At 46.7% G+C, this 59,201-nt stretch overlaps 3 protein-coding genes and 1 non-coding gene across 6 annotated transcripts; 3 read left to right on the top strand and 1 right to left on the bottom strand.

The window, feature by feature from the left end:
* The first annotated feature begins 6,139 nt into the window (after nt 1-6,139).
* Ndufab1 (NADH:ubiquinone oxidoreductase subunit AB1) lies at nt 6,140-14,014 on the top strand. Its single transcript, XM_027948691.3, has 5 exons — nt 6,140-6,344; nt 10,127-10,249; nt 11,453-11,540; nt 12,834-12,933; nt 13,853-14,014. The coding sequence occupies exons 1-4, from the start codon at nt 6,177-6,179 to the stop codon at nt 12,923-12,925; spliced, it is 471 nt and encodes a 156-aa protein (XP_027804492.1). The 5' UTR covers nt 6,140-6,176; the 3' UTR covers nt 12,926-12,933; nt 13,853-14,014.
* A 10,586-nt stretch (nt 14,015-24,600) lies between these two features.
* On the bottom strand, nt 24,601-36,694 carry Ubfd1 (ubiquitin family domain containing 1). 3 transcript variants are annotated; one of them, XM_027948440.3, is made up of 8 exons: nt 36,438-36,693; nt 35,917-36,249; nt 34,649-34,857; nt 31,525-31,590; nt 31,276-31,381; nt 29,902-29,966; nt 27,381-27,463; nt 24,894-24,983 (listed from the first exon to the last, which is right to left on the bottom strand). In XM_027948440.3, exons 1-7 carry the CDS (start codon nt 36,460-36,462, stop codon nt 27,383-27,385), a joined length of 885 nt encoding a protein of 294 aa, XP_027804241.1. In that variant the 5' UTR covers nt 36,463-36,693; the 3' UTR covers nt 24,894-24,983; nt 27,381-27,382. The 3 variants fall into 3 exon arrangements, with proteins under 3 accessions (XP_027804240.1, XP_027804241.1, XP_027804243.1); XM_027948439.3 differs by lacking the exon at nt 29,902-29,966 and having other exon boundaries at nt 24,601-24,983; nt 36,438-36,683; XM_027948442.3 differs by lacking the exon at nt 24,894-24,983 and having other exon boundaries at nt 27,379-27,463; nt 29,922-29,966; nt 36,438-36,694.
* A 160-nt stretch (nt 36,695-36,854) lies between these two features.
* On the top strand, nt 36,855-56,451 carry Ears2 (glutamyl-tRNA synthetase 2, mitochondrial). Its single transcript, XM_027948693.3, has 9 exons — nt 36,855-36,998; nt 39,952-40,107; nt 44,230-44,419; nt 44,966-45,438; nt 46,682-46,790; nt 49,570-49,723; nt 49,841-49,971; nt 53,952-54,087; nt 54,545-56,451. The coding sequence occupies exons 1-9, from the start codon at nt 36,860-36,862 to the stop codon at nt 54,626-54,628; spliced, it is 1,572 nt and encodes a 523-aa protein (XP_027804494.1). The 5' UTR covers nt 36,855-36,859; the 3' UTR covers nt 54,629-56,451.
* LOC114103186 (small nucleolar RNA U13) lies at nt 51,035-51,136 on the top strand. Its single transcript, XR_003584616.1, has one exon. It is a non-coding gene; the product is annotated as a small nucleolar RNA U13 (small nucleolar RNA).
* Nucleotides 56,452-59,201: the final 2,750 nt, after the last annotated feature.

Raw genomic sequence — 59,201 nt, 5'->3', positions numbered from 1 at the left:
GTAGTGATTTTTCTTACTGCATTTACACCCTTTGATCCATTTATATAAAACACAACTTTCCTGTGCATATCCAAACTCTAGTTCATTCACTAGCAGATCAGATAATGGTTTTTCAAAAGCATTTAATTTACTCAAGAACCCCTGAGAAACATTTTATCTTGAATTAAGAGTTACTGAGGGGCTGGGGATGTGGCTCAAGTGGTAGCACGCTTGCCTAGCATGCGTGGGACACTGGGTTCGATTCTCAGCACCACATACAAATAGAATAAAGATATTGTGTCCACCTAAAGCTAAAAAAAAATAAATAAATATTAAAAAAAAAAAAAAAAAAGAGTTACTGAAACTGGCCTGGGGATGTGGCTCAGTGGTAGAGCACTTGCCTGGCATACAGGAGGCCCCGAGTTCAGTCCTCTACACTACAAAAAAAGAGTTAAGAAAAAATGAATGGAACTGGACAAGGTGGCATGCCTATAATTCCAGCAATTTGGGAAGCTGAGGCAAGAGGATTGCCAAGTTTTGAGGCCAGCCTCAGCTATTTAGTGAGACCCTGAGTCAAAAATAAAAGGCTGGGGCTGTAGTTCAGTAGTCCAGCACCCCTAGGTTCAGTCCCCAGTTTTGCAAAAAATAAAACAGGAAAGCTAAGCAGTAATTCCAGTCCAGTAACTACTGAACGAACAGTACGTACTTGACACTACAGGTGTAAAAACGAGTGTTGTAAGGCCTGTTCCCTGTAGCGCTGGGGACTGTGACAAAGCAACAAGTACTGTTACATTTCAGGTACTGCTATGGAAGCTCAAAGGCACAACCAAGAAACTAAGTAGGGTGACAACTTAGCCGAGTCTTGTGGGATAATCAGGCACAGCAGAAATAAAGGCTGTCCCTGGCAGAAGGACAGGATGGAGGGATCAGGATTGCCGGAGAATGACATTGTGAAGAATGGAGTTAGGAAGCGACAGAGGTAGCCAGCAGCCTTGTGAGGACTGTGAACAAACCAGCCCTTTGTTCTGCACTTCAAGATCTGACCAGTGAGGAGATGACGTCCTACTCTAGCTACAGAGTGGCTAATGGACTTTTTTGGAGGCCAAGAGCGGAGGCAGGGGAACACTAGGAGGGATTGACCTATGGTAGAGACAGTAGAAATGAAACAGAAAGAATGGAAGATTTAGGAGGGAAAAGAAATGGGCCGGACTAAGTGAGTGCCTGATTATGTGGGAAATGAAGGAGTCTTAAAATTCTGGCTTAGTGGGTGACGAAGAAATAGAGACACAGGTGGTGCACGCATGTCAGTCATCCCAGTGGCTCGGGAGGTTGAGGCAGGAGTTCAAAGCCAGTCTCCGCAATGGGGAGGCGCTAAGCAACTCGGCAAGACCCTGTCTCTAAATAAAATACAAAATAGGGCTGGGGGTGTGGCTCAGGGGTCGAATGCCCCTGAGTTCAATCCCTGGTACCAAAAAATGAAAAGACAAAAGGGACGGTGAGAATTAATTCAGATGCTTGTAGATCATCCACTAGGAATGCGACTAGACACCTGGATGCAGGACTGTGAATCTCAGAGGAGAGGCCTGGCTGGAGGCAGGCGGGAGTTAAAGCCTCTGGAGTGAGTCAAAGTCAAGAGTAGGTCAAGGACAGACTTTCAGAACCAGCGTTTAAATGAGCAGAGGAAGTACAGCCATGAAAACGAGGCAGGAAATAAATTGCCAAAGAGACTGTATCAGTTGGTGTTGGCCATCTCAGATGTAGTAGTGAGCCTCACAGAACATTCAGGTCAGAGGTAGGAGCCAGTTGAGTGAATTAAAGAGTGAACTGGAGAAGCTGGGTTGTGGCTCAGTGGTAGAGCACTTGCCTAGCACGTGAGAGGCACTGGGTTCTATTCTTAGCACCGCATATAAAAAAATGAACAAAATAAAGGCCCATCAATGTCTGAAAAAATATTTTTTTAAAAAAGAGTGAATTGGAGGCTGGAGGTGAGGCTCAATGGTTCCATCCTCAGCACCACATTAAAAAAAAAATAGAATAAAACTATTGTTTCCAACTACAACTAAAAAATAAATATTTTTTTTAAAAAAGAAGCTCAACTATGAAAGGAGGTGGGGGTATGTTAAGGATCAGTGAAGGAGGCTGTGTTTTTATTTGTTTGTTTGTTTATTGGTGCTGGGGATGGAACCCAGGGGCACTTAATCACTGAGCCACATCCCCAGCTCTTTTTTCTATTTTATTTAGAGACAGGGTCTTGCTGAGTTGCCTAGGGCCTTGCTAAATGGCTGAGGCTGGCTTTGAACTCATGATCCTCCTGCCTCAGCCTCCTGAGCCACTGGGATTATAGGAATATGCCACCATGCTGGTCTCTGGCTTTGTTTTTAGACTGGGAGAAACTTTAAGCGTGTTCAGGGGCTCAGGGGAAAGAGCCAGATAAAAGAAAGTTTAAAGATGAAGAGATGGGCTGGGGATGTGGCTCAAGCGGTAGCGCTCTCGCCTGGCATGCGTGCGGCCCAGGTCCGATCCTCAGCACCACATACAAACAATTATGTTGTGTCCGCCAAAAGCTGAAAAATAAATATTAAAATTCCCCCCCCTCTCTCTCTCTCTCTCTCTCTCTTTAAAAAAAAAAAAGATGAAGAGAGGACTGGTGATGCAAGGTCTCAGGGACAACAGAGGGGATGAGACAGAAGTGCAGATGGGCTAGAAAAAGGGAGGAATGACGGGTGATGGCATTTATGCTTGTCCATCCATTCATCCAGCCTTTCTTTTTTTTTGGGGGGGGGGTGAGGGAGTGTTAGGGATTGAACCCAGGAGCACCTACCACTAAGCAATATCCCCAGCCCTTTTTATTTATTTATTTTTTAAAATTTGAAATAGGATCTCACTAAATTGCCCATAGTGGCCTCAAACTTCCTGCATCGGCCTCCCGATTCTCTGGGGTTACGGGCATGTGCCACTATGCCCATCCATCTTGTGATGGAAGTGCTACCGAAAAGCATCGATGTTCTTTGTTAAAGCGTCTCCCAACACAAAGGGCCTCATCCCAATCTTAAGGTTGGACATTTTACTTTACAGATCATGTAGACATTTTCTCTTCATGTATTTGCTGGAGGGTAAAGGAGCTCTCCCCAGTTATATGATTTAAATAAGAGGTGATTTGTTATGTTTGACCATAGTATTAAATGTAACAAAATCTTCTGTAGGCTTAAAATGAGGAGATGATTAAAATATGATTTTACGAGTCACAGTGATCTACTGCCATACAAAGAGAATTTTTTTCTTAGGTTCATATGTTTCAAAAGAGAGAAAAACGAGAATAAATCTCACAGGAAATATACTTTAGTAGGTGAGATTTATTAATCATGTGTTCCAGAATAATTAGAGTCTAATTGCTCAGCTAGGGTGGAAGCAGGCCTGTGGGGGAGTCAAGTCTGACTGAAGTTCAAGGTGCACCTTTATACAAGCAAGCTGTTCTCAGGAAAAACTGGCCTGTGCAAAGCAGCACAAATATGTGACAAGAAGCTTCCCAGAGGCCAGAGGACTGGGCAGGGGTTGGCTTCAGGCCCCAGGTTCTGTCCCAGCCTGAGCTCTTGGCACTGGGAGAAGCGGCTGAAGGTTCTGCCTGCCACAGAGCCTGGGTTTTCACAGTGTCTGTCAGAACTCCTGGGTTCCTGTGTACTTTGAAGTCCAGGAGTTGACGTTCACTTCCACGTGGGCTCTGATACCACGGGATGTAACATCGTGAAGAAGGGTGAGTGCACTTCAAGTTCTCACAAATCGGAGCATGGGAAGACTGCACATTCTCAAGGGCAGGGGGAGTACACAGCAAATTCTTTTTTTTCTTTTTCTTTTGGTCCTGGGAATTGAACCCAGGAGCACTTCGCTACTGAGCCACACCCCTAGCCCTTCTTATTTTTTATTTTAAGACAGGGTCTCGCTAAGTTGCTTAGGAACTAAACTGCTGAGGCTGGCAGGTTGCTGGGATTATAGTGTGTACCACCACACGTGGCCCCACATTCTTATTACAGCACAACAGATTCCATTCACATACTAGACTCCATGAGTGTTTGAAATCACTTCTGAGATACATAACAGAAATACTGGATAGGTTCTGTGAAGAGATCAGGGCCTTGATCATAGAACTCCAGGCAGAGTTTTTTGGTGCCAGTTTTCAGCAGGAATGGAGTACTGCCACTTAAAATGGAGCCTGGGCAGTTAGTTACTCACGATTATTCCAAATCCGTAATACAAGTGCTCTTCCAATTGTTTAAGAAAGCCCGGTGTGGTGGCACATGCCTGTAATCCCAGCAACTTAATAGGCTGAGGCAGGATGGCAAATTCAAGGCCAGCCTCAGCAACTAGTGAGGCCCTAAGCAACTGATCAAGACGCTGTCTCACAATAAAAAATAAAAAGGGCCGGGGATGTGGCTCAGTGGTTAAGCGCCCCTGGGTTCAATCCCTTGTACCAAAAAATAAACAACAACAAAAAACCAATTGCTTAATATGCAGAGCAGTAAACTGGGCATGGTGGTGCCGGGAGACTAAGAAAGATGGTTCACAAAGTAAAAATATAATTAGAACTTATTATTTTAACTGTATTTGGTAACTATTATCCAATATCTCTCTGTCCTTCTTACCCTGGCCCCTTCCTTACCTCTAGTGACCACTATTCTATTCTCTTTCTATGAAATCTACTTTTTTAGCTCCCACCTATGAACGAGAGCATCTGTGACTTTGTGCTTGGCTTATTTCACTTACTTGATGTCCTCCAGGCTGCTGCAGAGGACAGGATTTCATCCTTTTTATGGTTGAATAATATCCCGTTGTGTATGGATGCCACATTTTCTTTACCTGTCTGTTGCTGGACACCAACACTGACTCCATATCTTGGCTATTGTTTTTACATATTTTTGTTTATTGTCTTTATTTTTATACCAGAATGTAAAACTCTGTGAGAATAGACTGTCTCTCTGGGTTGCTCACTGCTATGGCCTCAATAATAAGCTCATTATAGAGACTCAACGTTTTAGTGAATGACTAAATACAAATAATTTTATCATAATGGGCTCATACAATGCATTTTATTTCAAAGATAATATATTTCATTTTACTTGGAGTTTTAAAATATTTTTTAAGAAAGAAACTCATATAAAACTAAAGGCATTTTTGGATTGTTCACCATGCCAGTGTGCTTCAATTTAAATCAATTTCTTAGGCTCCCAGCTGAGAAACATGTGCAAATTAGCATAAACTTCCCAAATCCACTTAACTGTTTTGGGTTTTTCTTTTTCTTTTTTTCTTCCAGTTTTGGGGGTTGAACTCAAGTGCCTGCTATGCATGCTAGGCAAGTACTGTCCCATTGAGCTACATCCCCAGCCTTTTTTATCTCATTTTGAGACAGGTGTCACTAAGTTGCTAAGGCTGACCTGGAACTTACCATCCTTCTACTTTAGTCTCCTGAATAGCTAAGATTAATTTACCTTTCTTTCTTTCTTTCTTTCTTTCTTTCTTTCTTTCTTTTCTCTCTCTCTCTCTCTCTCTCTCTCTCTCTCTCTCTCTCTCTCTCTTAGCTGGGGATTGAACCTAGGGGCACTTAACTACTGAGCCACATCCCATCCCTTTTTATATTTTATTTAGAGTAGGTCCTCACTAAGTTGCTGAGGCTGGCTTTGAACTTGTGATCCTCCTGCCTTGGCCTCCTGAGTTGCTGAGATTACAGGCCTATGGCCCCAAGTCCGGCTAATTTACCCAATTTTGTTAACAATATTACTTAGATGTTGCCTGGCACTTTTTAAGACATGTATATTGTTGTAGCCTATACCTTACAATTATTAGTCTTATTTATGTATTGAAATTGATTCTCACTTTTTGAACTGTTGCAAACTATTAAATTTAAATGCCTATGGAAGAACGGTGGCATCACAACTTTTAAATAAATGTATTTCAGAATTTTCAGAGAAGAAATAAAACCAAATACCTTTCTTGCGTTAAGGACTAGCATTCAAGGGAAGACCGCATACGTGCCATTAGCACTAAGTACTTGGACCGCTGGGCTGCGCGGCTTCGAGGGCGCAGTGCCGCCAGGGGCCGCTAGGGGCCGCTACCGCCGGCGGCGCCAGATAGCGCCGCTCTGTGCGCAGCGGGGACAAAATCTGGGCCTGAGGCTGCGGCGCAGTGCATCCTGGGTCGGCGTAGCAATGGCGGCTCGTGTCCTTTCCTCCTGTGTCCGCCGCCTGCCTGCGGCCTTCGCGCCGCTGCCTCGTGTCTCCGTACCCGCCCTGGCCCGGCCGCTCAGCACCGCTTTGTGTCCCGCGGGGAACCGGACGTGGCCCGGGACTACACAGCTGGCCTTAGTGCTCACGCAGGTGACTCGCGGTGACTTTGCCGGGGTTTGGCAGGGGTCAGGGATCCGGTCGCTGGAGGTCAGGGGGTAGCGGGCATCCGGACCGTGCCAGCTGCAAGCAGGTGACCCGGGGGGCCTTGGTTGGCTCCCCAGCCCCGCCGCCGACCGGTGTTTGGTGGGCCCCTGCGGGAGGCCGGCGACTTGGTGATTGCTTTCGGAGCCGAGCACAGACTCCCCCGCACCCGGGTTCCCGCGCCGGCTGCCCCCGTGGAACTGGTCTCCTCGCCTCGCCGAGCCCCGGACTGAACGGCGGAGTCGTGGAGTGGCAGCGAGGGTTAGTTGAGATAATGCAGGCAGAGCACCTGTTTGGTCAGCCATCAAAACACTGGTCGCTGTTAGTTGTGGTCACCATGATAAATACCGCCATCACTTGCTAGGGGGAGAGTAAAGATAGGGTGCAGAGAGGCAGCCGCTTGCTTATAGCCTCCTCCAGAGTAGTTCTTTTTCCTGGATTTCTGTCTTAATTTTCCCCACTGGCACCGTTTACCTGTTTTTTGACCTTCGGGAAGTAAGGATAGCGAACAGGTAAAGTAGCTTTCCTATCTGATGAAGTCTGTGTGAGGTTGCAACGCGAGGCAGTGGTTTTCAGCCCTAGCTGAACGCTCAGATCACCTAGGTAACTAAAAAAAAAGAAAAAAAAAGAAAAAAAGAAATCCCTTGACCCTCCTCTCACTCCTCTTATGATTTAGTTCTCTGGAATGGGACCCTGACATGACAGTTCTGTTTTGTTTTTAAGCTCCTCGTATGACTCTGAAGTGCATCCAAGATTAAGAACTACTGCTTTAGGGCTGGGGATATAGCTCAGTTGGTGGTACAGTGCTTGCCTCACATGCACAAGGCCCAGCACCAAAAAACAAAACAAAATTACAGCTTTAAAGACTCCCAAGGTCAAGTTGAGAAACCCCTTTTCAAGCTGATGGGCTTCCTGTAATAGTGGTTTCAATCAGGACTGCATGTTACAATAAAAAATATGGATGCCCAGGCCAAGTCAGAATCCAGAATCAGTGATTCTTTCGTGCAGCTAGTGCTGAGATTTGCTGACAGTGTAATGGATTAATAATTCATTGGGCAGTGTCCTCTTGGCTATATCAAAAGGTAAATGTCATTTTAAAGTTGGGGGCTAAAAGGTCACTAGTATAGTTGCTGAGTGTTTGTGTCCTGAGACTGATTTCAGCATAAGGCAAAATGTGACATGATTATCCTCATCTTACAGCTTTGATTCTCAAATTTCACTGGGCATACAGGTCACCTGGATTAAAATACAGATTCTGATCCAGTGGGGCTGGGAAGGGGCCTGAGGGGTTTCATTTCCATGGAATTCTCATGAATTCTGCTGCTGGTAGCCCTTAGACCGTATTTTGAATAAGCAAGGCTCTTGTACTGCCTCTTCTTGGTTTACATACACAGCAGAGGAACCACTGTATTTATATTTACAAAGTGGTTTTGATTAAGTTCATTCAAAGATATGGACAAACAGTTAAGTTAGGTATTGAGAATGCTGAGGTCACTGGGAAAGAATAATTAGCAAGGTTTGTTGAAGGAATGAGCCTTTCCTCCCACTCTGCCAAGCTGGGTGACTTAATAAATGTGACGGTGAGAGTGGGAAGAGCGGAGGTTGACCCTCAGGTTCCTGGCTGCACTCCTAGATGGCTGCAGGTCTGCAGCCAGAGTTTTGAGACATGTATGAAGTTTATTTCAACAGCTGAGTTTGAGATGTCTGGGCTACTTGGAGAAAGCTGTTCAGGGGGCAGGTTGTAGAGCGGGATTTATAGTCATTTCCTTAGCTTCCTCTGAATTTCCCTCAGGTAGGGGAGGACCCCAGTGAAATAAGATGGATCCTGATGGAAACTGATCAGTTTGAGTTACTACTCCAGAGGACTTACTCTTCCTGCAAATAGTGCCTTCCCTGATGTCAAGGAGAGGCAATTTCTGTTGCATATAATTGTTAAGTGTAGGTCTTGGGGAAGGTGTTGGCTGTTGGGGAGGTGTTTGCTCATTCTGTAAGCTGAGATCTTGCAACAAGGAACAGTAAGACTCTCCAAGAAGTCATGTGGCTGGACTTGAGGCAAGATTATAGCCATTCTCTGCCTCAACTTCCTCAACTGTAATGGGGAGTGATAGTACCAAGTATCTCATAAGGTTACTGTCAGAGCTCAAAGAGATCTTGTATGTCAAATACTCAGGACGGCACCATAGCCTGATTTAACGATAGGAAATCAATAAAGAATCCAGGCCACAGTGGTGCATGCCTGTAATCCCAGCCACTCATGAATCCCAGGCAGGAGGATTGCAAGTTCAAGGCCAGCCTCAGCAACCTACTGAGACCCTGTCTGAAAAAAGAAAATGGGCTGGGGATGTAGCTAGTGGTAAAGTGCTCCTGGGTTCAATCCCCAGTCCCCAAAAGAAAAAAAAGATCAGTAAGGAGACTGAAAGGGAAAAAACAGCATCTAGTATTTTGGGGGCATCACTGCAGCGAAGGCATCACAGCGGCAGGTTGTCCTCAAGATCCTTCTAGATAACCCTAAGTTGTACCTACTGAGTTGCACACGCCGGGCAGAGGTCAGAGCCCTTTCCTTCACCTCACTGATGCCTCCCAGCAGTCCTGTGAGCATGGTACTGTTGTTTATCCCCGTCTTACAGGTAAAGAAACTGAGAAACACAAAGGCTAAGTAACTTGCCAGAGTCCAAACAGCTAAATTTATTATTATTATTACTATTGTTATTATTACTAGTGGTGCTGGGGGTTGAACCCAGGGCCTTGTACATGCAAGACAAGCACTCTACCAACCGAGCTACATCCCCAACCCCAAACAGCTAAATTTAATTTAATTCCATGGCACCAAACTGGCCTCTGTAAGCACTTCCCAGTGATGCTTGGGTTGATGCTGACACCCAGTGGGTCGCATGGGTAGCTGGGTACAGACAGCACCCACCAGCTGTTTGCTTTACTTCTGGGCCCTGGGCACTTGGTGGCCTCCCTCTTCTCTTTCCCCCTTTCTTCAGCATTAATTCCTCTTCATATCATTTTTTTCTTAATTTTTTTTATGTTTCTCAGTAGGTTCACAGGGACTATCTTGAGTATACCATGACAGGTCTGTCTTGGGTTATTTTGATTCACACCTGGCTACTAAAGCTGCAGTGCCTTGTAGAGGCCCTAGGATGTTGGCGAGGCCTTGGGGAAACAGGCTGCTCTGTCTGCAGGCCCTAGACGATTTTAGTGGTAGTTAGTCTCACTGAACAGTGATGAACGTCCAAAACCTGAGCGCTGAGCCTAGGAGCCCTGGCTTCGAGGGGAAATACGCCCATTTTTTTTTTTTCCTTTTATTTTTTTTCCTTTTATTTTATTTTTTTGTACCACGGATTGAACCCAGGGGCACTTAAGCACTGAGCCACATCCCTAGCCTTTTTTTTTTTTTAATGCCTTTTATTTATTTATTTTTATGTGGTGCTGAGGCTTAAACCCAGATCCTTGCACGTGCTAGGCAAGCGCTCTACTGCTGAGCCACAACCCCAGCCCCCCCCCCCAACCACCCCCTCCCCAGGCCCATTTTGATGCTGCTTACTGCTAGGGTTTCTGAGACTGTCCAGTATTGTGACTTGGTACCATGGCCACAATTAGAATCAGATGATGTGGGTTCTATATGGTTCCAAAAGCCTTGTGAAAGATACCTGTAGACTTACTTGTGCATTTATTTAGAGGCATTTTGGGTTCACGACTGTGTTTCCTTCCTGCCTTTGCTCTAGGTTCCAGGGAGAGTTACACAATTGTGCCGCCAGTATAGTGACGCACCCCCTTTGACGTTAGAGGGAATCAAGGACCGTGTTTTATATGTCCTGAAACTCTATGACAAGATTGATCCAGAAAAGGTAATTGATGGTGGGTTAAATTTCTCTCTTTAGCATATTTAAGCACATGGTGTGAAATTCAAAGGTCCTGAAAGGAGATTCAGTACACAGCCTCCCTGGTCCCCAGCCACCCAGCTCCCCTAACATTGGGAGACAGCCAGTGTCACCAGCTTCTGTGTCTTTACGGATATATTCAATGTTTATGTAAGTATATATTCCATGTGTTTGTGTGTATCTTTCACCCATTTTTAAAAACAAGAGGGTTTGGGGTTGAAATCAGAACTAGAAGGTACATTTAACATATGAGAAACCCTGTCATTCAATTCTCCCACTACCAAAAAAAGCCACAAGTGGTAGTATACATTCATTTTTAAATAACTAAATCTTTTGTGTGAGAGCACAGCTTGTTTTTTTTTTTTTTTTTTTTTTTTTTTTTTTTTTTGTGGCATTAGCCTTTCACATTCTAGGCACTCAGTATGCTATTTTTTATTTTGTGTATGCATATGGTACTGGGGATGGAACCCAGGGATTCTCTACCACTGAGCTACATCTCCAGCTCTTTTTATTTTTGAGACAGGGTTTTGCTAAGTTGAGGCTGGCCTTGAATTTGCAATCCTCCTGCCTCAGCTTCCTGAATCTCTGGGATTATGGGTGCACACCACTGGGCCTGAAGCCATGTGCTATTCCTAAGGGGAATGTTATATCTAAGGTGCAGGGTCTTAGTTGTCAGTAAGGCAGCAAGAAAACCAAACTCCTTCAGATGTATTCAGAAGAGTGGGCCCCCCCAAAAAAAAAAGCTGGAGTGTGATGGCGCACAACCTGTAATCCCAGTGACTTGGGAGGCTGAGGTGGGAGGATCATAGTTTGAGGTGAATCTTGGCAACTTAGTGAGACATTGTCTTAAAAAGGCCTGGGGATGTAGCTCAGTGGTAGAGCACTCTGCGTTCAGTCCCCAGTATCCCCCCACATACACACACAGTAAAATAATGTAACGTGAGTGCCTTCATTTGCTTTATGTTGTTAACCACTTTAAAACAGAGTTGAATAAGGTACCTTTAAGCATAGTGTGTACTTGCCGTTGTAGATCAAATACGTAATGCTAATTAAGACACCTATATTTTTTAAAAAGTCTATATGATGATTAAATGCCATTATATTGCTCTGTTACCTTGTGAAGCAAATGCTTTCACAGACTCAATTTTTTGTTTGGTTCCTTTCTTACAGCTTTCGGTAAATTCCCATTTTATGAAAGACCTGGGCTTAGACAGTTTGGACCAAGTGGAGATTATCATGGCCATGGAAGACGAATTTGGTAACATGCACTGGCTTAGTCTTGCATCTGCATATTCTGATTCTTCATTTAGGTGGATTAAACTGAAAGAAATGCTAGGAGTCTGAATCAGTATTAGAATCTAATCCTACTAAAAACAGTAGCCTCCCCTCCACATACATCCTTCCCTACCCCCAGGTGAAGTAAATATTAGGGACAGTGCAGGCCTGAGAGTCGAGTGTGAAGCTGGGGGCTGAGGGGCTCAGATTCCTAAGACAGGTCCAAGATGAAGGGCACTTGTAGAGACGCTGATGACCCAGCAGCTAGGTAGGCAGAAGTAACAGGTATGCTGAGGACACACGTACACCCCCGCACACCCTCTGGCTTGGTCTTCATAATGCCTTACATGCACTGTCCAAATTTTCTTTGTTGGGGACTGTTTGTGTACAAATGAGACCTTTATAAAGCTCTTTGCTAATTTCTGAGTTGCTTCAATTCAGGAAGCAAAGGGACTTCTGTGCCATTCTGCAGAGCAGGCCTTGGTTAAAATTCCTCATGGGTTGACTCAAGGTATGATCTAATTTGCTAGTGGCTGAGTACTGGGTCTGGATTGGGCTTTCGTACCTGCATCTCTCAAAGCCTTTTTCCTTGGCTATAAAATGAGGGTGACAATAGTAGACATCTCAAGATTGGGATTGCTGTGAGAATTAGAGATTGTGTATAAAATACTCTGCATAATATTTGGACTAAAGTGAGCACTTTGTAAATTGTAACTATCAAAACCAAAAAAATTCATAAAAAGGAGTGAAGAACATAATACTTCATGAGTTAACCTTGAGGACAGTGTAGGTGGAGGAAGCCAGATACAGAGGACTACACACTGCATGATGCCACTGTGTGAAATGTGACGGGCAAATCCATGAGACAGTAGATCAGTTGCTGGGGCAGGGTTAATGGGAAGTGACTGCTGACTGAAGGGCACTTGGTTTTATTTTAGGGGTGATAAAAATGTTCTGAGGAAATTAGATTGATGAGATTAATTCTTGGGGAATTAGATGATAGTGATAGCTTTACAGACTTGTGAATATACTAAAAATCATTGAGTTGTATATGTGAAGAGGAGGAGTTTTCTGTTAATCTAATTCTGTCCTTAAAACGACAACCACAACAAAACCCCTTTAGACTCAATGTGGGCATACAGTCTAAAACCTCACAGGCTCGCAACTTAAATGGGATTCAAAATTGCTGGAGAATTTTGGTAGTTTTAGGTGCTTTCAGCTCTAAAGGATTTGCTTTTTCTACATTCACACATTATTTTAATTTTTTTCATTTTAGGGTTTGAAATTCCTGATATAGATGCAGAAAAGTTAATGTGTCCACAAGAAATTGTTGATTACATTGCAGATAAGAAGGATGTATATGAATAAAGTATCAGGTAAAAATGACTTATGAAATGTTGTCCTCCCAAAGAATTTGTCTGGTTCTTCAATAAAGCAAGACTCAAGAAGAAATGAAAGATGGAAATGTTTGACAGAGATTTTCACTTAAAATGCAGGCTGCTGCTGGGTGTGGTGACACATGTCTGTAGTCCCAGTGACCTGGGAGGGTAAGGAAGGAGGGTCGCAAGTTCAAAGCCAGCCTTGGCAACTTAGCAAGACCCTGTCTTGAGATGAAAAGGGCTGGGGATGTAGGTTAGTGATAGAGCACCCCTGGGTTCAATCCCCAGTATTGCAAATAAATAAATAAACAAACAAATAAATTAGCAGGCTACTTTCATTTGCCTGCCATTCAAAAAACATCATGCTAGTGATGACCTTTTGTCCTCAAGAGGTTGAGAGCAGTCATTCCTGGATGGATTCACTTGATTGTCGGCCATCCTCATAAAAAGAATCCTGCACAAAACCCTGAGCAAGGTAACCCAGAAACAGACCTCTGTCTCCATCAACTGCCCACCCATGGCTTGCCTGCCCTACTGTCCAGGAATCTAAATGGCCTGGTGGCCTCCTGAGTAAGAGGATGGACTTTGGAGTCAGTAACCCAGATTTTTCCCAGCTGTACCATGTGCTCAGCCTGCTGGTCTTGGTCTTGGGCAGGGCAGGGCAGGGCTGCTGGGCCTGTGTGAAGGCAGAGCGGGCAGTGTGTGCTGCTTCCCCGCTGCCTGGTGCAGCAGTCTCCCCGAAAGTGCAAGCTGTTGTTACTTAGGCTCCAGAGTCATCAAAAAACATTGTAAATTAAAACACCATATTAGTATCTATAACATTTAGTTACACTGGAGTTAGCACCTTCAATATGTCATTCAAGAGTTGGTGACTATATACCAGAGACAAATACTGAACTTGCTTTGTCATTGCCAGACCCCTCTTCCTCACCAAGAGAGGACTCGGATGATCCTGGGGAGTGTGTGGAAGTGAGAACCCATTCTGGTGTCGTCACTGACCTTGACAGAGCAGTTCTCCTGGACTTGTATTTAAATTCTCTAAATGTACTGCCCTTTGAAAATAAATCTATAAAACCAACACTTTTCTTCATCTTCAGTTTTTCAGTGATGTCTATAAAGTGCCTTTATAGATTGAAACTTCCTAATATTTTAAAAGTTTTATCTGGGGCTGGGGATGTGGCTCAAGCGGTAGCACGCTTGCCTGGCATGAGTGCGGCCCGGGTTTGATTCTCAGCACCACATACAAAGATGTTGTGTCCGCCGAAAACAAAAATAATGAATATTAAAAAATTCTCTCTCTCTCTCTCTCTCTCTCTCTCAAAAAAAAAAAATTAAGTTTTGTCTGATTTATCATTGATATTTATGCCTATCAAAAATACATGGCTTTTCTAGCAGTGTACTTGGAATAAGTTTCCCTCCCCCGCCTCAGTGCCAGGAATGAATGGTGAAAGGACTTTTTTGCTTCACAGAATTGTTTATCGCTTCCATTAGCTAATGGATGATCATATGTTAGCTGCTGTTGGCATGTGGGAATCGTTTTTCATCTCTTACTTACCTAAGGATCTCTTTTCAAATAAATAGAATATAAGTTTTGGAGGGTGGGAGGTGCTCTTTCTTCCTGGAAAGTCAGTGTGGCATTGTGTCCCTTTGTCACACATCAGCCAAGTGCCCTGTGTTAGCTCCTTGGGGTTGATGTAGAGATAACCCATACACTGCAGGGTCTTGATGAGATTTGAGTTGTGTCGTAAGACATGTCTCCTGCTACTGAAACTGGTTTGTAGGAGGAAGGGAGCCAAGACCAACGGCCTGCAGTAAGTAATGTCACTGAGCAGAGGCACTGGATTGAGACACCTCTGCTGGCAGATGATCTGGCTAAGGGGTGAGGTAGCAGGACAGCAGTCAGCTCTGGAACTAGGTCCACCCTCACTCCTGCTTCCCATTTGGGGCGCCCAGTGTGGTCAGTTCCTGCTGTGTCACCCTAGCTACTCCAGGCCTATTCCCTTCTTCTTTTTTTTTTTTCTTTTTGTGTATATGGTGCTGGGGATTGAACCCAGGGCCTTGTGCATGTGAGGCAAGCACTCTTCCAGCTGAGCTCTATCCCCAGTCCTCTATTCCCTTCTTTTATATTTTATTTTTACGTTTTAGGTGGACACAATCTATGTGGTGCCGAGGATCGAACCCAGTGCCTCGAGCATGCTAGGCGAGCACTCTACCACTGAGCCACAACCCCAGCCCAATTCCCTTTTTTTTGATAATAGGAAGCAATCATACTCACAATGTACCTTCCTTTAAAAAAAAAAAAAAGGTACCTTGGAAAACTGCCAACTTGGATCAAAAGGTGCCTCCTTATACATTTTTATAGCTGCATTCATTCTGCAAATAGCCTGAGTGCTTACTGGGCACTGGGGACCCAACAGGGAACCAAAGAGGCTGCATGAAATTTCTTCTATGGTCCGTACTACAAATGTGGTACTGCAAAAAACGTGTCAGGGTTGTTTTTGCCAAAGATCACTTAAGTCAGGTGGTACTGCCACCAAGTAACTGCTGATACCTGCAGTGAAATGTTCCAGTCACATCACTCCAGCTGGAGCCAGAGTGAGGGGAAATGTTCACTGGATCACACATGCACAGATAATTCACGGGTAATGCCATTTGGGATCTGGGTGTTCAAACCACAGCAGGGCCTTTCTGCTCTAAGAACTCACTGGAGGCTTCTGCACCACAGTAGGGAGGCAGCACACTGGCCAAATTAGAAGACAGGATAAATGGGCTTGTAGCTGCATGCTTTTTAATGGCCTCCTAAAATGTGAGGACATCGTGCATCCTGTAAGCCATTCCCTTTGTGGGAGGGTGGCTTGTGAGCCTTTCAAGACCTAGTCCTAACCCTGCCTCCAGCCATTTTCCCTGTTCTGCCAGCTGCTTCATTCTGTGTCCCCAAATAGCAAGTGTGCTCAGACAGTGAAGTGCCTACCATGTGCTTGGCACTCTGCCAGGCCTGTGTACACAAAGGTAAATAGTACGTCTCATGGAGCTCACAGTCTAGTAAGGAAGACAAAGACCATGAGACGGCATCACCAATAATGCCACCAGCCAGTCTCCTAAGCTGCTTCTGATGTGATGCACTGGGGACAAATCACTCACTCAAGGTATTCTTGCTAAAACTGTGTAACCTGAATCTGATCATAAGCAAACAAATCCCGAAAGTAGGACAGTATAGAGCTAGGACTCTTAAAGATGTTATGGGCCAGGCACAGTAGTGCATGCCTGTAGTCCCTGCTACTCAGGAGGCTAAGACAGAAGGATAACAAGTTTGAGGCCAGCCTAGGCAACTTGGGGAAGCTCTATCTCAAATCTCAAAAAATTAGGAGCTAGTTACAGTGGTGCTCACCTATAATCTCAGCTACTCAGAAGGCTGAGGCAGGAGGATTGCAAGTTGAAGGCCATCCTCAGCAAATCAGACCCTATCTCAAGACGGGAATGTATCTCAGAGCATGCATGAGGCCTTGGGTTCAATCTCTAGTATCAGACATGTACTTCATTTAATAATGTTTAATAAATTAAATAATTATTTAATAATCGTCATGGAAAAGGGCAGGGTAACTTCTAATTAAAGGAGACCAGAGAGAGAACAAATTTGAGAAATGTGTTGCTGAAATGGATTGGGAGGAAAAACCCCACAAAAGACATTTTTGGGACAATTGGGCTGTACTTAAGTGATAAGACAATGTTGAATTTTTTATGTGTAATAGGATTATATGCAGTGGTTATAACTACTTTGTTCTCTGGAGACATTGAATATCTAGGAGTGAAACAGTGAAGTCTGCAGCTGACCTTGTTATTGTTTTAGTACTGTGGATTAACCCCAGGGTACTCTAACACCAGTTTTTTTTTTTTATTTTTTAATATTTTTATAGATGGACACAATACACGATTTATTTTTATGTGGTGCTGATGATCGAACCCAGTGCCTCACATGTGCTAGGAAAGCTCTCTACCACTGAGCCACAATCCCAGCCCCCACCAGCCCTTTTTATTTTTTGAAACAGTGTCACTGAGTTGCTCAAACTGGCCTCAAACTTGGAATTCTCCTGCCTCAGCCTCCTGAGTTGCTGGGATTACAGGCGTGTGCTACCATAACCAGCTTGCAGCTGACTTTCAAGTGATTCAGGAAAAAGAAAAAAAAAAGCAAACTGTGAATTGGTGACTAATTGATGTGTACATGTGAGCTCACTGGACTATGCTTTCACCTGTCTAAAATTTCTCAAACCGGAGAAAATTTTATGTACCTGTAACAAGGAGTATGCTGTGACTTATAATTTGATCCAACAATATGGGATTGGATGAGCAGAAATAATTTTATAGGAAATGGAAAGATTGATATTGTAAGCAAAAACAGCATGATCCAATTTCTATAAAAACATCAAAATGATAATGATCATCACCAAGAGATATAATGTAGATGTGGCTATTGCTAATCACTGTTTTCTAAATTATAATACATTGTATAATAAATGAAAAATAAAAGTGAAGAGTGTGAAATCTGGTATTAGTCCACCAGAAGCTGGGGAACTGGCAGGTGGGGAAGGTTTTAAGGGGAGTGGAGGCTGAGGGGAATTTCTAGGGCTGTGAAGACAGACAGCAGCAGCAGTGCGGGCAAAACCAGCAGGTGGGGCCTGGCCTGTTCAGTCTGGCAGGTGCCAGCGGGGACCAGGTTGGGTGGGTTACCTATGGTTAAAGAAGTGGCCAGGGTTAGGCCACACAGGAAAACCTGCTGGAGGAACCTGTTGGCAGTGAGTGCCACCAGGGGAGGGGAGGCCAGCAGGGGAGACATCCAGATGTACCTGAGATCAGCCGCTGGCGGCTACACCAAGGGTGGACTGAAGGGGATGATCCTGGTGGTTACTCAAAATGATTTGGAGGTGGGGGTAAAGAGATGGACTAGAGGATTCTGGGAATAAAATGGCAGAAGTTGACCAGATGAAGGAGGAAATGAATCAGTTGAGTGTAATTTCCGAAGTTTGTGGCTTGAGCTACTCAGCTGGGGAGTTGCTGTCTAAACCAGATGAGGGCGGAGGGCGTGCTACTGTGGTGCACTCCTATAGCCCCAGTAGCTTGGAAAGCGGGGGCAGGAGGATCCCAGGTTTGAGACTCTGTCAAAAAAAAAGACTGGGGAGGTAACATGTGGTTAACATGCCCCTATATCAAAAGCACCCCAATATCAAAAAATAAATAAATAAATAAAGAGGGATGAGGAGAGAATCAGATCTAAAGGGGAATGTGATTTCAGTTTAGGACATGGTACATTTGGGGTGCTTGTGAAATACCCAAGCAGGCGACCTAATGACAAGGGCTCAAGGAGAAGCTCAGGCTGGGGAATGAGGCTTGGAGTCTGGGTGCCGGCAAGGCGCCTCCCTCCTCTGCCAGGTTTCTGTCAAGCACCCTGCCCTCTCACACCTATAAGAGATTTAAGAGGGAATGGACGCTCAGGTGCTGAAGCCTAAGGTGATGGGTTGAGAAGCTGGGAACTGAGAGATGGACCTATCCCCTGACATCTCTGTATCCAGTGCACGTATGACTATTTTAGCTTTTAAAATAGCAAATCAATGAGCAAATTAAGCAAATTTAATATTTACTTTATTAATAAAGTTAATTAATGAAAACAATACATAAATGCCAAGGTTCAGAGTTTTAAGAAAGGAAAATTCAAACCGCTTTAAGTTCTCAACAGTCAGGGGAGTAAGGGCAGACTTACAGTAGCACCAGGCAAACTGGGGTTCTGAAATGTAGCCTCAATGTAGCCACTCACGTGGCTAAGCCTCTATTTCTCTGAGCCCAAGACACTGCTAATAGCAAAAGTAGGGTAACAGGAGGGACATGAAGAAGAGCGACAATATCATGCACATCATGATGAGTGGAGCACCTGGCCCATCAATGGAGGAGCTGAGACCACAGGACTGGACGGAGCGTGTTTAGAGCTGGTCTTCATCCACAGAGCATCTTCCTCTGATTCCCAATCTTCACCCCAGGGCTGGAGCCCTAGAGGAGGTTCTTTCCAAGTGGCATTTACCTGGCACATGGCAAGAGGTCAACACCTGCTAGGTGGCCTATCAAAGTGCTATATTCTGAGCTTTGGAATATCTGCCCGAAATCCCTGAGGCTCATGATGGGTGGACGCAGACCAGCACGTGCCGTGGATGCAGCAGGTCACCGGGTCTGTAACGAGCCCTTAAAAGCCTTGTCTGGGACTTTTACTTGAACTCTCGCGGTGGGGAGATTCTCTTTCCTCTTGGTCGCTAGTCTGCAGGCTCTAGGTCAACCAAGGACAAAGCAGAGCCCAGAGGTATGTGGCAGGCGCCTGGCAATGTGATGTAAGCATTGGCACTGGGCTAGGTCAGACACTCTGGAATTACAGGAGCCACATCCCTGTGCCTAAATTGTGTCAACTGTCACCAAGAACCACGAGGGTCCTCGGTTATGGACCCCAGTCTTAGAACAGGATATGGCCTCAGAGCCACAATGATCACTGGACAAAAGGACTCTGCCCTCTGGGGATCTGGTTCCATGACAAGCCTCCTCCAGGACCACAGCTCCCTAGCCATGAGAAACCCACGCAGAAGCAGACTCAAGACAAGATGGAGAGGAGCAGCAAATGAAGACAAACTATGCAGGTGGAGGGCTGGGGGACATGGCTTAGGGTTGGGGGTAGAGTGCTTGCTTAGCATGCATGAGGCCCCCGGGTTCTAGCCCCTGTGCAGTGAGTGGGGTGACACACAGAGAAGGGAATTACTTCCAGGTGAGAGAAAAAAGCCAGGACTAGTAACAGTAGAAAAGTTAAAATGGTAATTAAACAACACAAGACTAGATAAAGATTTTAAACTGGATCATTAACTGAAATTCTTCTGAAAGCTATGCTGGCCTATGAGGACGGTATCACTGAATTGACAGGAATTTTCTTAGGTTTAAAACACCCTTCTTAGGAGATGTGTGCTGACACTCTTGGAAGTGTCACAACGTCAGCACACCTGTCAAGTGCTTCAGCAAAACAAATTGGTATGTCTAGACCAGAAAGAAGATGTGGCTAATATTTTAATAACTGGCAAACCTATGTGAATGGTGTAGGGATGTTAACCATTCTGTACCAGCTTTCCAACTAGGCAAAGCCAGAGGAACAGAGTTCCAGCTGCCAGCAGCCAAGTGTGTGGGCGGAGGCTGGGGGAGAGTACCTCATTCCCACTGCACATCTGTCTTGTCAGAGCTCTCGGGCAAGAGGAGGAAAAGCATTGTCTCCTGCCCTGATACCTGTCCCATAGCTGGGTCCCTGGTGTAGGAAGGATTCTGTTAAATTACCCAAAGCTGAGAAAATGCCAGACATTTCCCAACAGTATAGTAAAAATATTCAGACTGGAGTTGATCTCATTCTCCACTGCAGAAGAATCAATCATCCTGTTAGTCTTAAGGTGCCTGAAATAATTGTTTGGAATTGGTATAAAATCCAGAAGTACCCTCTGCAGAGACACAAGATTCTCTCCAGGTGGGTACCAGCCAATGTACAGCAGGTGGACAACCCACCTTGGCCTCTCCAGATCACAGCCAGAGCCATAGGAATCCAGCAGTGTTCCATCAGGATTAGGAGGTAAGACGAAAATGGAAAAACAATACACATCCTCCCCTTGCCAGAACAGGGAAATGAGACCAAATCTTCCAGAACACTTAGAACACGGGAAAGAAGAGACAGTATCTACCGTCTGGGGGTGGTAGAGGGTCCAAACCAGTTCTGAGAGACCAGTTCTCACTCCTTAGACCAAGGATTCTGTTCTTGTCCCATTTTTTTGGTAATAATATCCTCCTCCTCCCTCTTCCTGAGTCTTGGTAGCACGTGGCCAGAGCTGTTCTCAAGTGTTTAACTGAATGTGTGTCCTCAAAGGCTAAGTGGCTGGTGAGGTTGCACAAGGCACCCAGTCAGGAGGGTGAGGGCAGGGGGCACCTCTGCCACGTGGAGGTCAGAGCAGACAAAGGTAGTCACCTTAGCAGAGGGTGGCTGACCCGCAAGCTGGTCACTTGGACCACTAGAGTAAATAAAACCAGAATCTCTTTATTCTCAGCTGTTTCAGCAGAGAATAAATTTGGATCTAGTTAAAGCCAAATAAGACCACAGCTGGCAAAAGATGGCCTGGGGCCCAGCTCCAAGTGTTGGTCAGTCCCCAGTAATGATTAGACGCAGGAAGGATCAGAAGGAAAGAGAGACGCAATTAATTATCAAACTTTAATTGATAGACTAATCTTACAGAATAAACAATAAGACAGCTAGTCAAGGTTACACTTTAAAAAAAAAAAAATCCAGCAGCGCAAATCTAATAGACTAAATACGTTCATCTCCTCCCAAACAGGCATTTGATTTCAAAACAAACCAGAACAGAGCGTACGCCACAAGGAAACATGGTACTTACACATATTGTCCAATAACTCTGCAGAGCTCTTTAACAAAGAAGAGAAAGGTTCTCAGACTGAGAAAGCAGTAGAAGCACTCAAGCACTCGCCGGCAGGTAACCGACCAGGTGTTCTGCACATCACGGGCTCCGGACCACCTGTGACTTCAGAAAGGCTGCCGGCGGGGAAGAAGGAAACAGGTGCCGACCCTAACTGCAGACGACTTCACCACAAGCCTTAAGACACAGGGACCATCTTCTTCCAAGACAACAGGCATGAACAGAGGCAAGGAGCGAGAGAGGTCCCTCAGCAGATGGGTGGAAGAAAGCCTGCCCTTGGGACTCCAGGTCTAACCCCTCTCCTTCTTGGCCCCTGGCAAAGAAAGGGTGGGCCAAAGGCAAGAGCCCAGCATGGCTCCTCCAGGCACATGGTTAAAGAGGAGGAGGAAAACGCGTCCCTTCTGGGTGAAATATGGCGACCTTTCTGAGACGTGGCAAGGGAGCAGAGTCAACCTCTTTGGCCCTCCTAAGGTAAAGCAGCAACTAAGGAGCCTACTGAGGGCCTCGCCTGGTCCCGACCATGTCACAAGATTATAAGAAAGTGCATCCTCAGTTAAACTTCATTTAAAAAGAGCAAACGCCACTTGCAAAAGACCCATCATGGATTAAAATACTTCCCACCAAAGAGCTCCAGCAACTCACAGTCTAAGTCCTCTGACCAGGCTGACTGGAAAGGGTCTGATGGGGGCTCAGCAGGGCTCCGAGGCTGCCTCACTCTGCCAAGTCTCCTCAGGGAGGAAAAGAAAGGCATGATGTCCGCGAGTGGAGATCTGGAGGAGGACTGCTTTACCAAGTCTGGACAGCAAAGAAGCCCCCTGGGTGGCACCGAGATGACAGACCCCAGGGCAGGACCTCTCCATCTCAAGCTTAAGGTGACGCCCTCAGAAGCCCTCTCTGGAGTCAGCTCTTCCTTTATCCACCTGCATGCCCCCTTCCACAGGGAGGGAAAGTTCTGGTCCCCTCAGACCTGACAGTGAAGGAATTGTACAGAAATAATCCTGAGGGAAAAACAAAACACTGTGTTGCTACCTAAAGGGGGGAGCACTTGGCTTTGCTCACACGGATTTAGGCAGATGTAAGCGATGGATAAAGAGACTGCTCACGGGACTGAGTGACAAAACAGTGAGGACTGCTGGGACCCAGAGGTGGGTCTCTAACACTTCCCCCAGGGGCCTTGGTGCTGTCCTCCTCTGCTCTCCCGAGGGCTTCCAGCCAGGTCTCCTGCAGAGCTCAGGACTGTGACGACAGATTAAGGGAGCTCCGTGAAGCAGAACTCAAGAGCTCCACACGAAAAGGTGTCATTTACGTCATTATTTATATATAATATCTTGAAGTAAGGAAATAAGCACCATTTTACTGAAAATAAAAAGGCTCACGCAGGCTTTGGTCCTCTTGAAATGACACCAGCCTGAGTGAGAAGCAATCTGGCCCTGGGGCAGCAGGGGGACAATGGCACACTCGCTCTGGCTGCGAGGGAGGAGGGTGGGGGCAGAGGAGGGGCTGGTGGGAGGGGTCTCAGAGCCACTCTGGGGACAAAAAGACCAAAACTGGGCACATGGCACTGTCAGACAAGTCTCAAGGATGGGGACATCAGCAAACAAAGGGCAGTACTTAAACCCAGAGGATGCTCTGCTTGCTACCTGATCACTTCCCCTGTAGCCCTGTCAACCACAGGAGGTGGCTGGGACAAGCAGCAAAGGTGCACTCCTTTCCCCGGCGACTGCCAACAGGGACAAGAGCTGCAGTTACTGCTCCTTTTCCAAGCGATGGCAAACAGGCAGGTTCTTGGACGCTGCACTTCACATCCATACCTTATGCCCCCAAAAAGCGAAGAGTAGGTTTTCCTGCCCAGATGCGTAACTTGGCACTGACTACACCACGAAAAGCAAGAGTCTGTCTATGTAGATTCCTGAACTACAGCTTAGAAGGGAAGGGCGTAGAATATCGTCGGTAACTGGCTCACAAGGAATAGTCATCTTAGGCAAACACATGCTAATACATTTCACAGAATGAGGGGGAACAGCTTAGAATCCAAAGTGTGAAGTTGGGAAGATTTCTTGCCAGACCTTACTATGAGAGCCTGCAACCAGAGAGAGGAGAATTGCAGAGACAGCAGCAGAGATACAGCAAACAGCACAGAGGGTGTCATCCACCAAGAGACTGTCCCTCATTTCAGAGTCAATCAAGCCATAGGAGATGACAGAAATGTACATGTACGAAGAACATAAGGGCTGAAACCAGAGGAGAGCTGATCATGAAAGCAATTTATCCCATTTCACTGTTCAAACACCACTGGCCAACCCGCTAGGTCAGGTGTCTTCTTACTGAGAAAGGCAGCATCTCTGAACCTGGGATAAAGGACACTTGAACTTAATGCATGAGCAGAAGGACCAAATGGAGAAGCATAATTGAAATAATCATTGGACTGCTTAAGAATTTCTTGAAAACTTCCAAAGAAAGAAGGTCTCTGGATCTGTGGCTATATGGCTGCACAAACTATCTTCCACCTGGCTCCTTCACCAAACTGGGGCTTTGGAGGAGCCCAGCCTAGGCACAACCAGGCCAGGCTGGGCCTCAAAGCCCCGCTCAGCGAGGGCTGCCCGCGACCGCTGAACAGGCAATGGAACGCCCCACAAGTCGGGGCCCGAAGGGCAAGACGTTTAGACAGGAGTCACTTGTGAGATACTCTGCTGCTCAACACCACCACAGCAAGGGTGAGGGCTCCCTGACCATGACCCAGCAGCTCCCGTCTCCCATGTGCATTCCAAGCAGCAGCAGCACGTGGGAGAGAGCCCAGGAAAGGAAGCGTGGATGAGGTACCAAAAGAGGAACTGACATCTTTGGGTTTTTAAAACCAAAACTCAAACCTAGGGAAGTGAGAAAATTAAAAAAGGAAAGAAATCTCAATCAATCAATCAACAGAAAAAATGGCTTACTAACCCCCCACAACATTTTGCATACAATTTTATACCAAGGAAAAAGAAAAAAATACCCCAACTCATCACAATGCAGTCCAAATGTTTGCAACCAAAGATTTATGAAAATATTTCAGCTGAAATCATTTTTTTTAAAAAAGACAAAAACAAAAACAAAACCCAGAAAGCTTTTCATCATTTCCTTCTCAACATAATTGGCAGATCTACTCTCAAACAGACTTAAGAGTATTCCACACAACATGTTCGGAATTCAGATTTATTGATTTCCACCATACTGACTTTAAAAATGGTATGAAGCTGACTGCAAGAAAGGGAATCGGTGATTTTAAGTTAAAATTAAGCTAATGGTGAAAGTACATCACCTCTGGCTTCAGTCACCACATCACCTCAGACTGAATCGAGATTTGTGTGTGTGAACAAAGTTCCAGAACTCTGAAATCCAGGGCTGCTGCAGGCCTCTCCAGCAATGTCCTTCACTTTGGGTCAGTCTCCTGGGCCAGAGGTGAAAGTGCTTTCAAAAATACTGCCATTTGCCCAGCACAGTGTCTTTGATTGCATCCACATATTGAGTTGGAACCCAGTACACCCAGTAGTAAGAGGCTTCCGTGGGGCCCAACTGAAACGCCTGGAAGGGAAAAAGGAAAACCAAGCCAACTTCAGAGGCGGGCGACCAAGCAGGCAGAACCACACATGGGGAGAGGGCTGGGAAGTGGATTCATTCAAAAGGGAAGAAAACAAAATGCAACTGTGCACAGGGGGACACTCTCCTAACATGTTTAAAAACCAGGACAAGAAAAGGGGGTTGGGGCTCAGCATGGCCAACCCCAAGGCAGCGGCTTGCAAACGTGCACGTGCAACAGAACTATCTGGAAGGCTCCTGAGAACAGACCGCAGGCTGCACCCCTGGAAGTTTTAGTTTGGGGCGGGGGGGCGGGGCCTGAGTAACTTCCAATAAGCTCCCAGGTAATCCAACACTGCTGAAGACCAGTTTGAGAACCGTTGCCCTAGAAAACCTGATACACATGCACAAGGAGAGTGGTGGGCACGTTGAGACAGTGCTGTCGGAGACGTTGACACCCTAGCAACAATTACACATCCGTCAGGAAGGGGATGCAGGATCCCGAGTGGGGTATGCTATTCACATAAACACTGGCGTGCTTTACAGAGGTATGAGCTGGTCCTTGTGCATCTAGAGTTCATATGACAAAACATGATGTCGAACGAAAAAAACCAAGTTGCAGAACAGCACACACCATGATGTCCTTTATGAAAACCAGAAAAAAAATACTCGATCTTGTTCGTCGACATATACATAAAAGAACTGTAGATGGAAAGACACACGAGGAATTGTGATGATGGGAATGGGGGAAGGGGAAGACAATGGGGACATCATTGCTGTTGGCAGAATTTATTTTTTATTTGAAGAAAAGATTTAAACCAAGTTACAAAGGATTTACAATTGATCTCAGTGATGGGGGATGGATGGCTTGTGGTATTCCCTTTCCTTTCCTGTACTGTTAGAAATTCATCTCCAAAAGTGGAAGAGCACAGCCACATTTCTCTAATTGTGAACTGTGACACATTTATCTAGCTAGAGAAATGGCATGTGCTTCAAGAGGGAAGTAAGTACTTTCATCAGCACAAAAGTGCTACTTAGCAGTGTTTAGAAGGAGGGGGGTGACTAGAACCACCCTCTGCCAGCAATGACTCCACAGAGAAAGGAACACTTTTCTGAGGACTAACTCATTACTCCTGCACACTAAGTCCTTAAGAGATGTGCAGGGTGGTGAGCTCAACTTGTCTGTAATCCCTACCATCGGGCCGCCTGAAAACTGGGGCTGCCAACTCTACAGAGTCAAAATGCTCACACAAATTCTTCAAGTACAACAATGCAACCATTAAAACAGAAAAATAATGAAGGCAAATCAAACCTGTATGCAGTCATGTAGACTGCAGCGGAGCAGGGTGAAGGGCCGCGGACGGGCCTGAAAGAAGCCCCAGTGATGTTGTGGCCACTTCCAGGAAGGACAGGAACTTGCAGCCCAGGGTCCCAACCACAGCCCTGCACTAGCACCACCATACAGGGCAGGCACAGGGACAGGCTGGCTCTCTAGCCGATTTCTCCCTTTAACAAGGAGATCTTCTGACAGATCCCTCTGCCATGGAATTCGTAACACCACCCGCTGGTCAAACCACTGAACTGCTCCTTCTCCTTGGGAGAGAGTGCACACAGTTGCATCACTATCCATAGACACCGAAAAACCTCCCTCCTCAGAGGGAAGAGGGCAAATGGTCCTGCCCTCACACCATTGCTAGCTCAGGTCAAGTCCCTCTCATAGCAACTTCGGAGTTTAGGCAGTTAAACTTCATGTATAAAGTGGCCCCTCGATCTAGCATAACTTCAGGCAGAGTTCAATATTCAGCACTGAAAAGTTACCAAAAAAAAAAAGGGGGGGGCGGGGGACCCCTTCAAATAGTGCTGGAAAAGGGAGCCTAGTCTACACTCTGCTTGCTCCGCAGACCTGAGGAGTGGCTCCAGACACACTGCCCGGGAAAGCATAGCCTGCGCCCTGCGGACAGCCTGGCCCTGCGTCAGACACCACGAGGGAGACCACCTAGACTCCTCAACACCAAGGCCAGGGGGTGCTCTCTTTTTTAAAAGCAAGAAAAAATTAAAAATGAAATCCACAAGCCATTCCTCCTCTTCGTATTTATTTTCCTGGTCTAAAAACAAAATATGACAAATAAGAGGGAGGCACAGGAGAGGTCTCTAACAGCACAGGAGAAATGTACCCCTCCAGCTGCGGGATGGGGCGGGAGGGGGGTGGCTGCAAAATAAACAGAACTAAGAAGAGGGGTCATGGGTCAAGTTCTAAGTAGACAAGAAAACACAAGAGTCTTAACACAGTCCTTTGAAGACAATGTTTTCTCTTCAATAGCAAGCTCAGTTAGAAATCCACCCCCTGCTAGAGAAGGCAGAACAGGCACCTAGCTGGGGGCCAGGTCAGGCCAGGCCACTTACCATCATGTGGTAGTCCTCGTGTCCTTCAATAGGTTCACTGACCACATTTTTAATGGAGCCCATGGGCAGTTTCTCAGTTCGCTCTAGGTTGAGAGGGACGACAGTGGTTATTCAAAGGCCCCCAGTTCCTCGGCTGCAGCAGTCCCTCCCTCATCAAGGCTACAGGATCTACAGTAAACTGCTCACGGCACCAGGCCCTTGAGGGACCACAGGGCAGCATCTTTAAATAGGCGCCCCTACATCCCTGCTTGGCAGCTGGGAACTTTCTTCCAAACTGGGGACTGAACTCTGGGGTGCACTCCTACTAAGCTCTATCACCAGCCCATTTGATTTTTTGAGATGGGGTTTTTCTGAGTCGCCCAGGCTGGCCTGGAATTTGTCATCTTCCCGCCTCAGCCTCCCGAGGGGCGGGTATTTCAGGCACGCACTACCACTCCCAGCAAGGAGACCTGGAATTTCGCAGGAGAAAATGGGGAACAGGATTTGGGAATGATGACAAAAGTTTCTGAGAGCAGAAATAGATCTTCCCTGGCAATAGTTTTCAAAGTCTGATGATTTTTTAAATAAATACCCAAGAAACTCCTTTATACCCTCACGGCCCAAGCCCAGCATTGGCTCAACTCTTGGGCGCCTGGCATAAGGAGAGTTAAGAGGTAAGGACAGAGGAGCAACAGTGTTCCCGGGGCTCTCACAGGAGGGAGGAGTGCTCCAGCTTTAAGGCCACTTTCCACACCAGGCCCTGCCGAGCCTTCTCCCCCGGTGCGCACACATCAGGTGTTCGCCAATATCTACAACCTGGCGTGAATGCCGACTGAAACCACACCGATGACACGGGCTGAAGACGCTCTACAGAGCGAAGAAAGAGGTGGCGGACAGGAGTGAGATGAGCCTGCTGGGCAGGAGCCCCGTGCAGCAGGGTGGGTGTGAGGCAGGGGCGGGCATTCCCAGCAAGCTGAATCAAGGAGAGAAGGACCCATGGCAGCCTTGGCAGAAAGGAAAATCTGGAAAGGTAGAATGTGAAAATAGGCAAGCTGCCCGACTAGCAATTTACAGACAGGGTTCTGGCCTTGTTGCTGACCACGCTGGGGGCCCTGCCTCTGAAAAATGGGGGTCAGGGGCAAGGAACCCAAAGATGTTCTCTCGGGCTTAGACTTTCCAGGTCTCTAAACCAGTGGTGAAGATTGAAACTTTCTGAAACAGCTTTCACCTTGAAATGTCTGGAGATTTCACATAAAAATATGGATTTCTGGCTTCTCTTGAAAACTTCAAAGATTGGACCTGCTGGGCCCCCGTTCCAGGGTGATGGCAACTAAACTAGATGAGAGCGCCACAAACAGGGCTCAGGCCTCCTGGAGCTGCGGGTGCTTCCTGCTCTGCTGTGCCCGAGGCCATCAGCTCGGCTTCCTCCTACACAAGCAGCAAGGAGAGCACAAAAGCCTGGGAGGGCCGCTTACTTAGCAAAGCACCCCATGGACAGGGATGGTCGTCCACAGCAGCTTCTGGCTGGTGGAAAGACAATGCCAGTGGCTAGCAGCCAGCTCCCAGCACAAGCTATCCTCCTCCAAGTACTGCCACTAATGACAGGACTCCTGGGCGAGTGGGAAGGGCATCTGCTCCCTGGGCTGCTGAGGCATACTGACCCCAAGGTCTGGGTGGGAGTAAGGTCTCAGGCTCAGCCAAGCCTGGATGGCACCAGGGCTGGTGAGGAAGGAGGCTCTCAATAGCTCAGAAGCCCCATGTATCCAGCGCCCTCAAGCCAAAGCAAGAAGGCGGCCACTGAAAACCTCCAACTGAAGGACAGGCAATTCTTAGTTAAGTCTGTCCACGTGGTTACTATGCATCTCCTACACCACTTCATAACACAAAAATATTCCTTGAGGGCCCAGTGAGCTTGGAGAGACTCAGGCCTCACCAGACCCCTGCTGCACCTACCCTCCTGCACATTACTGTCTTCCTGGATCCACCTTGGCAACTGCCTTCAAGTGGGCTGCCCACAAGCCAAGGGAGAAGTCTGGCAAGAGGCAGGAGGTCTATGTGCTCCAGCAAGTGAATACAATGATGGAGAACCAAGCGAGATCACCTGCAAAGCCAACACAGGCGGGGCAGCTGGCCGCTGATGAGGAGGATGGGGGCAGGAAAGAGCGGTCTAGTGAAGGGCTTGAAGGCCCTTGGAGAAACCGGGGAGCCCCTCCAAATTTGCAAAGCTTGCTCTGACCATGCAGTTGAGCTGCATGTGAAATGGAGACTATAACAAGTTACCATAAAATGTTAGAAAACTCAAGCGCTTTTGGCATTTCAATCTGCTCATTTTAAGAACCAGCACAGAGTTGAAAATAAGAAACTTATTTTTGTGTTCTAGAATGTTCAAGATGATAAAAATCTCACTCCCCACCACCCTTGTCCCAAGTTTTATTTTCTATAAAACTTTGGTCCCATTTTAGTGGAGTCATAGCAAATGGCCTGTCCCTGAAACCAATTAGCCTCAGATAATGGGACCCCTATACTTCTCTTTAGCATTTACCTCGCACACTGAATACCTACAGTGCTGGCCAGAAACAGGTGAATTGTTCGGTTCCCTCCGGGAATCTAACGGGGGACAGACAAGTCAGAGAGTAATGAGTGCTCTGGGGACATGAGGAACAGAAGCTGCAGCAGTTCATTTGGAGGGGATGGGAGCTATCAGGGAGGCTTCATTAGGAGGGGGCACTGTGGCAGGGCCTCTGAAGAGTTCATTAACCACAGGAAGGACACAGCATGAGCGAAGCGGAGAAGTTAGCCGAGACACACAGGGACAACAGGGCACGCAGAGCAGGCAACAAGTCTACACTGGGGCTCACTGTGAAGAACAGCAGCACTGGGTTCAGGCATTTGAACTTGGTGTTAAGGGGCCAAAGGTGTTTTGAATGTAGGAGCCAGTGACAAAAAGGAGTATATGACGGGGGGTGGGGGGCTCTCAGCGGTAGAGCGCTCGCCTAGCATGTGGGAGGCCCTGGGTTCCATCCTCAGCACCACATAAAAATAAATAAATAAAGGTAATGCATCCAACTACAACTAAAAAATAAGTAAAAACAAAACAAAAAAAGAGTACACGACGAGGACAGGACAGAAGATGACGGCCGAGCAGGGAGGTGGCCGACTTGCTCTTAACACAACTTGAGAGGTGTTAATAGCCCTGACACACACACGCACGGTGGCCAAGAAAGGGACACAGACATTGCGGAATGTAACCACCAAGACTTTGTAACCACTAAGGGAAGGGAGAGCGAGCATGGTCGGAGACACTCCCCAGGAAACAGCAAGGGTGACCCAGACACTGCGCACAGCAGGGCGGAGGGCACCTGGGCGGGGGGGACTCAGGCAGTAGTCAGGAAAACCTCACCTAGCACAGGTCTACTGACCTACAGGGACCAGGCAGGTGACATAATGAGCAAGCTGGCTACACGGGGAGAGGAGCACGGCCCACTGCAAACCACTACTCAGTTCTAGCTCCTCGGTGCCACGGGAACGCAGGCCCCAATCTTTTGATTTTTTTTTTTCCCCCAAGAGAAGCCCCTCAAAAATCAGATTAAGTGAAATCTCCTGATTTTTGCAAATTGTGTCTAAGTAAGCCCATAAAGCCCTTTACGGAGACCAGCACTTGGCCCTGGGCCACATGTTCTGGACCTCTGGTTCTCTGTGCAAGGAGCCACTGTTCAACAGGTCGGCTCTGGTATCAGACTGCACAGGAGCAAAAAGGGTCCAAACAAGACGTGAGCATCTAAAAGCAAATTCAAAAGCCAGAAGCACACAAAGCAGTGAGGCGAGAGGTTCCAACGAGGAGCGGCAGCCCTTGGAACCAGTGCTGCTGGGCGGCAGAGGCAGGCGTGGGCTGGGAGGAGGCCGAGAACCAACTTACCTTTAGTGCCAATCCACAGCTGGTCTTGTTCGAGCTTAAAGGTGAGTCTCACTTTTCCTCCAGATTTGTTATACATGCCGGACAAGGGTACCGTTGGCAGGCGCTCCTGGAGGCACAACGACATGGTGAGAGGGGCAGGGACAATCGGACAGAGAAAAGAGAAGGGACAGGACGTGAGAACACAATTACAAGACTCTCCAAAGGTGGAACTGGTTCCTTTCCAGATGGTCACAAAGAAGTCGGGCTTACCTGGGCCCCCTTGACAGACGGCATGACGTCTTCAGGTTTCCCTTTATCCAGCACCTTCCTGTGTTGCTACAACACAAGCCAGAAGAGACTGTCATGTGACACAGCTGTTTACAATTTAGTCACATTGCTCTGTCTCAAAAATGGGATGAAGAAAGTCTTAACATTTTTGTGCAAAAGCCTTTAACGTTTGCAGACCATGATCCCTTGACACAGCGCAGCAGTGCTGTCCTTAGGAGTTGCTGTGATGAGGGAATCTTCCACACCTGTGTTAACCATCAGTCAACATGAGGCTATTAAGCACTTAAAATGTGGCTAGTAAGACTGAGAACTGCCAGGTGTATGCTCCTAGCTACCAGGAAGGCTGAAGCAGAAGGATTACAAGTTCAAAGCTAGCCTAGGCGACTGAGCAAGATCCTGTTTCAAAATTTAAAAAGGGGTGTAATTCAGTAGTAAAGTGCCCCTGGGTTCAATCCCTGGTACTGCAATAATTAAACAGAAACAAGACTGAAGAACTGAATACTTAGTTTAATTATTTAATCATCTCAATGTAGCTATAATATCCAATGAACTTCTGGAGCAAAGAGGATTTCCAGATTGCTCATTCAAATGTTCTACTCCCTTTCTTTGCAAAAAGTCACCAATGAAAGGATGAAACACCTTAATAAGAGCTGCAAAGGGTGTTGCTCTTCTGGCAGGTAGAAAATGTCAGCAATACCTGTCAACTTCAACTCCCAAAGAGAACTTCAAGATGCTGGTAATCAACCTAACTGCTGAGAAGGGTGGGGGTCCATCGCAGACGTCTTCCCTACTGCCCCATCCTTAACCCCAGCCTCAAAGAAAACTTGAGGAATTATATTTCCAAGCAGAAACACTGACTACTTTGACACTAAGAAGTCTCAAACCCCACTCCCACCCGACGCTGAGGAGGTGAGGCAGCTAATAGGGGTTCGAATCCATGGCCCCTACAGCTCTCAAGTCTCATCTTTTCTCCAACTGTGGCTTTCCAGGTCAATGCTTGGCAAAGCTGGTACTAGGGGACAAAGAATGGGCAGAGGGTAAAAATTTGGTCAAATGTAAGCACCAGGAACCATGAGCCAGCTCACTTACTCACTGGCATGCAGAACCTGTGGCAGGAATGAATGCCACACTGCCAGCAAAGAGTCACCCTGCACATCAGCTCCAGATACCTGAACGTGTCCATAAAAAGCTGAAGGGACTGGATCCGTCATTAGGCCATGTCATACCTCATAATAACTGGTGTCACTCAAACAAAGTGGCACAGGTGGGAAGCATAATTACGAGTCATGCCTTACAAGCACCTTTTGAAGAATCCTCCCTGCACTGTAGAGAACAGTTCTAAGCCTGTTAAGCTACCACCAGTCACTTAAAACCTGTATTTACAAGGCATATTATGCTCTAAGGGTGTGACCAGTGAGAATGCTCACTCAGATCTGTTCATACATGTGACAGGGAAGGTGGGAAAAGAGAACACATTACAGGATATTATGACCCCTTATGTGGAGAGTGAAAAAACCTTCAAATAAACACCTTTTGGATGGTAATATAGGTCTATGATCCCTTATCTAAAATCCTAAGGATGGGTAGGAATGTAGCTCAGTGATAGAGTATGTACAGGGCCCCAGGTTTAATCCCCAGCACCAAAAAGCAAAACCAACACAAAACTTCCTATACACAGATATTTTAGACTTTAAGAGTTTCAGGGCTGGGGTTATGGCTCTGTGGCAGAGCGATTGCCTAGCATGTGTGAGGCACTGGGTTCAAACCTCAGCACCACATAAAAATAAACAAAATAAAGACATTGTGTCCATGTGCAAAAAAAAAAAAAAAAGTTTCAGAAAATATACTTTCAAAATTACATAATATTCTATGGGGCCTGGGGGAGCAACCTGTCACCAGTACATTAATATTTCTAGAGCAAAATGTGAATATTCACACTCTAATCAGGTTTTGCTGCATATTTATAAAAGCACTCCTGGTTTTCAGAATCCTTTTGAAAACCTGAAAGCACACAAAAGGGATTACGGATTTCTAACACAAAATTGGGTTTCCCCATGTTGGCCATATATCTTAGTACCTATTGTCACTAAAACTGGTATCAGTCCAAGTTGCTCTCCTCTGCTTAAGACACAGATTAAAATGAGAACACCTGTTTTCTGTACAAGGAAGCTATTCAGCAACAAGTGGGATTCACTGGGTAATAAGATCACGAATGATGATTTTCCTAAACTGTTCCCTTTACAATAAAATAATCTCACTTTTCCTAAAAACAAAAAAAGAATTTGAAGCTGGCATAGTGGTACATGCCTGTAATCCTAGCCACTCAGGAGGCTGAAGAAGGAGAACTGCAAATTTGAGGCCAGCCTGGGCAACTTAGCTAGATCCCATTTCAAAACAAAATTTTTCAGAAGGGCTGATGATGTAGCTCAGTAATAGAGCACTTGCCAACCCCACTACAGCAACCAAAAAAAAAAAAAGTAAAAATAAAAGGAATTTTAATGGCTACAATGATTACAAAACAAAGTTGGAACTCTTCTATCCAAACGAACAACGGGGAAAAGTCAGGTCCTCGTTTCATGGTTCAGGAGGACAAAAAAAAATAAATAAAAAGTGTCATTATCTTCCTATTCAGCTTCATTTGAGTTCCTGAAATGGTCAGTCTCAGAGGAACTCTGAAATTTGTTGATTTCCATGCCTCTTCAGAATTACACTTGTTGACTTGAGAAAAGCCACAAACAAAACTCAAATGTAAGCACTTTTCAAAATGGAGGCTTAATACTAGTACTGACATTTTTTTTTTTTTTTTTTGCACTCAGCCAGATAGAGAAGCCCACATCTAATTTCTTTTCATATCTGGTCTGAAGCCTCCCTGTTCAAAGGCCTTATCCTAAAGTAGGTAGACTTGAGACACACTGACCCGCCAGACGAGACAAAGTTGCAAATCTCAGGTAGCTGTCACCTCCACTCTGCTGCACCCAACTGCTGCCATAAATTTCCATCAGGGGCCCTGTCCAAAAAGGAGCTTATTCTAGGGAGAACATCAACCAAGGCTACAGAGGACAAAGCCTCTCATTTCTCAGGACCAACAAGCACAAGATGGACTCACTTTCTGCCTACAGAGAGGCTCCTTCTTGTTCTCTTCGGCCTTGGCGTCCTGCTGTGCAGCATCTTTGGGTGTGTTTACTGCTAAGACATCATTTATCGTAGAGCCAACCACCATGATCTTGGCTCCACTGGTCACTTTTATTTCTCTCAACGTCTTATCTTCAGGGACAAGTCCCTTATACATGACCTTCTGCATGGCAGGCGGGAGACCTTGGAGAAAGGTAGAGGGCAAAGAATGAAAGGAAAAAAAAAAATGCACGGCCCATACAGTACTTTGATGATGGAGCAGGAAGTGAACAGGGGCTCCATCATCATCTGTTTGTTTTGTGAACCTGGGTAATTCACATCTGAGCCTCAAATTCCAGAACTTTCTAACAGAGATGAAAGTAGATGTTTCTGCATAGATTTGTTATAAGGATTAAGAGACAGGACAAATGCAGAACATTCAGCATAGTGCCTGTTTTTGCTCAATGAATTGCTCAATTAATTTTAGCTATCACAGGCTGGGGTTGTGGCTCAGTGGTAGAGCACTTGCCTAGCACCTGTGAGGCACTGGGTTCAATCCTCAGCCCCATATAAATAAATAAAATAAAAGGTACTGTGTCCATCTGCAACTAAAAAACATTTAAAAAAATTTTTTTAGCTATCACTGTTTCCAAATTGTGCATCATCCAATCACTCAAATATTCAGGGAGGATTCACAGGTGTCAGGAATATAGAAGTCAATAAGAACAAAGTTACTGCTTTTACCCAGCTTACAGGCCACAGAGAGAAAAAAGAGCATCATTTCAAATGGTCAAGAACTATAAATGGAAAAAAAAAAAGTATAAATGAGAGAAAATGAATACATATGAGTACCTGTGAAGGGTCAGCAAGACAGCCAACAGCAGTATTTCCTAACCTTTCCTTGTGAAAGTTGGATATCTAAGATTATATGCTAAAAAAATAAGCTCCTGGCCGAATCCCAAACCCACTGAATCAGAATCTCCAGGGGAAGGGCCGAGGTGCCTCAGGTGATTTTTACTAGCGACGTTACAGACTTAACGAGTCGGAGCTGGGTTGGAATCTCGGCTCGGCCACTCGCTAGCTCTGGGATCGAGGGTCGCATCTGCCCATTATTAACCAGATGAGGAGGAATGCAAGCACTGACTTGGGAGGACCGAGGGGGCCGATGCACAGAGAGCAGCAAGCACAATGTCTAGTGCAGCGTAAGCACTAGACGCTAAAGGGGGTGGGGTGGAGGGAGCGGGCTGTCAGCGCCGAGATTACCTGTAATCGAGTGGATCTTCTGCTTCAGCTCGGAGCCCGTGCTGTCCAGAGGCACCCTCACGTCGTGCTTGGTCTTGTTCCAGATGATCTTCAGGTCCACCAGCTCCCTGCCCGCGCCGCCGCCCGCGTCCTCGCCGTTGCTGACCGAGGCCTGCGCCACGGGGTCCCCAGGGGGCTGGGCCGGGGCCGGCTGCAGACTGCCTCGCGCGTCGCAGGAATCCTCGGCCGCCGCCGCCCCCGCCGCGGCCTCGGCCTCCATGCAGTTGAGGGGCCGCGCGGGCGCCTCGGTGGCCACGGTCTCGGCCTCCGTGTCCATGCCAGGTTCCTCCATGCCTGCAAGGGGGTTAGGGGGTGGGCGCTCGCCGCCGACTGGGCCTGGAACCGGACTCTGGCCGGGCGCCGCCGCTTCACGGCTCCCGAAACACGCTCCTCCCTCCGGGTCCAGGCCGCATCCCCGCCCCGCCCGCGAGCGCCCGCAGCCTGGGTCCCAGCCCCGCGCCGGCCACCCCCTCCGCACTCACCATCCGGGGCTCCGGCCGCCGCCATGATGATTGTGTACAACACCCACCGCTCCCGCAGAGGCCGCCGGGAAGAAGCGAGCTGGCTGAGATTGGCCCCCGCAGCAGCCCCTAATCTCTCTCAGCCTGGCCGGAAACAGGTGGAGGTTTCTATGGAGACCCGCCTCCTCCGCTTCCCTGGTCCTGCCCCTGCCACGCTTTAGCTTTCCCGAGCCTTCGGGGGGCGGGTCCGGGAAATCGCCCGCTGGCTGGGTTCCGCCCCCTAGTGGTCGAGTTTGGCAGCTGCTGTCTAGGGGGCGTGTTTTCAAAGTAGGGGGCCTGCGCCTTTAAGGGGCGGGGCTGCGCTCTCTGGCAGAGGGAGATTGGCTGGGAGGAGTCCCCGGAAGTGACGCACTAAGACGCCCACGTGTGCGAGTCTAGCCCACATGGCGACGCTCCTGAAGAGGCTGCTTCGGCTCCGGACACCCCTGGCGGCCTTGGGTCGCTCGGTGGGACGGCGTGAGGCCAGCCTGGGCATCGATCCCGGGGCTGCGGTTCGAGTGCGGTTCGCTCCCAGCCCCACAGGTAACCTTGGCGGACGTGACGCGGCAGGCCCACCTTCCCGTCCCCGCCCCCCGAATGTTCCTGAACAAATCCCTTCCGGTGGCGTCAGACGGGGAGCGCAGCGCGACCCCATTTTACGGAGGCAGCAATTGAGGTCCGGGAGCGGAAAGGTTTCGCGTTTCCGGGAACATCTTTGCAACGTCTCTTTAGATCTTTTTTTTTTTTTTTCCATGCATTCAATAAACGCGTGTTGAGTATACACCGTGCCACGTCCTGGACGTCAGGATGGGGGTCACTGAAAATGAAGTCTGTGTTCTAGTGGCCACTTACAAAAAGTGACTCCAGAGTCACAGGGGCCATGCGGGAAACAGAGCAGAGTAGGAAGCTGAGGTTGGGGTGAGATGCTCAAGAAGGCCTTGCTCAGGAGATAACGTGTGAGCTGAGAACCAAGAACCAAGGGGGGTCTTTCTATGTGAAGCTCATGGAAGAAACCTGAGCAGAGGAAATGGGAGGTGCAAAAGCCCCGCGGTTAGGAGCGTTGAGAGCTTTGCAAGCCAGCGAAGCAGAGATCCATTGTGTAACCTGCTGGAGACCCACTTGTCTCCAACTCCTGTCAACCCACCACCACACCAGTTCCCAACATTTTTTTCTCACCAAGGCTACTTTCTGCCCGCTTTGCTTTGCGCTTGGCAAGCCTTTCATTCCATACCCCGCAGCTAGCAGATAAGCATTTTTGTGGCCAAGTTCCAGGTGCACGTGACCACTTTCTATGCACGCTGTATCCTATATAGAGAGCAGTGTTTTCTCAGATCATCCACGGTGGAAGCAGTGGTTTTTAATTTTCAGTTGTATTTTTACAATATAACTTCACCATTATATTGTAAAAATCAATATAAATGAAGAACTAGGAAAATGGAAGATCTGAAAACAGGACATAGAAGCCCATTTATTTTTTTCAGTACAACAGACAAAAATTACTCTATTAAATTGCTATACAAAAAAAATAGTTGCTACATGTTTCGAAACCTTTACTCTTTCTATGCTTGTCTGTTGTGAGCTGGCAACAGTTTGCTTATCAGCACTAGACTGTGCGCCTTGCTTTTAGGAGTACTTAACTGTAGAGTGCCAAGTCCTAGGATTGTCTGGATCCAAATTTCTCTCTCTGCCAATTCCTAGATGTGTAACTTAGGCAAATTACTTAACATCGCTGAGCCTCAGTTTTGCTGTCTGTCAAGTAGAACTAATAATAGTACTTGCCTTGGGTTTGAGCCAATGTAGCTGAGCCACTTAGTAAGGTCTAATCTTATAAAAGACATTTGATGAACAGTACCCTCTGTTTTGATCATTATAATTCCCATTTCCCTGAAGATTTGCAGGAAGAGCTCATTTGTATAGGAAAGCTGTTGACTACAAACGGATAAAAGAATTATCAAGCAGCATAGATTAATGTGCTAGCTAAAAATTAATTGAAGGTATATTTCAGCAGCAAGCATTTAGATATCACAGCAACCTCGTAATAAAGTGTTTTTTTTTTTTTTTTTTTTTTTTTGATACTGTAGGTACCACTACCACAGGGATATTCTACCACCAAGCTACAACCCCACCCCCCCAGCTCTTTATCTATTTATTTAGTCTTGCTAATTGCCAAGGCTGGCCTCTAATTTTCAATCCTCCTCCTTCAGCCTCCAGAGAGAGTGGGATTACAAACGTGTGCCACCATGGCTGGCCTATTTTTTTTGTTTTTAATTCCTCTAGCAGATAAGGAAATTAAAGCTCAAAAAATTTAAGTAGAGTGCCCAAAGGGTAGCAACTGGTAAGTGATAGATGCAGAATTTCAATCCAGGTAAATGTGATGTCAGAGGCCTTGTTTTTAACTATGAGGACTGTGTCCTTCATGTTCCTGGTACCCAGTGCCATTGAACACCACTGGTTTTGTGGTGGCAAAGGTCACACACAGAGTCCATGTTGAAACAGGAGGAAAACTGTGCTCCCTCAGATACCTGGAAATGTAGATGAGCTTACTGTGGAGACTCAGGTCTCTGGACTAGACCAAAGAAAGTAAGGGGAGGGGAGGTGACAGCCATAGGAAAACTTAAGTTCTCAGTGAAGAATGATGAAAAAGTAAGTGTGTAAACTCTGGGGGCTGGGGTTGGCGCTCAGTGGTAGAGCGCTTGCCTAGCACATGTGAGGCCCTGAGTTTGATCCTCAGCACCACATAAAGATAAATATAAAGGTATTGTATCCATCTACAACTACAAAAAATATATATATTTTAAAAAAAAAGTTTAAACTCTGGTGCAGGAAAATATTGTGGAGTCAAATTTTGTTTTAGTTAGTATTTAAAGCTAGTGCTCAAGTATGCAAAATTAAATTATAAGGTGTGCATAGAGTATATATGCAAAATAGGATTTTAAAGTTTTTTCTGGAGGGGGAGTAACTGAGAATTTAACCCAGAAGCAGTTTATCTCCAAGGCTGACCTTGAACTTGAGATTCTCATGTCTCAGCCTCTCAAGCCACTGAGATTACAGGTATGCATCACTGCACCAGCTATAGAATTTCAAATTTGTTATTCACTTGTAATTAACTTGGTCTCCCAAACGAGACCAAGGCATAAGTTAAATGCCTGCGTGATATGGCTTCCATGGGTAATTTTCTACCTCTCCTTGAGGCAAATATCAAAGTAGAGTGGTGGATACATTTGGGGACAATTGGAGCATTTTTACAAAACGACAGGCTCCAGAACATGGATGATCTTCCACTTCCAAGATGAGAACTTAAATGAGTCCACCACCCAGTCCTCTTTTGTGACAGTCTGACTGTCTGGTTGATGGTCAGGGAGATGGGACAGGCAGAGCCATATTTGGTCTTTGAAATGCATTGAGACATTCTGTCACAAGAAGAACTTGTTTGCCCCTCAGCTGAGACTTGTGATTTCATTTTCCCTGACTTATCTGAATTGTTCTTTTCCACTAGGCTTCTTGCACCTGGGTGGCCTCCGCACTGCCCTGTACAACTACATCTTTGCCAAGAAGCACCAGGGGAGCTTCATCCTGAGGCTGGAAGACACGGATCAGAGCCGCCTTGTGCCTGGGGCAGCAGAGAATATTGAGGACATGCTGGAGTGGGCAGGTGAGGCTGGCAGGGAGAGGACCCATCTTCAAGGAAGGAATAGGGAGCAGGAAAAGGAGTCTGTAGATCTTCTCATGGTGGAGAATGGAAAAAAGGTACATTTATGCTACCTGAGGTGGCATTTGCCACCTGGAAAGATGCCAGGGCTCCCTAAAGCAAGCTCCAAGGCTATTTGAGATTCCTGTTCTTATCTCAGAATCTCAGGTCCATTCCCTACCAGGCCAGGCAAGACTCCCAGGCCAGTGGGAACTGGGGGGCTGGGCCTGTGGTGAGCAGAGGAGGCAGGCATCTTCCAAGAGGCAGTGCCTCTGAGCTGCAGCTCCTGGTCCCACAAGAATGTGGCCCAGCTTGTCCAGTCCTCTGGTTCCAAGAGGGACAGAAGTGCAGTTTATTTATTTCTCATTTTTATTTTTATGAATACTTCCCATTGTTAAGTCTGAGCTCAGACTTTTTTTTTTTTTTTTTTTTTAAAACCACATTATATGAGCCAAACAAAATATGTGCAGTCTCTGAAGTTGATCTTGTGGAAAGTTTAATTCTGAGGACAGCTAAGCTCAGGGAAAACAAGGAGGAGTATGTTGTGTTTCCCAGGTCAAAACAACCCTACAAACCTCTGCTAGGGACAGGTATGACTGGTCAAAGTTAACAACCCTAAGGGAAAATACCAAGATTGTTTTGAGATGTGTGCTCTCATCTCGTGTAAATCATTCACTAGATTCTGACTTTCTAAAGGGCAGAAACCATTTTATTTATAGATTCTATTATAGGTTTTAGACATATTCCTTTGAGGCTCGTTGAATAAAGGAATGTATTTAGTAAGATCACTCACTGTGATCCATGTTCCAGTCCAGGTGCTGGGGAGAAGGGACAGACTCATGAGCTCGTTCCTGTTGACCTGATGCTAAGTGATGATAAGAGGTGTGGAGAAGGGGTGGGGGACTTGGGTGAGGAGTGCTCATTTCAGTGGGGTAGTCTCTTCTGAGGAGGAGTCATTGGCATGGAGACTTGAATGAAGTAGGGGCCAGTCCTGGAATCACCTGAGGGGAAACTGCTCAAAGCCCAGGGAATCACAGTGGCAAAGTTCCCAGGAAAAGAAGTGCTGGGTGGATCTGAGAAGTGGCCAGGAAGCCAGCGTGGCCTCCGGGCAGTGAACAAAGCAGGGCCACTGGAGATCTGAGGACGGGGGTTGCCTGGAGCTAAAGCAAAGCTGAGGTGAGAAGCTCATGGAGCTCCTGCCATGTGCCAGGTGTTGTGCTGGGCACGAGGGGTAGAGTGATGCGCAGGCTGAGGGTCCCTCGCTCCTGGAGCTCCTGGTGCAGCCTGATGGGTGGGTGAGGTCTGAAGCCCTCGGCGGAGCACACCCCTCCGCACGGGTCTCAGGGCAGAGAGCAGGCCCCCAGGGTGGCTGATGTCTAGATCTCCTCACTTTGGGTGTCATTTTTTTTTAAACTGACATATAATTCACATAACTTGAAATTCACCCATTCAACGTGTACAATTCGGTGGTTTTTAGTATATTCCCCTTGTTGTACAGCTGTCACCACTAGTCCCAGAACATTTTCATTATCTGGAAAAGAAACTGCTGTCTGTTAACAATCACTCTTCATTCCACTCCCCCCCCCCACCAGCAACTGCTAATCTACTTTCTCTTCCTATGGATTTGCCTCTTGTTTTTGCCTCCTTCAGACATTGCATATAAATCAGTAGGTTTGAGCCCAGTCCCATCCACCTGAAGTGTTTATGTTAGCGTGAAGTGTCACAGGGCAACCCGTGACTTTATCTTCCTAATTCCTTTGAAGGCTCTTTGAGGGCAGAATCTCCTGTGTGTTCTCCAATCCTCGTGTTCTCTCTGCATGAAGCATTTACAGTTGTCTATCCTATATGACCTGAGGAGGTAGGATGCTGGGTTAGGCAGGTCTGCCTAGAATAACTTAGATTTGATTATAGCAAATATTGAAACTATCCTACCTGTAAGCCTTGGGGCTGAGTGCTTTATAAGCACTGACTCGCTCGTTCTCACAGTCAGATTGCATAGTATGTTTCAGAGGAGGAAACTGAGGCTGGGATAGAACAGGTCAGGCAAAGGGGCTTTACAAAGAGTCATGAAGAATGGGAGGTTTTGCACCTTGCACAAAAATCAACTCCAAATGGCTCAGAGACCTAGGAATTAGGCCTAATTAGGCCTGTGCACCTCCCAGAAGAAAATGTGGGGTCAGCACGCCAGCCCGTAGGCACAGGCAGTGACTTTCCCAATAGGACACCTAAAGCTCAGGAAATAATGCCAAGAGTTAATAAATGGGATGGCATCAAGTTAGAAAGCCTCTGCACAGCAAAGGAGACAATTGGGAATGTGAAGAGAGAACCTACAGAATGGGAGAGATGAGCTTCCTGCTCATCTGACACAGGATGAGTATCTAGAATATATATAGAGAACTCAAAATTCTTAACGCCAAAAACCCCAAATAATGCAGTTAATAAGTGGGCAAATTAAGCAGACACTTCTCAGAAGAAACACAAATGGCCAACAAATATGTGGAAAAAAAAATGTTCGACATCATTAGCAGTTAGGGAAGTGCAGATCAAAACTACATTGAGATTTCTTCTCATATCAGTCAGGATGGCAGCCCTCAAGAATACAAACAATAGCTAGGCCTGGTGGCACACACCTATAATCCCAGCACTCTGGAGCCTGAGGTAGGAGGATCACAAGTTTGAGGCCAGCCTCAGCAACTTAGCAAGGACCTAAGCAATTTAGCAAGAACCTGTCTCAAAATAAAAAAAGGCTGGGGTGTGTCTCAGTGATTAAGCACCCCTAGTTCAATCCCTAATTGCCCCCCCCACACACCAAAATAGAATACCATAATAAATGCTGGAGAGGATGTGGAAAAAAAGGAGCACTTCTACACTGTTGATGGGATTGTAAATTAGAACAACCCTTTATGGAAATGAGTATAGGTGTTTCTCAAAAGACTGGGTATGAAACCACCATCTGACCCAGCTACTCCAATCCTCAGTATTTATTCTAAACAATTAAAGTCATCATACTAAAGTGACATATGCATACCCATTTTATTGCTGCACAGTTCACAATAGCCAAACTATGGAACTAGCCTGGGTGTCCATTAAGCGATAAATGGATAAAGAAAATGTGGCATGTATACACAATGGAGTTTTATTCAACCATAATGAAAAATGAAAGTATGTCATCTGCAGGAAAATGGATGGAACTGAGACCATTGTATTAAGTGAAATAAACCAAACTCAGAAGGTCAAGAGTTGTGTTTTCTCTCATATGTGAAAGCTAGACAGAAAAAAGGAAAAGGTGTGTAGGGGGTGTCTCATGACCATTAAAGGAAAGGGACAAGGGGCAGGAGATGGGGAGGGAGGGTAGACATGTGGGGAGTGATATTGGCCAAATTGTCGTATCGTGTGCATGGACATATATGTAGCAGGAAATCCCATCGTTAAATACAAGTATAATGCACCAATAAAAAAGTGGGGGAAAGGAATGGGGGTTTGGGGCCTACTAGCCTGAGTTTGGGGCTGGTGATGCCCCTTATCTTTGACCATTTAATGTACCTTGTCACCTCTGGGCCTCTGTTTCTTCCTGACAGGATGGGATATCAGCACCTACCTGGGAGGGACATCAAGGCTTCAGGGAGGTCACATAACATAAAGAAACCTGCAGAGAGCTTGGCACCCTAGCACTCACACATCAGCACTCTTTGTAATTCTTGTCACAACTAGTGAGTGGCGCAGCCAGGATTCCATCCGAGCCTGACAGGCATGTCTTGAACTTTGCTTACTTCTCCTCGGTCCACTCGCTGTTCCAGGCCTGGGCTGGTTTCTCCTTCATCAGGGCAGTGGTGGATGGAGAGATGGGCAGTGGAGGGCCCACACCCTCCTTGATTGACTCCTCACTCCACCAGACTGTGGCCTCTAACGCTCAACCCCTCTGTCTTTCCCTTTTCATCTGGAAAAGGGAAATTATGATAGTATTGACCTTGTGACCTTCTGAGGCCTGAAAGGTTTAACATGCAAAGTGCCTGTGATAGTTCCTGGGAATGAGCGCTGTGTGCCCCTTGGGTGTTATTTGATAGAGATTCCTTACCTGTGTTTCAGGCATCCCCCCTGATGAGAGCCCCCGCCGGGGAGGTCCTGCGGGGCCCTACCAGCAATCTCAGCGTTTGGCACTGTATGCTCAGGCCACAGAAGCACTGCTGAAGACGGGAGCTGCCTATCCCTGTTTCTGCTCTCCACAGCGGCTGGAACTCCTAAAGAAGGAGGCCCTGAGGAACCATCAGACGCCCCGGTGAGGCCACAGCCTATTTCCGATGCCTCCCCAGACTTGGATGTGTTTGTCATTTGTTGTTGCATAACCAGTTACCTCCAGCTTTAGTTGCCTCATGGTTTCTATGGGTCAGGCGTCTGAGCACCACTGAGCCAGGTTCTTTGGCTCAGGGTTTAGCTCAGGGCTGCAGTTGGGTCTGAGGCAGGCCTGAAGTTATCCCAGGGCTTGGTCCAGGAGGATCTGCTTCCATCCTCTCTCCCTGGCTGTTGGTAGGCCTCAGACCTTCACTGCCTGCTGTCTAGATTCAACCCTCAGTCTAGGCAGCTTGCCATTTCCTCATCAGCAGGGAGAAGAGGGGAGTAGTTGATACGGTGGCAAACACGAGTGTCTGCCTCTTGTGTCATCTCAGTTTTCCACACAACATCTACTATTATTCCCATTCTAGGATGATGAGATAGCTTAAGGAGGTAAGTGACTTGCCCAGTGTCATGCATCTATCAGAGACAAAGGTAGGACCACGTCCAGCAGCATTTCTCTTAGCTGTCATGCCGCTCTGCTCCCCAACAGGTATGACAATCGGTGCCGGAATCTGAGCCAGGAGCAGGTGGCCCAGAAACTGGCCAAGGATCCCAAGCCTGCTATCCGCTTCCGCCTGGAGGAGGAGGCACCAGCCTTCCAGGACCTAGTATATGGCTGGAGTCGGCATGAAGTGGCCAGCGTGGAGGGGGACCCAGTCATCCTGAAGAGTGATGGCTTCCCCACGTACCACCTGGCCTGTGTGGTGGACGACCACCACATGGGCATCAGCCATGTGCTGCGAGGCTCCGAGTGGCTCGTCTCCACCTCCAAGCACCTGCTTCTCTACCAGGCCCTGGGCTGGCAGCCACCACACTTTGCCCACCTGCCCCTGCTGCTCAACAGGGATGGCAGCAAGCTGTCCAAGAGGCAAGGGGACATTTTCCTGGAGCATTTTGCTGCTGCTGGCTTTCTGCCTGAAGCCTTGCTCGATATCATCACCAACTGTGGCTCGGGGTTTGCAGGTACCCACTTACCAGAGCAGTCAGGGTGGCGGAGTGTGACACTGAGGAACAGGGCCCTTGGTCCAGGCAGACCTGGTCATCAGTCCCAACTTTGCCACCTACTAGCCACATGATCTTGGACACATTCATTTTTTTATTCAACAATATTCAACAAATATTTATTGAGCCAGACAGCTCGTAGAGTGCTGGGGCTCCAGATAATCACCATAGTAGGCCTAGTTCCTGTTCTTACAGAGCTTAAAGTACCATTTGCCTCATCTGTACAGTGGGGATAAATATTTGCCTCATAGGGTTATGTTAGAATTCAACTGAGCTCATGAACACAAGGCTACCAGCTCAGAGCCTGCTGTATAATAAGCACAAAAATTATAACTCCCGTGATTATTGCTATTATACAAGCGTATACTTTAACCACAATACTAACATTACTACAAATTCAGTTTATTCCGAGCTGAGTCCTTAAACTTGGCCCAGAGTTTAGAACCCAGATCTTATAGAATCAAGCATCAAATAGAATGACTTCTTATGGCAGAGATTTCTGGAAATGTGGCCAGAGCAGTCTGCTCATGATTTATTCTGCTTTTACTTCATTTAACTCTTAAAATATCCTTGGGGACTAATCCCTCTGTCAGGCTCAGAGAGGTTGAGTAACTTGCCAGAGTTACACAGCTAGTGAGGGATCTAGCACTTGAGTCTTTTCCATGTCCACTATGCCTACTGACGCATAGGAAGGAGCAGCTACTTATATGAATCAGCTTCAGGCACTGCAGTTCTGAACAGTGGTTGCATTCTGGAACCAAGTTTGGTTCTGGGCATCAGTATATTTTACAATCAAATTGGAATCTGGTACAGCCAGGCAGTGGGCACACTGTTCTTGCATCTGGTGTCTTTTAGGGTAACAAGGATTGATTTTGCCTACTTTCAGACTTACATTTCCCTTACTGACAGAAAGAACCCTTTCTGAAAATGAGAGGCTCATCTGGGCCCTAATATCTAGAATTCAGATCCCTGGGGTTGGAGTGGAATGGGGAATCCAGAGTTCTCGTGTTCAGAAGTGGAAGGAGGTCAGGCGTGATGGTGTGCACCTCTAATCTCAACTACTTGGGAGGGTGGGGCAGAAGGATCACAAGTTCAGGGACAGCTGGACACCATAGCAAGATTCTGTCCCCTTCTCCCCCACAAAAGAAAGTGGAAGGAGGACGGGAGGGAGGAAGCTGAGCCGCTGGACGGGCCTCACTTGCAGAGAACCAAATGGGCAGGACCCTGCCGGAGCTGATAGCACAGTTCGACCTGACTCGGATCACCTGCCACTCGGCCCTGCTGGACCTGGAGAAGCTCCCAGAATTCAACAGGTGAGTAGGGAGCATGAAGATCTGGTGGGAAAGAGCCTTGTAGCTCACGGTGGAAGGTGGAGTGGGCTCTGGAGTCCCGTGCACCTGATTGTGACTTTTGGCTCTAGTGTCTAATGCTGCGGGGTCATAGCAAGTCACTCCTCAGGCCTGCATTTTATCTTCTTTACTCTAGGGCTAATAATGCCCATCGTATGTGATTGTTGTAAGAATTAAGTGTTGCGTGAAGGTATCTTGCACAACTCCTGGCACACAGAAAGTGCTCAGTAAGTGGGTGGGGCTGATTTTATCATTGCCATTGTTTCTGGACACCCCTTGCATGGATTCTGTTATGACCCAAAGCCTGGAGGGGAACGTCTTCATTTAGAATCTACCCATCCTCTCCCCGGCCAGCTCAGGGAACCAGCACCATCTCATGGCATCAGGTTAATGTTTCAGGTAGCTGCTATCAAGTAGGTCTTCACTTTGAACCTCCAGTAGGCTCACTGTTCAAGTTCAGATATCATTGTGACGTGTCAGTCAAAGGGCATTAGGGATAAGGCCATTGATCCAGTTTGCCAATTGGGGCCAGGCACTGTTAGGGACCAGGCACCTTTCAGCACCTTTTTTGAGCACTGCTTTGGGGATAAGCTCCTACTGGTGCAGAGATTCACTTCACCTGCAGATTTTGTGTGTGTGTGTGTTTGTACTGTTTTGTGTTTTGGTGCTGGGGATTGAACCCAGGGCTGCATGCATGCTAGGCAACCTGCCCTGCAGTTGTTCTAAGGATGTCATTTCATGTACTTCTCCCATCAGACCTTGAGGTCAGTCTTATGATCTTGCCCTGTGTTACCTGTGCAAAGTCCAAGTCAGAATTTAAATAATTCAAGTTTCCACAGTGAACAGTGGCCGTCTCTTGCATGGAGTGTGCAAGAGTGAGTGCAGCATACATATTAAACACCACATGCATGTCTCCTTTTTATTATAGAGAAAGTGATATTTCTAGGGGAATGGGGCCAGTAGAGGAGAGATACTTAGTGTTTCATTCCAGTCCTCTCAGAAGCACCCGGTGGGGGGGGGGGGGTGTCGTAAGAAAGACAGAGGTGGACTTTTGCTTAGTGAGAGTCAGGGATGGGGTGGAGCATTAGGATTGCTGCCAAAGGCTTAATGTAGCCAAAGTGGTTATCTTCAGACATTCCTCAAGCCATTGCTGTGGTTATTTAAGAAACAATAATAAATACAGTTGCCATAGCAGCAGCAGTACTAGTGGTGTGGTGAAAGTGACAATAGTTATTAACTTTTATTTAGCACTTGCTGTGTCCCAGGTCCTGGACCTTACGGGTTTATTTCAAACATGGCCATGAGGGGCTCTTGGATTTTTTTGGTCTTGTTTTGTTCTTCTGTCTTCATTTTTCTTTCTTTCTTCTGTCCCATCCAGCTGCTAAGCAGATTCTAAAAACAGTTTCAGTACTGCATTCATGTGTTTCCTTAATACCTTTTAAAAATTTGTTTTAAAACTATGTTTTGACCAGTTTGCAATCCAGAAACTTCTCTAGAGGTCTCACCTCTCCACCCTGTCACATGCCGGAGCCTCTTTTCAGACCCCCTCCTGTCAGTAGTTTCCAAATGTGGCGTGCAGGCCTTGCTATCAGGGCTGTACTTGCAGTCCCTCATTTAATTGTCATAGCTACCCTGTGAGGAGGTCCTTTTATTGTCCCCACTTTATCTTTATGGGTGAGGATCCCCACCTCCCTGTGGTTGTGTAACTTACTGCAAACACCTGGCAGGCAGGCCTCGTCCTCAGGCCGGTCCGATTCCAGAGCCTGTGAGGTGCTTCTCCACTCCTTGCTACCTGCCTTCTTTACCACGTCTCAGACGAGGAGCCCAGTGTCTCAGAATGGTCCCTGACCCTGTACCACTCTCTCTCTCTGGCCCCTCTAGTCCTGCCAGGGAGAGGGGATGGCAGCCTAGGGGACTGAGGATGACAGGACCTGGTTTAGGCTTGGATTCTTAGAGATTTTACTATTTCCAAAGAAGAGAATCCACAGTTAAAAGAATTCTGAAATAGAGAGATTTCAGCTGGAAAGAAAAGCCGGACTTAAACTTCAACAAATACTTCAAACAACACTCTGCTCCAAATCTTAGGGTCTGTATTTTTGACCTCTCCTCTTACACCAAAGCCCCATCATGTAGTAAGGCTAGGAGGCGGACTCTCCAGATTCTGCTTTATAAACTTAGATGCCTGTTGAGGCCAGACAGGGAGCATGAGGGAAGCGGAGAGCCAAGTAAGAGACGAGGAATTAGAGGAACAGGTGACCTGGAGGCCTCTGGGGTCTAAGCCAGGCTTCCAGCCTGCTCCAGCCAGTGGAAGCTGTGCGGACGAGGGCCCTTTGCAGCAGCTCTCCTCATTTTCCAAAGGAAGCCCTGACTGTCTAACATGATCTCTTCCTCGTTAAAAAACCAGCTCCTGGGCTGGGGTGTAGCTCAGTGGTGAGGCCTGCTTAGCAGGTACAAGGACCTGTACTTGATCCCTAGCACCCCCAGCCAAAAAAGAGAACGAACTTGTCAGCTACTGTATTAAAAGTGCTGACAACAAATCGTGTGCCGTGGCCTCGACCCGTGGGCTGACTGTAACCTTAGTAAGATCCCCTGTCTCCCCTTCCTTTTATAAGTGTGAAGTACAGTCCTGCTTCTAATGCTGGGGGAGGGGATTCATGTGATGTGTCACTCTTCAAGCCAGCTGGCTTCCCTGGGGAGAGGGGTTGGGTGCCAAGGCAGCGTGGCCCTCTGACTTCTCCTGTAGGCTGCACCTCCGACGGCTGGTGAGCAGTGAGTCCCAGAGGCACCATCTGGTGGGGCAGCTGCAGGCCCTTGTGGAGGAGGCATTTGGGAGCCGTCTGCAAGACCGGGATGTCTTGGACCCAGCCTATGTGGAGAGGATCATCTTGCTGCGACAGGTGTGAAGATGGCACTTTGAGAGGATGAGCCATTCCTTCCAAATGTGGGTTTAAACACCTTCCAGGGGGGTGGTTAGAGCTTACTCCCACACATGCAATGATGGCCTCCTTCCCTAGGGTCACATCTGCCGTCTACAGGACTTGGTCTCCCCAGCCTACTCCTACCTGTGGACTCGGCCTGCTGTGGGTCGAGCACAGCTGGGCGCCATCTCAGAGAAGGTGGATGTGATCGCTGAGCGCTTGCTGAGGTGAGTACTGCAGACTGAGCTCAAGGTTCCACTCTCCTTCCCCTCTCTCTCCCCCGGCCCCTTCCCCCTGGCCTGGCCTGTGGGACCCCCAGCATAGGCCCGGGCTGGGGAGAATGGCTCGCTGTGGCTTTCTTAGGGTAGGAGGCAGCCTAAAGGACCAACCTCTCCCTGGGCGCAGGCGGTGGGTTCAGCGGCTTGGCCCGACTTGGGCTACATCCTAGCTCTGTCACTTACCAAGCTGATTCTTCTTGCCAAGGTGGCTTCTCTTGGCCAAGTGGAGCTCTCTGAGCTTCATTTCTTCATCTGTCTGTGGGACTGGTTCTTTCTGGAATCATAACAGTTGTTTTGGTTACAAGGGTAACAACCAAGGATGGCACAAGCAAGAGGGGAAGGGTGTCCACGCCTACCAAGGCCAGAGGACGTGCTGCCTGGATTCTGCTGGTGAGGGGCCACACCGTATGGCCGACACCGACTTGTCCTTGGCACTCTCCCTCTCCTCCATGGCTGCTTTTTCTGCAGAGCTCTGTATTGGGCAGGTGGAAGGGGGCTCTCTACCCGAAGAAATGGAAGTCCACGTCTCCCTGGCAGCCTGCAGGAGGTGGTCTGGGACTAAATAGCTTTTATCTTTGTCCTGAGGGTCCTGCCTCTTCAGTTTCACTCCTGTCTGTGGTCTGTGGTGGCTCATGGACTGTCCACCATTCAACCAGAAGGGGAGGGAGGAAAGGTGACAGGGGATAGGACATTCCTTCTCCCTAAGGACCTTCCTTGAAGCTGCACACACCATTTCTACCCATATTCTAGAGTTACGTCTCAGGGCCACACTTAGCTGCCAGGCAATCTGGAAGTGTAGTTTTAATATTTGACAGCCACGTGCCCAACTTAAAATTCTATTACTGCATAAGAAAAGGAGAAAGCTGGACATGGTGTTGAGTGCCTCGTTGGTTGTTTTTACCCTTGTAACCAAAACAACTGTTATGAGGCAGGAGGATTGCTTGAGCTCAGGAATTCAAGACCAACCTGAGCAACAAAACAAGACCCTGTCTTTGGAAAATAAATAAGACTGATCCTCCGGTTCTTAAGTGTGATGATTGGGTGTTCACACTCTTGTGTGAGATGTCCCTCCCTCTAAGCCTTGTTACAATATCAGCACATTGCGTGACTGACGTGAAAAAAAAGATAAATAAATCAAGGCTGAGGATTTGCAAAGTATTAGAGTACTTGCTTCACGTGTGAAGCCCTGGGTTCCATCCCCAACCCTGCTAAATAGATAAAGTGAAAAAGGGATGCTGGGGGATCATTAACAGCACAGTTTTTGTAAGACAGCCTCAGCCACTGTATGCCTCAAAATCTCAGCTTCGTGGTGCACATGTGTAATCCCAGAGGCTCGGGAAGATGAGGCAGGAGGATCACAATTTCAAAGCCAGTCTCAGCAACTTAGCAAGGCCCTAAGCAATTCAGTGAGACCCTGTCTCTAAATAAAATGCAAAATAGGGCTGGGGATGGGGCTCAGTGGTTGAGTACCCCTGAGCTTGATCCCCGGTATCTGCCCCCGTCCCCCCGAAAAAAAAATCAGCTTCAGACAGTATTCTAGGATTAACCTCTTTCCCTATGGTTTGAGATTAATAGGAGCTGATTGGTTTTGTCTTCCTTTCCCTGAACCACTGAGGCCTAGGGAATGCTGTGTGCTGGTTGGCTTAGACCTAGGCCATGTGCGGGACCCTTAGTGGACCTCCAGCTAACACATGGCTGAGAATTCCCCAGGGAGATTTGGGAAACTGGTATCAGAAGAAAACAGGATGGATGCTTAGCAGCCAAAACCACAGATATTTGTTTTACTTACCTCTGCTTTTACTGTGATTATTACATTAGAAAATAATAGAAAACGTGTGTGTTTGCGTTCAGTGTGCTGTTTTATATGTCAGATGTGTTATATGTATATATAGCCACTTACTATAATTTATTGAGTTTGTCTCCTATTGCTGCACATTTGGGTTGCTTCCAAATTCTGCTGTTACAAGTAATGCTGCCCTGAAGGACCTCACATGGGTACTAGTAAGCATTTTTGTAAGTGACTCTGGAAAATGAACTCCAGGTAGTTGTCATTGCCGCTGCTCTTCATTCAGACATCTGCAGTGGGGCCATTAGGTATAATTCACCAAGACTCTTCCTTCCTGCCAGGGCATTAGAGTTCACAGACTCTGGACTCCCACTCAAGTCAGGAAATTTGACACCCGAATGTTCAGAACCTGCCAGATCACTAGAAGTCCCTTTTGTGTCCAGCCAAGCTCTGGGCCAGTTCTGACGTGTCCCATGTCCCGAGCTGCCATGAGTGGCCGCCAGGGGCTGTCATCCCTTTATCTGTTCCTTGGCAGCCTGCTTGCCCATAATGACATTAGGGGGAGTATCTGGGTTTTTTCCCCAAATCACCTTTTATATTTTATATTTCATCTTTTTAATTTCATAAATAGCTGCAATCATGTGGCCCAGTTAATGATCACATTTGTCCAGTGGGGCTACCATAACAAAGTACCATAGACTGGTGGCTTCCACGTGATTTCTCTGAGGTCTGGAGCTGGCCACCCCAGATCAGCAGGCCAGCTGATTCAGTGTTAAGGGCTTGCTTTTGTGGCCTGTTGCTCTTCTGTCCTTTCACTGGCAGAAGGGATAAGGGAGCTCTCTGGAGTCTCTCTTATATGAGTACCAATCCCTTTCCTTCACCAAAACCCACTCCCTCACACCATCATCTTGGGAGGTAGGGTTTCAACATACAAATTTAGGAAGACAAAAATATTGAGAACACGGCGATGATGCAGTAGGAATTGGACATTTTTGTCTTAAACTGAAGCTAGTTGCTGAAGTCCTGGCAGTTAGTAAGAACACAGAGTGTGTGCGAAAAGCAATTTCTTCAAATCACTTATGAACCCTGTTCCCTGAGCCAGTAGTTCATGCTGAGCAGACCTTTGGAACCAGCTGTGTGGACCCCATTGTGAGTAGCAGGTCGTGTCAGATCGGCCTCATGGATCATCTGTAACAGTGATACGCCCCGCCTCAGTCCCTCTTTAGGGTCTCCAGTTTAAAATCTCAGGTAGACTCTTAGGGGAGCTGGAAGTTCTGTGGATACACCAACTAGCCTACTCCACCTCTTGCTTACCTCACTCAGAGCGGGACCAGATGGTTTGCAGTCACGCTGTGGCTGAATGGGAAATCGCTCTGGAAACTCAAGCATGCTTTTCGGAGAGGACCTCAGCTGGACACCAGAACTTGGGGGGTAGTGACTGGCCCCTTGGAGTTTAGATCCTTAAGTGCTTTGGTTTGTGGGAAGAGGGGCTGTAGCAAGTTGGTCTCAGTCTGTTCCTCTGGTCTTCTGGATGCTTCTTAAATAGGTTTCCCCAGCCAATCTTGAAACTGTGTTTCAGATAATTTTCAGAAATTATCTGTTCTTTTATCCTGTGTCTAATCTATTTCTAAATTTCTTTTTAAGTCCTCTTGTAATGTATCTGAGCTCTTGAATATAATAAGTGTCAGCTAATTTTTTTAAAGTTTCTGTGGAGACTTGTAACCTAATGCTCTTCAGCGTGTACCTTGTGTTTAGGCCCCGTGCTTAGCACCTTCAAGTTTCCACTTTCCACATAGCCCAGTGCAGTGCAGATGCTATAATTATCCCCACTTACACACATGAGAAAACTAGGACAGAGATTATAGGACTCAGAGGTAGCAATTAGAAAATCCTCTTATTATGGTGACTTTGAGCTTGGGTTATCTCTGTATGTGGTCCCCTTGTTGTTTTTGTTTTTCCAGCTTGAATGGAGAATGGTAGATATCTACCACACACATACACACACACACACACACACACTCACACCCACACACCCCCACACAATTGGGCTTGTATTGTGGTTAAGTGATATCCCTGTGAAGGCACCCTCCCACCCACTTGCCATTGACCTACGCAAGCCCCTTATAGACCGACCCTCTTCCAGGCTTTTGGAAAAATCTGGCGTGAGCTTAACGCAGGATGTGCTGAATGGAGAACTGAAGAAGCTGTCGGAAGGTCTGGAAGGCACAAAGCACAGTAACGTGATGAAACTCCTCCGAGTGGCCCTCAGTGGACAGCTGGTGAGGAGGGAGCTGGGCTGAACTGTTCCCTGGGACCTCCCGTAGCTTTGCAACTCACATTTATTGCCAGGTTCTGAGCTCAGTTTGGGGGGATACAAAGATGAGTGAAACATGATCGCCTTCTCCTTCATTCGTTTGGTGAACTGTAGTTAGGGAGTAGCTGCTGTAAGCAAGCACCATGCTAGGTCTGGTGCAGACACGTGATCCCTGCCTTCACGGGGTTTGCAGGTTATTGAGGGTAGGAGACATAACAAGTTTGCTTAATACAGAAAGACAGTCCCTTGAGACCCATCCTCATCCAGGGAAGTCCAAGACTTATAAAATACAAGGCCTGCTCCTGGGATGCAGGCGGCCGGGTTGGGGCTGGCCTGGGCATGTCTTCTGCAGGCTGAGGCTCAGCACAAGTTCCTTAGGCGGTTTAAGACAATAAGGCATTGTTTTCCCTTTTCTTTCTTAGCAAGGACCCCCTGTAGCTGAGATGATGGTGTCCCTGGGACCAACAGAAGTGCGGGAACGAATCCAGAAGGTGCTCTCCAGTTAGGGAGAAGATGTGCAGGACAGTGGAGGCAGCTGTAGGAACCTGTGGACCTGGGAGCTGCCTTCAGAGGAGAGGAAAGGGAGGCCTGGGGCCCTCCGGAGCACTGCGGAAGGAGCTGAACATGGACCGGAATCCCCGCTGCATACGTGTGTTACATGTACGGTGTATCCATGCTCCGTGGCAGGTCTTCAGCCATCTTACCTCCTTGACTCTGGGAGGGATGTTCTTGTGTCTGTTCTTTCAAATCACATTACACAGCCCCAAACAGTGTAACCCCAGAGAGTTCAGGGGTTAGTATGCTGCAGCCGCCATAACCAAATACCGCAGAACAACAGAGATTTATTTTTTCACAGATCTGGAGGCTGAAGGTCCACGATCGAGCGGTTTTCCCAAGGCCTCTTTCCTTAGCTTGCAGGTGCCGTTTCCTTGCTGTGTTCTCCCAGGGTCTTCTTCTGTGCACACAAACCCAGTATCTCCCTGTGTGTCCTCATCTCCTCTGACGAGGATGCCAGTCAGATCAGGGCTCGCCCTAACAGCCTCACTGTGTGACTTCTTTAACGGTCCTGGGTCCAAATGCAGTCCACATTCTGTGAGTTAGAGCTTCATCATATGAATTTGAAGAGGACACAGTTCAGCTTATCACAGTTTGGCAGCAGCCTGAACTATGGATCTCACTTTTGTGGTGCAGTTTTGAGTTAAAACGACGACAGATAATAGACAAGCAGGGCTTTGTTTGGGGTTGAAATGGGAGAAATCATACTTCTGCCAAGGGTGAGCCCTTGTGTTTTATGCTACTTTTGTCCTTGAACCTTGGACAGCCTGTGACTCCTTTCTCTGAAGGTCATCTGTTTCTAGTTCTCCAGATAGGATCCTTAGGCTGGAGACCTTCACCCTGCCCTTGTGTGTCTTTCTTCACATCCACCTCTGTGCCATTATTTGTAAGTCATTGTCTGCAGATTTCCAAAATGAGATTTCTTCTTAGGGTCTTAGGTGACTAGGAGTAGCTGAAAGGAAAGGAGGCTGGTGCCTGGGGACAAAGCCCTTACAAGGCTTGTAGCCTTCTGTGGGCAGCCAGCCTCTAAGGTGGCTCCAGTCTCTGTTCTCTGCCTCTTGGTACTCACCCTTGTATGGTTCCTCTCCACCCTGGACAGTGCTGGCTGTTTAGGAAATGACACAGCTTGATTTCTGAGGCTGGGTCATAGAGTATATTGTGGCTTCCATCTTGTTGTCTCTAATCCCTGACTTGGGGGAAAGCCAGCTTCCAGCTCATGAAGACAGTCAAGCAGCCCTGTGCATGGGCCCTGCCAACAGCCAGTGGGTGAACCATGTTAGCTGCTGCTTTTTTTTTTTTTTTTTTCTGGGGCTGGGGATTGAACGGTGAACCATGTTAGAAGCTGATCTTCCAGGCCCAGCCAAGCATTCGATGACTACAGTCCTGGCCAATGTCTTGACTGCAACCTGCAGGAGAGGCCCAGAGCCAGAACAGCTCAGTGACACTGGTCTGGGATTCAGACATGCCCAAATTGTGATACAGTAAATGTTTATTGTTTAAAGCCACTTGGTTTGGGATAATTCATTACGCAATAATAGATAACTACCTTAATTTTTGCCCAGGGGAGTAGGGAAAGGAGATTAAAGAGTTTGTTGAGCTTTATAGGGTCCTAGTGTTTGCTTAAGAGTACACCAGATAGGGACTGGGGCTGTGGCTCAGTGGCAGAGCGCCTGCCTCACACATTTGAGGAACTGGGTTCGATCCTCGGCATCACATAAAAATAAACAAAATAAAGATATTGTGTCCATCTATAATTAAAATATATTTTAAAATACTCCAGATAAAGTTCTTTGGTTGGAAGCAATAGACTTGCAACTCTTCCTAACTGGAACTATGAGAGAGTCAAAGAAGCTATGGAAAAGTGAAAGACCAGACCTTGGACAAGATAGGAACCAGGCGTCAGGAGCTAGGGGCTAGTCTTGTCTCAGTCCACAGTGGGGACCATGAGCTACAGTTATATGGTGGTTTTGTTTTGTGGTGCTGGGGATTGAACCCAGAGCTTTGTGCATGAGAGGCAAGCACTCTGCCAACTGAGCTATATCACCAGCCCCTACAGTTATGTTTTTGTTGTTGTTACTTATTTCTGTGTTTTCTCCTTCAGTTTTGGATGGTTGAGCTAAAGATTTGAGATTCTGAATCTGTCTGGTTAGCTGACTGAGGTCATGTTGTTCTTAGCCAGAACTAGGTAGCCCCACAGGGATGATAGCCAATGGAGGAACAGTTCTCAAGAAAAACTAGGGAGCTTGTTCCAGAGAAGGAGTAATGTCTTTAAACTTGCAATCCTCCTGCCTCAGCCTCCCGAGCCACTGGGGTTACAGGCATGTGCCATTGCACCCAGCCAGTGAGAGCCTTCTTGATGAGTACCAGAAAAAGATGTCTATCTTAACTATGACTGAAGACCAAGAAGAAGAAAAGAAAAACTATGTCTTTTTCTAAGTGAAACTGCTGGTGCTATTTGGAACTAGTTGTAGAGCTATAAGGAAAAGCTGCTAGTTTTCTTTTCTGGCTAGAGTGTTAGTGTGTGTGTGATTGAGTGTCTTTCCTCAGATGAAGTAGCATCCTGCTTCAATGCCTGTACCTGCAGAAATGGGTGCTTACCACAGAAGGAGGACACAGAATAAGAACAATACTTATGAGCTGGGGCTGTAGCTCAGTGGCAGAGGGCTTGCATTGCATGTGTGAGGCACTGCTTCAATCCTTAGCACCATGTAAAAATAATAAAATAAAGGCATTCTGACAATCTACAACTACAAAAACAAAAAACAACAACAAAACAACAACTTGTGATTTATTGTGGTGTTATATATCAGCCTCCCTCAGTTGTGCGTTTGTGATTGTGCTGGCAAATGCTGTAACCCATTGGGGCTGGGGTAGAGCTGGGCTCAGTGGTAGAGTACTTGCCTAGCAGGCTTGATTCTTAGCACCGCTTTTAAATTAATTTTAAAAATTTAAAAGTGGTGCTAAGAATTAATTTTTAAAAAAAAAATTAAATTAATTTTAAAAATTAAATTTAATTAAATAAAATTTTTTTTAAAATTTAAATTAATTTTTTTTTTAATGCTGTAACCCATCATCTTGTTAAAACTTCACAACCCCAGGGGGAAAGTGGTGTTTTTTCCAATGTTATATACGTTGAAACTGAGGCTCTGAAAAGTTAAGTAACACTTGAGGATATGAAATGAGGCAGAACTCAGGCTGAACGTGGAACTTGAGACCAGCTTGGGTAACATAACGGGACGCTCTTCTCAAAAAAAAGGAACTCAGGTCTGTGACAACCCAGAATCTCAGCCCAACTACCAAGTGGCACCAAAGCTTCTGCTTCTAAGATGTTAAGAATGGTTACAAGAAATGCATTGGCCCGTGCCCAGGAAATGTGAGTGTTTTTAACAGAGTTGAGTGATCAGAATGCTAAACTGGTTCTGACATATGCTGCCAACATGGAAGAACCTTGAAGACCCTGTGCCAAGTAAATGTCAGTCACGAAACTGCAAATGCTCCATAATTCTACATATGGGAAGTGCTTAGAATAGCCCCATTACAGACAGTGGGTGGAGGTCGCCAGCTGCGGCAGAGGAGATGGGGAGTCCTTGCTTAATGGCTCTGCAGCTTCGGTTTCACAGGAGGGAGAGTTCTGGAGATGGGTGCTTGTGACAGTGGCACAGAGGTATGTCTGTAATACCGCTGAGCTGTACGTTTAAAAATGGTTGAGATGGTAAAGTTTATGTTTTTGTGTTTTGCCACAAAAAAAAAAAAAACATTTTATCACAATTAAATTTTTTTTTAACTTTAACACAATTTTTTTAAAATGCCAAATCGATGCAGCTGCTGCTATGCTTCCTCAATTGGTATGAGCTGTGTAGAAAATGTCTTTTTTTTTTTTTTTTTTTTTTCCCTGTGGTACTGGGGTTGAACTCAGGAGTACTCTGTCACTAAGTTGTATTCCTTGCCCTTTTATTTGTTTTTTATTTTGAGACAGTGTCTAAGTTGCTGAGGGTATTGCTGAGTTACCAAGGGTCTTACTAAGTTGCCACACTGGCCTCAAACTTGGGATCCTCCTGCCTCAGCCTCCTGAGTGGCTGGGATTCCAGGCGTGCACCACTGAGCCAGGCAAAAGTGTGCATCTCCTAATTGGAGGTTTTGCTCAGGACTAGTAGAAATGTTTGAAATGACTTCATGCATTGTGAATAACCTCAAGTCTGTCCCCCGCTGTTTTTGAGAGAATAACACAGTGATAAAGAACATGGAGGCCGGCTGTCTAGATTCATACGCTGATTTTGCCACTTACTGTGTGACTTCTACACCTGAGTTTCCTCAACCTTAAAATAGGAATAAAAATTTACCTGCCTCCAAGAGTTACGTGGGTTAGCATAGGTAGCACAAAGTTCTTAGAGTGTTGCCTGGCACCTGATAAACACTAGCTATCATCCCTCGTGATCAACGTTATTTTCTTTCTTAGAAACTTGGTTGCAAGACAAAACATATTCAGTAACTGAATCTATCAAATTAATTTCATAGATAAGAATT

This window comes from Marmota flaviventris, chromosome 19, assembly GCF_047511675.1.
Source record: "Marmota flaviventris isolate mMarFla1 chromosome 19, mMarFla1.hap1, whole genome shotgun sequence".
Lineage (NCBI taxonomy): Eukaryota > Metazoa > Chordata > Mammalia > Rodentia > Sciuridae > Marmota > Marmota flaviventris.
The sequence above is the reverse complement of the archived record's forward strand: the minus strand, read 5'-3'. Positions and strand labels throughout refer to the sequence as shown.

What these genes read in the sequence shown, in the direction of transcription:
- Ears2 (XM_027948693.3), top strand. Translation starts at nt 36,860, where the DNA reads ATGGCGACGCTCCTGAAGAGGCTGCTTCGGCTCCGGACACCCCTGGCG. An exon ending in GGACATGCTGGAGTGGGCAG is followed by an intron (nt 40,108 to 44,229) that starts GTGAGGCTGGCA and finishes CCTGTGTTTCAG; the next exon opens with GCATCCCCCCTGATGAGAGC. An exon ending in CTGTGGCTCGGGGTTTGCAG is followed by an intron (nt 45,439 to 46,681) that starts GTACCCACTTAC and finishes CCTCACTTGCAG; the next exon opens with AGAACCAAATGGGCAGGACC.
- Ubfd1 (XM_027948439.3), bottom strand. Translation starts at nt 36,462, where the DNA reads ATGGCGGCGGCCGGAGCCCCGGATG. An exon ending in GGCGGCCGGAGCCCCGGATG is followed by an intron (nt 36,250 to 36,437) that starts GTGAGTGCGGAG and finishes ACCCCCTTGCAG; the next exon opens with GCATGGAGGAACCTGGCATG. An exon ending in ACGAGGACTACCACATGATG is followed by an intron (nt 24,984 to 27,380) that starts GTAAGTGGCCTG and finishes TTTCCCTTCCAG; the next exon opens with GCGTTTCAGTTGGGCCCCAC.
- Ndufab1 (XM_027948691.3), top strand. Translation starts at nt 6,177, where the DNA reads ATGGCGGCTCGTGTCCTTTCCTCCTGTGTCCGCCGCCTGCCTGCGGCC. An exon ending in ACAAGATTGATCCAGAAAAG is followed by an intron (nt 10,250 to 11,452) that starts GTAATTGATGGT and finishes CCTTTCTTACAG; the next exon opens with CTTTCGGTAAATTCCCATTT. An exon ending in GGCCATGGAAGACGAATTTG is followed by an intron (nt 11,541 to 12,833) that starts GTAACATGCACT and finishes TTTTCATTTTAG; the next exon opens with GGTTTGAAATTCCTGATATA.